Source organism: Tenrec ecaudatus, chromosome 16, assembly GCF_050624435.1.
Source record: "Tenrec ecaudatus isolate mTenEca1 chromosome 16, mTenEca1.hap1, whole genome shotgun sequence".
NCBI classification, from domain to species: Eukaryota; Metazoa; Chordata; class Mammalia; order Afrosoricida; family Tenrecidae; genus Tenrec; species Tenrec ecaudatus.
In genome coordinates, this window is record NC_134545.1 from 59718825 (window position 1) to 59790913 (window position 72089).

General features: G+C 42.6%; 1 protein-coding gene and 1 pseudogene across 4 annotated transcripts; both read right to left on the bottom strand.

Moving 5' to 3' along the window:
• Positions 1 to 5983: 5983 nt before the first annotated feature.
• LOC142428612 (isopentenyl-diphosphate Delta-isomerase 1 pseudogene) lies at positions 5984 to 6999 on the bottom strand (annotated as a pseudogene).
• A 1318-nt stretch (positions 7000 to 8317) lies between these two features.
• ZNF365 (zinc finger protein 365) lies at positions 8318 to 36309 on the bottom strand. Of its 4 annotated transcripts, XR_012780438.1 has the most exons (6): positions 35910 to 36306; positions 33453 to 34212; positions 18430 to 18610; positions 15939 to 16102; positions 11838 to 11875; positions 10496 to 10575 (listed from the first exon to the last, which is right to left on the bottom strand). XR_012780438.1 is itself a non-coding variant. In XM_075535016.1 (5 exons), exons 2-5 carry the CDS (start codon positions 34193 to 34195, stop codon positions 10314 to 10316), a joined length of 1224 nt encoding a protein of 407 aa, XP_075391131.1. In that variant the 5' UTR covers positions 34196 to 34212; positions 35910 to 36270; the 3' UTR covers positions 8318 to 10313. The 4 variants fall into 4 exon arrangements, 3 of the variants coding, with proteins under 3 accessions (XP_075391131.1, XP_075391132.1, XP_075391133.1); XM_075535016.1 differs by lacking the exon at positions 15939 to 16102 and having other exon boundaries at positions 8318 to 10575; positions 35910 to 36270; XM_075535018.1 differs by lacking the exons at positions 11838 to 11875; positions 15939 to 16102 and having other exon boundaries at positions 10412 to 10575; positions 35910 to 36293.
• Positions 36310 to 72089: the final 35780 nt, after the last annotated feature.

The following is a 72089-nucleotide window of genomic DNA, read 5'->3' on the forward strand; positions in this document are numbered from 1 at the left end:
AGAAAGCTGAGTCAGTGAATGTGTAAGCATCTCAGCGCTGGCAGGGGTCCCCACACGGCTGCTCCAACACCCAGGGCTGCATCAGGGTAAGTCCATGTGACTTCTCCTCAGGGATGTCTAGCAGGAAATGAGCCTTGCCAGCTGAAGCAGGGAACTGGCTAAGGCAGCTGCCCCCTGGTCCAATCATCAGAAAACAAGAGACCCGAGAACTAGAAGGGCAAGGTTCACCAAGCCATTTATCTCCCCGCCCTTCAATTAACCTCAAATGTGTTTGTTGGCCAGATTGGCACAATAAACTTTAACTATCTCAGGTTGAAATCTTTGTACCAAATCTGATTGTATTGGTGTGTTAGTTTTCTATGACTCACAAATTTAGTGGCAGTTCTCAGAAGTCCAGCATGCGTCTGTCTGAGTTGAAAACCGTGTCTGCAGGGGTGCACCTCTCTCTGCAGGTTCCAGAGGACAATTCATGTGCTTGCCTTTTCGAGCTTCTAGAAATTGCTCGGTTTCCTAGGTTGACAGGCCCCTTCCATCTTCAAAGCCAGCAATGGTCAGCCTATTTCTTACATCAAATAATCTCTGGTATGGCCTCTCCTGCCTGGGTTTAAGGGAAGTAAACAGCCCAGCCAAGTGCTCAGCTCTGACTGGAAGGGTCATTAGAAAGGGCGTCCTTCGGGGTCATTCCTGGCAATCCTTCTGTTTAACTGGAGCTTCTTGTCCTGGACAGGCTGAGCACCCTCCTGGGCTTGAGGAACAATCCTTTTCCCATTCTGCATTTTCTAGCCTAACCTCGCCAGTGTCTACTCAGCATCAGGTCCAATGCTAAGTGCCAGAGATATCAAGATAGTCCAACACTTTGTGCCTCATGGGATCAGTCTCTTTCTGGTCCTGTATTTCCCCACCTTTATGTCTTTGTTTGCACTAACTAAAACACCTGTCTCCCTTTTGCTAACCCTTTCCCCGTTCATTCTTAAGACTTCCTCTGCTAGCTCAATCCTGGCGAGTTGCCACTTCCTCTTTGACCCCCACCAGCGAGGAAATCTTTCTCTAGGCTCCTAGTCCACGTTTGTTTTATATTTTCATGCACCTGAGACCACTTTTGCTCACACACTCCACAAACACTGAGAGGGTCCACTCGATGCTGGGTCCTGTGCCTGGTCCCGGCCATGGAAGATGCTAAGAGGTAACAGGCCTGGTCCTCTTGTTCATGGATGTAACTGAAAGGGGTATGTGCCGATTTGACAGTATGAGGCTGCTTGAAAAGTGATAATTCAGCCAAAATCTAAAAACTGAGGAATTAACTCAGTGAAGAAGAAAAGAAGGACATTTCTGACAGAAGGCATAATTAGCATAAATGAGAGAGAGAGAGAGAGAGAGAGAAGGGTACTTCTGATGCGCTTAAAGGAGGTCAGTGGCCAGAGAGGAGCAAGTCATCAGGGGAGGTGCTGGATGATGTGGAGAGGCAAGCTGGAGCCACATCCACAGGGTGTGGTGGGGGCTTTGCTCATCCCAATAGCCACCTGTGTGGATGCTCTCATTTGCCCTTACCTGCTGTGAAATCCTTTGTGTTTATGCTACACCCATAACCTTGTGAGAAATCTTCATTCCCTCTTAAGGTTATATAAGAAATTTTAGCTTTGGTGTCAAAGGGTAGGCCAACTTAAATAGGAATAAAAATAAAATGAGTAGGTGGATGGGGGGGGGGGAATCTCTGTTTTGAACAAAGGGATTAGGAAGTGGAAAGAGTAGGAATAGAGATTTATTATTGTCTTTCTCTGTTCCTATGATCTCCAGGAGAATGCAGTGTCATTTTGGCAGTCGGTGAACTACCAATGTGAAATGACTAAAACACGTGTGCAGACTGAGAGCTGAAAATTTGGAATTCTTTGGCCAATGAAGGTGATTTGATTGCTATTTGGTGAGGGTGATCCAGAGATTTCAAATCATAACCTTTACATCCCCTAAAGTGCTTTCATAAAATAGGCCAACTACATTTTCCTTTGAACAGAAATGTATTCACCAAATCATGCACAGAAGCAAAGGTCAACCAACTGTTGGGCATTTCCCCTTGCTTCTTTCTCTTCCTCTATTTAAAAAGTGGAGATTCCTGATCACTAGCCCTGTGGGCGATGCCAATCAAAACAAGGATGACATACCACCGACAAAGGGGATGATAGCCAAGTGTACAAAGAATAAGCAGACAACAAATGCCGGGGCTGTAAATATATAGGCACTCTGTCAAGTGATAGAGCACGACCTCGAGTCTCTCTTCCTATGTCGCAGCCCGCTGTGGTACCCACAGGGCCAATCCATTTCGCTAAGGCTTCTCCTGTTTGTGCATCATTAAACAATAATGACACCATGAAACACGTCATCACGTGGGTTAACCTGAACATTACGTAGGGTGAGTTCGGGTAGGCAATCACCAAAGGGCAAACACTGCATGAGATCACTCCTGCAACGATAAACACCCAAAGATTTGATACTAAAGGGAACTTCTTTGAAGGTTGACAAGAGACGTGAAAGGAAAGCAGACGGAACGGACTGGGGTGGTCAGGTGTTGACTTTGGTGAAAGTGAAGAGAGAAATGAGGGGGAGGGTGGGATAGAATACTGGGGAGGTTGCTAAGTGGTTTGAACCATTGAGAAAGGAAGTGGTGTAATGAAATATAAACCCCTATCTAATTCGCAATTTAAAAAGTCATTTAAACATTGTAAAAAAAATTTTTTAAGACATACTATCTGACCCAGCAATCTTAATAGCTGATATAAATCTTAGAGAAATAAGAGTTGTCATACAAATAGATCTATGTACACCCATGTTCATCACAGTGCTGTTCACAATACCAAAAAAAAGGAATCAATGGAAGAGTGGATAAACAAAGAGGGCAAGCACACAACAGCATACTCGGCAACACTGGAAAACAACTGAATCTGTGAAACACCTCATAATGTGGATGAACCTGGAGGATATTTTGCTGAGTGAAATGTCAATCACAATAGGACAAATACTGTATGAGACCATTCACACAATAGAAAAAAAAATCAATGAACGGTTTTCACACAAAAAAGAAACCTTCTTTGATGTATCAGGGACCAGAGCAGAAGCGAGGGAAAATGGCTAACTCGAGAACAGACAGTAAGATGAAAGGGAAGGCAAAATATCAATAAATGAATGTTGAATTATAAAAAATAAGTGCAATGATTAACTATACCAAAGTGAATCTTAAAATATTGAGGTATTTTGCATAATCAACCAACACATGTGTTTCCGGTCATTGTTTGAAACGTTTACCAGTGAAGATGTTTGTTGTGAGAATAGCACTGGCTGAGAAAGACAAGGGTCTGTTCTCAGCCTGGTTCTGTCAGGGAGCTCTTGCACCTCCCACAACTCTCTCAAATCATTACTTTCAGCGTAAAATATGGGGGAGTCCCCTTCTTTGAAAGCTGTCAAAAGAAAGGCAAAGTGTAACCAGAACTCCCCAGAAACTGGCTGCGGAGAGCGCGGGATGGGCGCTTGCCCCTCCATGCAGCATCGCATACTAAAGCCAACGTGGCCGATTTCCCCTCAGGTGTTGGGAAGGATTGCTGTTGATTTGTAGAAACACCAGAAGCAGTGGTTGACTTCTATTCTGCGACAATGTGGAAACACAAAATGCCCTTTCTCTTTAAACACTAAAATCACGATTGGTGAGGTGAGCTGCCTGGGTTCCAAATTACATGTGGTCCGCACGGAGGCAAAGATGCCACGTGCACTATTTTCCCAGCTGCTCTTTCTCTGCCCAGGAAGAGGCGGAGACACCTCTCTCCTCCTCCTCCCTTCCTCAAAAGGAGTCTGTAAGAATGCATATTACAAACATATTTGCAAATTAAGGGAAATAACGTCCAACATGGATGTGCCACATCTACTCCAAGTCTTCTGTGGTCGGCATTTACAATGATATAGTATCCTTACAGAGAAGGAATCGAATTCCCAAGGTGAAAGTGTTCTTAGAAGAGCCCAGTCCTATTCCGTGCCCCAAATCAAACCTCATCCACCACAAAGGGAAGTATACCTGCAGAGCCAGGAAGCCATCCCACACTGCCCTTAGGGGGGAAATGCAGTCAAGGACTTGTTACCGGCCTCCTCCACGCTTCTCTCACTGTTTTGGGGGCAGGTCTTTTACAGCCACTCCAGGAGTTGACGATGGTGACTTCCTGTCTCCTCAGAGGCCATGAGTACCATTGCAGGCCCCAGCCTCCGCTGCACAATTCATCAGCGCCCGCATCGGCATGGGCTCATAGCGGAGCCTGAGCTGCTCACGCACGAGGTGCCTTTTGTGGAAAACCTGCTCTCAACCCTAGACTAGTAGCTGCAAAGGTGTAGTCAATCTCCAGTTTGAAGGGCTACAGGTTGAAGATCTCATCTTTTAAAGGAACATGTCCTAATGCCAATTTTACTGATATAGAATGGAAACAATGAATCATTAAAAAGAAAATCAATCCCACCACCTTATTTCAACAGTCCACTTCGAAAAAATCCCAGTCCTTTTTTTAGAAGTATAGTAAATTTTTATTATTTTTCATTTTCAATAAAATAAACACTTGCTATATAAAAGTCTCACCTGAAATGTTTAGTTACCTGCTCAGGATTAATAAATTATTTCTATTGAAATTATAAATTGATTGACTTTGTAAGAAACATGTTTTTTTTTCCTTCCACTATTTTAATATTACATAACATTCCAGTATTGACGTTTTGAAACTTCGAACTAAGATATCTATGGCAAATGTTTAAAAACCCAACTTTAAATACTTATATATATATGTTCTGAGACTTGAATCTACAGAATGTGAACATCAGCCTTTTGCCTGCTATTCCTCCCTCACCTTGCAATCTGGCCTGACTTTGTAGAACTGCAGTTCTCCACTGGAGCAATTCTGCTCCCCTCCCTCCTCTCCAAGACATTCCATCCTGCCTGTTGTTGCATATGGGAGGTGTCACTGGCAGCTACAGCCCAAAAGTGCTGGCTAAACATCCCATGTTGCACACAACAGGCCCCCACAACAAAGAACTATCTGGTCTCCCGTGCTAAACAAGATTAAGAAACCCTGTTACACAGGATGAGTCAATTCCCATTTAATGAACATCCTGTTGTGTTAATTCTGAAAGTACATACTTTGTGATTGGTAAAGACTATGTAAAAGGAGTCTGTGGATTCACTAGTGTGAATTCACTGGTGTGGAGCTTGGTTACTCCGTTAAAGTGTGGATTCACTAGCCCCTACGTGGGGGACAAACTGGCCGTCTGCTTCTGTAGTGAAACCTTCCGAGGCACCTCTGCTCGTTGTCCTATCGGGTTACGAGGAGTCAGAATGGATTCAATGGCAACAAGTTTTGCTTATTCGTTTATTTAAAAGGTTTAATCAGTATTCACTCCTGCTTCTGACCAAAATCAATAGTTGATTTTAAGTATTAAAATGATAATGTCAGAGATAAAACCACAAAAATCAATGTAGAATTACAGACTTTAGGATCTAGGCCAATTAATTCCCCGCTAGCTTATTTAACTACTTTTGTCTGGTAATCCTAAAAGTTAGCTAGAACTGTGTTGAAGGAGCTAAGCAAATAGTTTCCTATTTCCTTTTCTGGACCACAACACAAATTCAATGGTATATGAAGTGACGGGCAAACATCACAGTGACCTACACATACTCTGAAAATGTCTATCCCAACATATGTCCTAATCTATAAACACTTAAGAGCTTTTCTCATCCAATGATCATGGATATGTTTTTGGCCAGATCGAATTGCCTTTTTGCTCTTTTATAATACTTTCTCAAATAGCAACATATAAATAAGCATAGGACACAAAATATAGTCAGCTGCCCTTTCCATATACTTTCCAACTGTATAAGCATCAAGGCAGCAAATGAGAGTTCTCCTAACAAAGAAGCAATTATCACAACACACAATCATCAGTCTAAGTTCAACACAGAGAAAAATGAAGACTTTACTCTTCATCCCTATTTTCACATTCGGTGTATTTTCTCATGGTCAACCAATTTATTCAACTGATTTAAGTTATCCCACCATTTAAAGAGAAAAGCCTCCGTAATCATCTTAAACCACGGTGTGATCTTAATTTCACCACAGGCTGCTTTTTCCAGAAGTTCTTCTACTTCTTCCTTTGACACATACCGCAAGCTTTTGATCTCATTGGGATCTGGATCCAGAGTAACATTCTTCCTCACAAACAAAATGTAATCAATTTCATGTTCACCCCAGATGCCATCAGATTGAGCCTTGTAGTGAATTCGTGTTAGATAATTTATGTCTTCTGGAAGAACCTCTTCTGTGGGAATTCCTAGCTCAGCTTTTAAACGCCTCTGTGCTGCTCGTCTTACTCCAACTGCATCATTTTCTTCAAGTTCTCCTGGATTACTTAATGGATGGCTACAACAAGGAGTTTGTTTTCTGTGTTGAATAAGAAAACACTAAAAGCTCGATGCAATAATCCTTTTTTTTTCTCAATGTTTTCATTCAGATGACAATTCTTTTTCGTTTCAGCCCCAATTTTGTTGTCGTTTTCATCAATGAGAATACACATCTCAGCCAGAAGTTGAACATTTAAAATTGCTCTGAACCAGTAGTTCTCCACCTTCCTAATGCGGCGACCCTTTCATAGAGTTCCTCATGTGGTGGCGAGCCCCCAACCATAACATTATTGTCATTGCTACTTCATCACAGTCCTTTTGCTGCTGTTATGAATCAGGCGACCCCTGTCAAAGGGTCGTTCCACCCCCAAAGGGGTCACAACCCACAGGTTGAGAACCGCTTCTCTAAGGCTTGTCTGAGAACCTGCACAACTTCCCTGCAATTTATTTTTCAAGGACTGAGACTGAGCAGAAGAATCAAGATACTGGGATTTGCTTGTTTTCTAGGCATAATTAAAAATACTATCACCAGGTGAACCCATTATGCTCACTGAAGGAAACTGAAGAGAAAGCGGAGAGGTCATCTTGCGAATTCCAACAGCCTCTGAATGGCTGAGGCGCTCTACGTTTCCCTCCCACCAGGGGGCTTGGCGGTGCGGCCAAACCAGGGATGCTACTCAATCAGCGTGCATCCTGATAGGTTCACTGGGCTTTCACAGGACTCAGCTATTGGTTGGAATACATACCGCGAAACTGCTCCGGTTTTTGTGTTTTTACCCCCACCCCCCTCCCAGAGTTGACAAGTTTAAATAGGCAGTGTAGGGAAATTACTCATGGCTGTGAAGAAAGATAGGTGAAACCTGCCAGGAGGGCTTGCAATGAGGGCTCCTCCTCATGAACACATACAAAAAGGACGTTGAGATGTAGCCTTGTGGCAAACAAAACTGATGGAGGCAAGTTTGCAAGGAGACTTACAGGTACACCAGATCATGGCGCTCATGCCCAAGGAACAGTGCATTTATGGAGGCGCTTTGGCTCACTGATACTGGATCAACATAAACACTCCACGAGGAAAAGAAATACACTGGCACCACATTAGGCAGAAATATAGCTTTATTATTAGAATATCTCATCATCTAAAAACTTTTTTAAATTCTGGGAACAGAATGTTCAACTCTTGTACAATCAACTGGCCCTGCAGATGACTGGCAAACAGAGTCTAAGCAATTTGAATGCTGCTGTTAAGAATCTGTAACCTAGTTCTGGGGGAGGAAGACAACTAAAGTTCAAATGAAGATTGCTTCCCTTTAAAACAAATAATCAAATTACCTCTATTCCTCAGTGTAGTTTTGAACATGCTTTCTTTCCCAGGAACTTTGGTGATTTCTTTTTTTTAAAAAAAAAAGGACCTTCTGTAAAGTCTATCACCCATGTGGACCACGAAAAACTTTTATAATAAGACACACAGTAGGACATGGGACCTGGCTAGGGACATGGCGTGTACCTGGAATATCCCTTAGAGTGAGCCAGCACCCATCTTTCAATAACCAATCTATGCTTCCAAGGAAGCAAACGTACATGACACATTGCTTCTTAGGTGGGTCAGAATTTACTTGGAATGTTCATTTTAAAAATATCATATATAATTCTCAAAGTTGCTTGTCTTATATAATGTGTAGAAATCAGACATGGCATTATGGAGCTTTCTGAAGGTCACTGGGGACCACAGTGGAGGAGGGCTCTCTTGCCCTCTAGGCATATTATTGTAAAATTGACAATGAAAGTTAGATTAAATAAAACCAATGAACAAAAGAATCTGGCTACCATCTTCAAAACCAAGTTGACATCACACCCACGTTACAGGACACACAGCATGCAGGAAAACCAATAGGTGGTCCCTGGTTGTGTCTTGTTTTTTTTTTCATATGCAAAAGGCTAAAGTGCAATCCTGGTATAAACATCCATAATAAATAATCTCTGAAGTAGATAACTTTCCAAATAAATAATTTAAACATTATAATTTTTAATAATATTAGCCTAAACAGTGATATTCACAGCAATGCCTTTTCTCCCACTCGATAGTGGCCCGCACAGTACATGACGGGTCCACCCCAAAAGTCAAAGTGAAAATTCAAAATCAGTATTTTCACTATGAGTAGTTCAAAATGTTTATATAAATTATATCTTTCAATTTACTGACATCTTAATTGTTTTATTACCTATTTTAACATACTGCTAATCTGATGCTTATTGCAATAATATAATTCTACTAACGCTAATTAGATTACACTCTTAATTTTTAACATGAGAGAATTTTCTGTTTACATGAGATAACATATGGAGTTTAAACCCACCCACCACAAATACACACCTTTTTCATGAGCATTTAAAAATAAATCATTAATATACTTGACATATATATTTTACGTGTGTTATATACATGTATGCATGTATGTGCAAGGGGGGTTCAAAAAGTCTGTGGAAGAATTCCATTATCTTTTGATTCAATTTCTCCACTCACTTTTCTAAAGAAAAGATAATAGAATTCCTTCACAAATTTTTTTAAGCCCCCTCCTCTATATTTGTGGACAAAACTGATTTATTTCAAGAAAAATGTCATCTCTTCAAAACCCTGCATGAGACCTGATGCCAATTGAAAAAAAAAAAAAAAGGAACAGGAGAATTCCTTCCGGAAGAAAATCTTACAGCGGGAAGTACTTAACAATTGTTTGTGAAAACAACGGCCATTTTGAGAGAGAAGGGACAGTCCAGGTTCTGGATCCCACATGCATGATGCTAGAAATTACTTTGGAAAGTAGTAGACGGTAAACATTTCAGGTACTTAGCTGAACGGTTAAGAAGGTATTATTTAGCCATCACAGGGCAGAGACACGGCGGGAGATAAAGCACGCCGCTGGTGGAGAAGGAAGGCCAGCCAAGAGGAGGCCCTGCCCACGGCTGTGGAGAGTCCCCCAAACTGCACAAGAAGCAGGGCTGGGGAGAGGACCAGGTAGCCGGGTCTCCCAAGGTGCAATCCGCTGGCATTCCAATCACTCAGACTGGGGGAGGCATGTTGGCCAGCAGGGTATCCTGTCCTCCCCACAAATGGCAACCAATGCAGCTAGTTAGATGCAGGCGGGCACTGTGGCCTTAGGGCTGCAGAATTTTCACAAAGGAGAGGGCAGAGATATTCTAAAGTCTGAATAAACATGCCTGGAGGAAAATAAAATCCTAACTCAAACAAGCTGAATGATGGTCCTCTGAAATGAGAAAACTCTATGTCAGAACGAATGAGTCTCGTAAGCAACTCAAACAGTGATTAGAGCAGAAGACGTGTGGGGAACAGGAATCCTGATTTGGAGGAGGAGGAGGAAGGAGAGAGGACTCACATTTATTGAGGGGAAAGTTAATAGCAAACAAAAGCATTCTATGGCTATTGTAGAACTTTACATGCCAACCCCTTGCCTTGCAACTAACACAACAGTGACCAGAGCTGATTTTTCTCCTCGTTTCTGATTTCTTATGTGACCCTGGGTCTGCGAATCAATGGCCACTGTATGGAACCCCCGATAACTAGATTAGGCTAATTATCCCAGAAGCCGGGGCTTTGTTTTATGCACACTTTGGGAGAAGGGTGCTTCACAGTTTTATTCTTTCTATAATTTGTCTCTCGCTTCTCCTTGGGATCTGTAACAAAGTGTGTTGTTTTCAGCGAGATTCTGGTGGCATATTCTGGTTAATCGAGGTTCTTCTACAGACACAAAATAAATGCATGATGCCCGTTGCTTTCCAAGTGTGTCTTACTGTAGGATCGTTCCACGGTGTCTTACTATGGGTTCTTGTCGGCCCCCAACAACATTCTCAAAATCCCAGAGCCGCGGCTGGAGTCACCACCCTTTTAAATGATGTTCACGATTGCGGGGGGCTTTTTCTTAGCCATTTTTGGCCTGATGTTGACTTTCCGGCTGAGCCCCGGAGGCTCCCCTTTCTTCGGAGGTCTGCAGAGGTCTCTGGAGGCCTCCATCTGTTCATGGCTGGACTTGGCAGGCTGCATGCTGGGTCTGTCGTCCTTGGCTCTTTTCAGGTAGCTTCTTCCCTTTGGATGGTAGTGGGTCTTGAGATCTGAGTGGCTACTCACACAGTGCGCATGCCCGCGGCTTCTGCAGGAGGAGCGGGGGGGGGGGGGGGGGCAGACAAAAAGAAAGCCTTCTTTAAAACCGTAACTCCCGGCGACACAGTCATTTCTGCCTGTGACGGTCAAATAGATCATGCATACTAGAATTTTTCTTCCAAAAACTTCCAGCGACCTTCATACAATGGTCTCATAATACTAAATTCCCAAGTTGGTCATATGAGTCCTATTTTACTGCTCAAGGAGCCAAGGCCCAGAGATTTTCAAGGTCTACCACGATACTCCTGCAGTTCAACTATGGCTAATAATACAGTTGAACTATGGAGGAGACAGGGCTGGAACTCATGCCCGACCCTTTAAGTGACTACCAGGGGACTCAAAACACATCTCAAGCATATTGCTCAGTTTATGATTTAAGGTAGAAATATCCATATGTGTGTGTATATATATATGTGTATATATAGTTAGCATACTCCAATAATAATCCTACAGAGATAGGACTAGCCTGTAGAGTTCCTGGATGGTATAAACCAGGGGTCCTCAAACTTTTTAAACAGGGGGCCAGTTCACTGTATCTCAGACCTGTTGGAGGGCCGGACTATAGTTTTAAAAAAAAACTATGAACAAATTCCTATGCACACTGTACATATCTTACGTTGAAATGAAAAACAAACGGGGCAAAACACCCAGCGGGCTGGATAAATGTCCTCGGTGGGCCGCATGTGGCCCGCAGGCCGTAGTTTGAGGACGTCTGGTATAAACAGTTTAATGCTTGACTATTATCTAAACTGTTGGCGGTTCAAACCCACCCAGTCATTCCCCAGAAGTGAGGCCTGGGAATCTGCTTCCTTGCAAACATTCTGGAGGGTTCTACTCTGTACACACGGGCTTACCATTAATCAAAATCAACTCAATATTGCACTTAACAACAATAATTAGGAAACCTGAGTAAGAGAATTATACTAAGAATACCATAAAAATATTCTGATGATCGGATCAAAATGCTATCCATATGGGACTTCACAATGTGCAAGGGAGAATGGAAGATCATGGAATTTTTACACACATTTGTTGACACGTGTTTATACCTATGGAGTATTTTAACATTTAAAAGTCATGTCACGATTTTGCAAATTAAGTGCACATGAAGGTAAATTTCCCCCTGAGCCTCTCCAATACATTTAGATTATATATAATATTCAACGTGAAAATATAATATACTAGCATTAAAAATATACTAGCATTATCACACAGCCCAGTTTGGTACACATAATAAAAAGGTATACATACAGACATTTGATTTTCTTATTTGAGGAGATATCCGTACGCTGAAGGAAAGCAAAGGAGAAGAAGAAAAAAAGAAAGAAAGAAAGAAATGCATTACATTACTTGCAGACTGGAATTGATTCCGTTTCGAACATTCTTTTTTTGTTGGGCTGACATGTTAAAGAGCTTGTAAAGAAGGCAGTAGCCGGTGTCCACAGCATACCCCACGGTGCTTGCTCCCCATTGCATCAGGCTCTAGGAAACTTTCTGTGCCCGGCTCTGCTTACTCAGAGTCTCTGAGAACACTTGTTCTGAGTTTCTGAGAAGCCAACGTCAGCAGATCTCAAAAACTACAGAAAGTCACAGAGCCTCCTCATAGAGCAACGTTTGAAGCAACATGTTTTTATAAACTGGAGTGATGTACCATTATTTCTTAATGATCTTGGGTTGAATTTGCAGCTAATTTGCTACAGCTGTGGCTGGTCACAGTGTATCCACTAAGGGGAAAATTGGCATAAAATGTTTATTGCCCCAAATACATCATTTCTAAAATGACAGCATATGAAGATCAACTCCACAACTGTCCCGGAGGCCACCTCACTGAGTCATGCAATAAAAGACCTGTGTGCATTTTTGTGGCTGGGCCCAGCACAACTTCATTTGCAGCACAAATGTCTCATTATCATTCTGTGCTCCAGCTGCCGCCCTCCAGTTTACAGGGAAAGTCAAGTGTCTCCCCAACCTTCAGTTCCTGTCCGCCTACGTGAAGTTTTTGCTAAAAAAACTGGCTTTGGTACTTCACCGGAAAATAGAAGAAGTAGGTGTCAAAGGAAATGTGACAAAGAGCCACCTGGATGTTGGGGCCCAGTTCGGCCAAAGACATGTATCCAAATAATCTGGGGGAAAAACTTTCCTCAAATAATCTGGGGGGGAGGGGGGATAGAGGGGGTCAAAATGACAAGCTTAGGTAAGAATAGGCTCACCGCCCCAGTTTTTGCCTGCAGCTTGAGCTTTAGTCAAAGAGTCAGCTAGAAGGGGTTTTTTTAATAACATATTTAGGGGTGCCCAAGAAGATAAGACAAGATTATTGGCTTTTTACATAATCTAATGTCAACATTATCTTTGACCCCGCTCATATTGGCGGGGTTTGGCATGAGATTCCCACACTGTGAGTAGGATACAGTATTATTCTGGCATGCGCATGCTGGAGTTACAACATGCAAAGGCTTCTGGGGTCCAGAAGGCACCAGCATTTCCCTCATCATACTTCCCTCCCCCACCCCCAATACGGGCTTCTTAGCCGGCCTTTCTGCATGAGCCTTACATGGAAAGTGTACAAAGTCCACAGGGTCTTTAACTTTTCTTGATTTTTAAAAATTATTGAAGTATAACGGACGTGTTCACTTTATTGTAGTCACAGGTAGTACACACGACCACCTCCTGTCTTTCATTTTGTTACACTGTGATGGCTTGTGTGTGGCTGTGATGCCATGCCACTGACTTCCCAACTCACAGCAGGGTCACCCATGATGGACAGGCTTCAGTGGACTTTTCAGACTAAAGCAGACTAGGAAGAGGGAACAGCCTGTCCATCGGGCACTCAATACACTGGAGAAACGCTTCCTCCTCAAAGTGGGGTCAGCCTTACCGACAGAGATGGAGCCAAGTTGCACTTGCTAATGTAGCACAACTTAAAGCAAGGAGAAACAACTACAAATGCCCACTGATAATTGGAATATGGACCGTATGAAGGAAGAGTCTGAGAAAATTGGGAGTCATCCAAACTAAAATGAAAGACATAAATAATAAAAACCCAGGCATTTGTGAAAGGAGTCGTGGTGGCACAGTGGTTATGTATTGGGTTGACAACTGCAAGATCAGAGTTCCAACCCACCAGCCGCCCCAAGGGAGAAAGACAGGGCTCACTACTCCCATAACGAGTTACAGTCTCAGCAGCCCACAGGGGCAGTTCCACCCTGCCTACAGGGTGGCTGTGACTCAGCATTGACTCGATGGCAGTGAGTTCTGTTGTTGGGTTTGAGGCGATTGGAGTAGAGATGCTAGCCATTTTTGAATCAAACAATCGTATGGTTTACTCTGCTGGGAATGGTAAATTGTAGGGAATGGAGCTGCACTTATCATCAAAGAGAACACTGCAAAATCTGCCCTTAAATATAACATTCTAAGTGGGAGGATGCTATCCATAGGCCCACAAGGAAGATCAGTTAATAAGCCATCGTTCAAATGTAGACACCAACCACGAACGTCAAAGATGAGAACATTGGAGGTTTTTACCAATTCTGCAGTGGGAAACTGATCAAGCCTACAATAAAGATGCACGGATAATTATTAGTGATTGGAATGGGAACGATAGAGACACAGAAGGGTCGGCAGTTGGAAAACCTGGGCTTGGTTATAGAAACAAGACTGGAGATTATGTGATGGAATTTTGCAGGCCTGATGACTAATTCACTGAATATGCCTTTTTTTCAACAGCACAAGTGACTACCATTCATGTGAACCTCACTGGATGGGATTCACAGGAACCAAACTGGCAGCATCTGTGTAAAAAGATGATGGATAAGTTCAATATTATTAGTCAAATCAAGGCTATGGGACAGCTGTGGAACAGACTATCAACTACTTATCTGAAAGTTCCAGTTGAACATGAAAAAAATAAAACATGTCAACAAGAACCAAAATACCACCTTGAGTCTATTCTGCCTGAATTTTGAGACCATCTCCAGAATAGCCTTGACATGTTGAACACTAGCAACTGAAGACCTAGCAAGTTGTGGGATGGCATCAAATGCATTGTACAAAAAGTGGAGAAGTTGTGAAAAAAAATGCAATAGAAAAAAGATGGAAAATAGCTATGAGAGACTCAGAAACCTGCTCCTGAATGTAGAATAGCTAACGCGAGACGAGGGAAGTGGGGTATGATGACATAAAACAGATTCTAAATGGCGGCTTCAGAAGACATTGGGCGAAATGATGTAAAGACCTGGAGTTAGAAATCCAAAAGGAATGGACACACTTGGGGTTTTTCAAACTGAACGAAATGAATTTTTTTTAAAAATCAGGATTCAAGCCGAAATAGATTCTGTGGGCAAAACATTGAAGGATGAAGAAAGCATCCAAGCTGATGAAAGAAATACATAGAGACACTGTACCAAAAAGACATCCCACCTTTTTAAGAGGTAGCATCTGACCAAGAATCGATGGTACTGAAGGAAGAGGTCTATGTAGCACTGAAGACAGTGGCAAAAGAGAAGGCTCCAGGAACTGACAGAATCTCGACTGAAATGTTTCATGCAATGGATAGAGCGTTGAAGATGCTAACTCATCAGTGCCAAGTGACTGGCCAATTGACGGGCACAGATCCATATTTGTGCTCACTCCAAAGAAGGGTGATTCAACAGAATGCAGAAATTATAAATATGATTAATACCACATGCAAGCAAATTTTACTAAACATGCTTTTTAAATGGCTGCAGCAGTACATTGACAGGGAGCTGACAGAAACTGAAACCAGGTTCCCAAGAAGATATTGGAACTAGGGTTTTCACCGATAATATCAGATGGCTCTTGGCTGAGATTACAGAGATTTTTACCAATGTCTCACTGACTATACAAACACACCCAACTGTGTGGAGCATTACAAAGAATGAGAATTTCGAAACACTAATTGTGTCCATGCAGAACCTATGCATAGACCAACAGTCGGTCACTTGTGTTTGAATAGAAGAAGACAATACTGTACCGCTTAAAATCAAAAGAGGTGTGTGTGAGCGTTGTATCATGCTACCATAGTTACTTAATCTGTTTACAAAACAAATAATCCAAGAAATTGGACTATGTGAAGAAAATTGTAGAATCAAGATAGGAGACTAATTAATAACCTGTCATATGCAAATGATGCAACCACTTCAAAGCCTCCACAGATCTGCCTCCTTCTTGCCCCTCCAGCCCCAATTCAAACCTACCTCCTCAGCATGGCTTTTCCCACGTCCCAAAGGGTCAGAATCAACTCAACAGCAGCAAGGCAATCCTAACCCAACCCTAAGCATCTCAAACACAGCTTTCTTTTTTTTATGTTTGGTAGTTATCATTATTTGAAGTTACCTTCTTTATTTACTTATTGGGTCCCCTTCTTCACTGGAGACTAAGGTGCATGAGAGAAGGGACCTTGTCTCTCTTGTTCACAGATGTTTCCTCAGAACTGAATAAGCTCTATGCCCTTAAGAAATCCGTGTTACATGAATTACTGGTAGTCCTAATATAGCAACCTGCAGGAAATAAATGCAACGCTTAAAATAAGATTATCCAAGCTGTTTCATGACCTTCCATTTGAGCAGTTCTGGGAGTGATTTTGGCAGATGGGATATTAATTCACTTTGTGCCTAATTCGACAGCATTTTTCGGGGCACAGAGAGAAAATATCTGAGTAAGCATATTACATTTTTAGAAACCAGCCAGGTGAAAAAGAGCATAAATGCTCAAGGGAATTAAGGGAAGGATACAGATGCCGAAACATTGTTTCAGAAAAGGAACTGCGGATGAAGGGGGAGGGGGGGTTTGTTTGTTCCTTTGTTTCTGGAGCACAGAACCATCTTAAAGCCAGAAGGTACCTTAGAAAGAAGCAACTTAGATGGTAACTTAGAAAATTCACTAGAGGTAGCAATGAGAAAAAGAGGGCAGAAGGAATGGATGGAGAGGAGATGAGAGACAGGACATGAAGATGACATTGGTTTTGCAATTCAACCTCAGTCGTCTGGTGGAGTGGGCAAGTGGGAGCTGGGTCAGGATGTGCTGGTCCACCCAGAATGCACTGGGCCGGGGAGCTATTCTGGCCAGGGGAGCATGAGTCTCTGAGTTCTCCAACCCTCTTACTAAGCTGGCCAAATGGGTCAAATTGTATAATATCCAACCCTCTAATGTTATCGTATATCGCTACACTCACAAATATCCTGGGAGGAAGGCTTGGGAAGTATTTCCATCACAGCAAAACAATGCACCTACTTTTATAGGAAAATGCTTATTATTATTATTATGCAACAGTTCAGGTAAAAAGAAAAATGGTCTCGGGATCTGCAGACTGGTATATTCCACCTCTGTGGTCTATTCTGGTACACAGTAGAGTGTAGAGAACTGCACAGGAATACAATTAATACGCCATGGGAATAGAGTTATGGAAATCTCACTGATACTGCAAATTTACTCTCTGTGTGGGTTTTTTTTTTTTTGGTCCCCGACTAGAAAGTTCTAGGGTTAATTACTATATTGCTCTAAGGTTTAATGTACATCATTATAGTACGAATCATGTTCAACTTCTTTATTTCCCTCCTGCCCCTCCTTTCTATTATACCCCGCCCCCACCTTTCTTCACACTCTTTCTCCCATCCTTCTTCTTTCATCTCCTTTCGGTCCATTTCTTTTCAATAATTCATTTTGTTATTTAATCAGATTTCCTTTTCATTTTGGCTTCCAGAAAGCAAAACTAAACTTTGACATCAACCAATAGCAGTTGTGTTGGCATAAACATTTCCTTGAGATAAATGTTTTAAAAATAGTACAATCCGTTTTAGGTAGGGGAAGAAAGCATCTAAACTCTTTAGGGAAGGAGGTAAGCATAAGTAAAGATGAATAAATAATGAAACTATTATAAGCAAATGACTTTGAGGCTTCACAAAAAAATCTTACATTGGCTTTGTTGTTTATGATGCCAAAGGAACTGTACAGATAGCAATTTCCTCACCCCTCTCATCTGACACATGGTTACATGCGTCCATTCTTCCCAAGGATGGGTTCAGAAACATCTGTAAGGGATGCCTGGAGGTCTTTGTTTATTATTTGTTGTCACTCTCCTTCTTGGACTGTAAGGCTCGTGAAAGCCTCGGCCTCATCTATCTGGTTCACAGCGATTCCCTCAGTGAGCACGCTGCGGAAATTACTAGTCATCTTGAAGGAGACCAGGGAATCTTGAGGAGGTCACTCATGGGAGTTGGAACTTCATCTCTACCCAGAGTTCTTATCTAGGGTCTGGAGGAGTCTCAAGCCCCTGAAACCATTCAAAAATCTCTCTAGAACTACCATTTTCTCTAAATATTAAGAATGTTTAACCAATAGAAACTGCCTTTACTTCCCATTAAGGAAGGAAAAACAAAATCAAGGAAAGTATATTTGGTTGGGTCAAACTTTACTGAGGACAAAGCTTTCTTAAGATTGTCTTGAAGTGCTTCATGACCCCCAAACAAAATAACAACAAAACTGTAACAACTCCTAATATATTTAAACGCCAAGACTAGGAGAGGTCATTGCTTTAGATACTTTAAATTCTATTAGTCTAGAACCAAAAAAATTATGTCTACCAATTGAGCAAGGCCCAGAGTAGGAAAACTAACAAAGACCTGGAGAGGGTGAATCAAGAATGTTCTATACTTCCCATGCTACATATTTCCAGGGGCCTTGGGTACACCTTACCACTTCTACAAGGTAAGCATGGCCCAAGAAGTGCTACGTGTACAGATTCACCACCCAGTTTCCTTGATAGTTCTTGGGTCAGTCTCACTGGATACAGGTACACACCCTCGACCACCGACCGGATGTGACTCACCACGTGCTCACTGACGTCACGGCAGAGGCCGGCAGCCTGCTGGCTCTGATAATACTCTAACTGCTTTTCTGCCAGTTCTACCCGTTGCAGCAGATTCTCGATAAAGTCCTGGAGTCGAGCTTTCCCTTGAACCTCCTTCTCGGCTGCTGCCTCCAGGAAATGATTGAATGTAACCACTTCTCTGCAAGGCAAAAGTACCAGAACACAAGGGAGAAATGAGACAGTCATTCGCTCATGCAACATGTATGTGTTGAGTACCACCAAGTATCTGATGGGTACTCTTCTATGCACTGTGACCATAGGGGACAGAAGAGATCCATTTAAGTGATTGCATGTGGAGACGGCATCTTAGTTAATCTCTCGTGGTTGTGTCACTGGATAGTGCAAACATGGTTGGTGGCCAATCAATGAATTGGCGGGTTGAGTCCACTCTGAGCCACCTTTGATAAAAGGTCTGGTGATGTACTGCTGACAAATCAGCCACTGAACGCCTGCGGAGCACAGCTCTACTCTGATACGCCAGGAGCCAGAACTGACCCGATGGAAATTGGGTTAGTTGGGTTTTTCCATAATTGTAGACAGAGCCCACCCACGGCCTCCAGGTAAAGAGAGACTGTCACTATAAAATACACAAATAAAGATATGTGTCCACTGGTGATAAATGCTAAGAAGAAAAAAGAATAGCTCCATGCAAGGACAGTGACAAAGGATGAGAAGTCGGTCGTCGTTTGGCAAGGTCAGGAACTTCCTTCGGCTCATACCCAACTTTGAGCGGAATTGTGCATGAAGAAGCACGGGATTGTGCCAGGTCTCTGAGGGAAGAGCAAAGCCAGAGCAAGAGCAAAAACGTGCAGCTTTGTCTGAGGCTTAGCAAGGAGTCTGAATGTCATAGCAATGGTTGAGGGGAGGACAGCTGGGGCAGGGAGCCTGACAGAGCCTCGTAGGTCACTTCAAGGATTCCAGATGGGACTTAAAAAGAGTTGGTAAGGCACTGGATGTTGTTGATTCAAGTTCTGTCATATATTTGAAATGTCTGGCTGTTGGGGAGAAGAGATTATCGAGAAGGAATGTGTAGGAGCAAGATACTGTGCTAATCTTCATACTGTAGAAAGTGAGGCACTATCACATTTTTTATTTAAGTATGAAGAGCCCAAGAAATGCCTGCCTGAGGTAAGCCCAAGGTCCGTATGGAAAGTTTACTCTACTTCTGACAGAGAGCAGAAACAGGCAAATGCCTCCGTCCTAGAAAGTTGAGTAAGATACTTCAAACACTCTGCTTTTCTATAAAATTCTATGTGGCTTCACAAATCCAGAAAACTTCTAGTGACTTTCTTACCATTTTATACTTTCGTTCTTAAAGAATAACTTTTTCTGATTTATAAGCAGTATGTTATTTTTAAAGAACTCAAGTAATACATGAAATATGAACAGGGAAGGAAATGCACATCACCTGAAGCTATTACCCTGAGACCATTAACATTTCACCATCACCATTATCATTTCAGTAGCCATCTTCATGATTGTCTCTTTATGAGTGAAACACATACACACACACACACACACACACACAGAGTCCTTTTGCCTTCTCTCCCTCCCATCTCCCCTCCTTCCGCGCCCTTTCTCAAGCCTGCTACCACATCATCAGTACTCTCAGTAGGTGTCTGCTTTCACAGCTCTCTGAATTCTGTTTTCTAAATTAATAAGAAATCACAGAGGTCCTTTAGCCACCCCTTGTATATGTTCTGCCACCCCCTTGGGAGTTAACAAATTCTATCCTTTCCCCACCCCTTGAAGATTAACATCTCTGTTTTGTGTCTTCAAAATCTTTCTGACCCTTCATTTTTTCCGAGAAGTTTAACATGGAAAAACCAAAATTCCAAACACTTGCTCATTCCCCCATCTGTCTTTTTTGTTCAGATGAACAAATATTAATTTTAAATCAACTCTTAATGCTGCTCTTCTAGAATCTGGATGGCTAGTTAAACTCGTTTCCTTCTCTGTTCCTTCTTTTTCTGATTTCCAGTTTATAAATGCATAGGTTTACATAAAAAAAAAACCATCGTTAAACAAGTCTCTGTGATCAGTAGATGGATGTAGACAAGTTCTCTCAGTAATACAACTGTCTTAGTCTTCCTAGAGTGCTTTCCAAAACAAAGGATACTAAAAAAAGGGGTGGGGGGAATATTGTGCAAACATCAGTGAGGCCAAGCTGATCTTTCCACTGGTTTTTCTTTCTTTTTTTTTATGGAAAGGTAAAACAAAATATGTTTGTTTTCCAATAGTTTTATTGACATGTAATTTACATATAATAGTCCAACCAATCAATTATATAAAGGGACATTGTGGATAAATCACCTTTAACATAGGTTTTGCAATCACAATCAGTTCTAGTGCTCCCCACCCACCTACCACCTACATTATTTACTCCCAGAATCCCCTTTCCCTCCCTCCCGCCCACCCCCCACCCTCCCGCCACACACACACACACACACACACACACACACACACATGCACGCACACACATTTCTGATAACTTCTTGTGTCGGTTATTCTCATTATGCATACACTCCTCCTGTGCTGGGAAACTCAACAGAAAACAATAAAAAACGAAATCGTATTAAGGTGGCAAGGCTAAAATCATAAACTATAAAGACAAAAATGCAAATAATGTATAAGAAGGGAAAGATCCCCATCAACCTTTAAAAGGGCAGGGAGGAAATGTGTGTCATAGAACAAGTGAGAGATACTTGCTCCCAGTACAAATTTAGTTCCTGTCTGTAAGGGGGTCGGGGTTGGGGGCGGGGAAGGTTAATGGCCCAGGTATCGAGTTCGATCCAGCATGATCAAGATTACAATGGTCTCTGCCTGGCAGGAAGGCTGTTTGAGTCTTGCCTTTGGCTAGAATGTATGGGCCAGCAGCTCAGTCTGACTAGATAATCTGCAGGCAGGAACTCTACTGAATGAACCAGTTTCGACCTCACAAGCATTTGTATCCTGAGGACTGCAGCCACAATACGCGTGGTGTCCCGGGAAACAGAAGACAGCAGTACCAAGAGCAGTGCACTGCTGGTTGGCAGACAAACAAGATGGGGTTATATCAATACCCAGTAGGCTGTATTGAAATACACATTATTCCAGCAATCCTGTGACGGCCATCCTGTTAGATTATGCTCATGCATGTTTACTATTAGGGTGTATCCCAGAGGGGTGCCACCATTGGGGTTACTCGCTTGAAGCTGTTCCTGCTTTCTGTTTTTCGGCAAATGAAACCCGGTGAAGTTGAGCCTATAGGAGAGGAGAAAATATAACAAGGGTGTGGGGGAAATAAGAAAGATGATGTCAAGAAGTCCATGAAGGAAAAGTATGTTTGAGACTGATTATGGAAACAATTGTACAATCATGTTTGGCAGGATGGAACTATGGAATGCTATGACATGTATGAACTCCCAAGGTACAGCAAATGAAAAGAAGGGAAAAAAACACAGATCCAGGCATGGGTTTCTCATGGCCATACAAACCTTCACGACAAGATCACTGAAGATAAGGGTGCTATAGCAAAGTGTGGTGAAGAAAGTAGATGGTGCCTGGCTATCAATCGGAATAGTGCTTGTGGTCTTAAAGGCTTGTATTCAAACAAGCAGCTATCTTAGCAAGACCTCAACTAAGTCCACACAGAAGAAGCACACCAGCTTGTGTGATCCAAAGATGGTAATCACAACACTTGAGTATGGCGAAGAGAAAAGGATCAGAGCTAAGGTTATGAGCATCCACTTTGTAGAGGGCTATGGAGGGCAGGCGGAGCCCAAAACCCATCTGGCATAGTATCTATTCCTTCTTAATTGCCACGTGATTTTTATTCTCCACTTTAAGCAAAAAAAAAAAAAAAAAAAAACGTCTGAAGGGGCAGGACCAGGGCTGGAGAGTAGACAAGGTAAGGTTTCCCAACAAGATTCCCCTAGGACTCCCCTCCCACCCTTGAAGAAAGAGCAGGTGCGCTGTCCTGATGGAAACCAATTCCATGTGAGAACTGATCCCATCCCCTCTGAGAACAGAATTAGATGCCTGTTCTGATGAGGAACAGAATACATGTGGGCTTTAGAAAAATGTGTGGGAAAATTCCATTATCTCTTATTTCCCTTTTTCCCTTTTCCCTTTTTCCTGAATGGGAGCAAAATGTAGACTAACATTGAAATGCTTAACCAGCCTTTAGATTACTACAATGGTTTGAACTCCTACTGATCATGCGGGTGGCAGAGGACCAGCCAGTGTGAGATCACCATGAATCAGGGTGAATACGGGTTGACTACAGCCAACAATAATACCACCACCTGATCTTGCGCTTCGTGATGGAGCACAATGATAAGTCCATGGCTATCCTCACGAAGCTTACTGCCTGGCCAGGCATCAGCCAATGTTTTCATTAAAGCAGTGGTTCTCAACCTTCCTAATGCTACGACCCTTTCATACAGTTCCTCGTGTGGTAGTGAGCCCCCAACCATGAGGTTATTCTCTTTGCTACTTCAGAACTGTAATTTTGCTACTGTTATGAGTTGGGTGGCCCCTGTGTAAGGGTCGTTCAAACACCAAAGGGGTCACAACCCACAGGTCGAGAAATGCTGCTTTAAAAAAACCCAACGGTAAATGTTTTGAAGTATACAGGCAGGCTAGGGGATCTCCATCACACTCATGCAAACTCTACGCAAATTCACTCTACCATGTCTGCCACATAAATGAATGCGCATTGCTGTGGAACAGCAAAGCTTTATTCAGTGTATTGCATACACTGAAATTTGAATTTCCTATCACAAATTCTTTTTTCTTCTGATTTCATTTTTCCCTCCAGGCCTTTTTTAGCTCACGAGCCCACTTAAGCAACCAGTGGGTTGGATGTGACCTGTGGGCAGATGTGCTGGCCCTGGTGCAGCAGGAGAAGCAGATAATATAGACTCAAATAGGTAATGACAAAGTTGAGCTCACTGCTATGAAGAAAAAGAATAACAAGATGCTATCACGCACAACCGTAAAAGACTTGTGTGGTTTAGTTCTGTTTTCTCGACTCAGTGAGTCAGAACCAAGTGTGAGAGCTGCAAAGCCGGATGCAAAGATAAGGGTGAACCGAAGTGAGATTTAGCCAGAATGGGGGGAAATAACCTCTATCCATTCTATGTCACATCCGGTTCCCTCTTTGATTTCTTACTTAAAGATAAGAAACAATTCAACTATTGTTAAATAGATGGTTTTAAGCTACCCTGAAAAAAAAATACGCTGCTCTGAAATAAGATTTGATACTACAGGGGGAAATACTAGCATATTAGAAGGAAAGACTCTTAACTGGTGTTGAAGTTCCTAGTCATGCAGAAGGATATGAGGACCTAGAAGCCTGTTGCCATCCCAGAGACTTAGGAGCATCCTGGGACATCCAAAGCCCACACCATAAAAGGGAGCACTGTGTGAAAAACTTCTTCAGTCCCATTAATATTTTAATTAGGAAAAGCATTCATTGGCTCATGCACTTGCTCATTTATAGAATGGTCATAGTGCCTGAAACCTAAATGATTTAATTTTCTACCAAATGAGGTTCCCTTTGCAATTTGTCTGGGATTGTCCAAAGGCCTATGTTTATTCAGTAAAGTCAAAAGCAAATTATGTGAGTACCATACCACAGAGCATCATATAGGAATTGATGGAAATGTGTATTAATGCACCATGTTCACTGCAATTTTGCAAGGGCATTTGAACAATGTTTTGTTAATACAAGACAAGAGACTGAAGGCTTCCTACCATAGGTCTGCACATAACCAACCCTTCTCCAGCCACAGTGGAATTCTTGCATTCTCCCATGGACCAGATTCTTGCCTTTGTCCATGCTCCCTCTGCCAAGGTCACTCCCCCTGCCTCTTCCAAGCCTCCATCCTTAGTTACCCTCTAACTCTAAGTTTGCCATCTATCCGATTAGACTGCTAAGTCAGTGAGTTCAAGTACCTATTCTGCTTGTTCACCAAGGCACCTCCAGGAATCAAAAGGGGTCTAAAAAACCCAGATTGTTCAACTATTTTCTGCTAAATGCATTCAAGGTGCAATTTCATCGCTAGTTGAAAGTTTTAGCAGACATAGTATCTATAGATTTCTTTTCTTTCCTTCCTTCTCTTTACCTCACCCCCACCCACCCCCTTCTTTTTCCTGACAAGGTCTAGGGCATAAAACCAATGAGTAACTGAGATACCTCTTACAGGGTTGAGGGTGGGATCATGGCACCTCCTTGAGGGTTGATGGAGGGAGCTAAAGTTGATGCTTCTCTTTTATTCTTACACAACACTTAACATCAGCTGCTTCGCCCAAAGGCAAATCTCTACCAAGTTATTTAAATTTCATCTTGCATTACTGATTTATGAACCTGATTTTCAGAGGTATATGCAATGGTAAAAATACCTCTAGCTAAAAATAGTCTAGCTATTGATCACAGAGCACCTCCGGCAGACTGTAATGTCAGCCACGAGGCAAATCTAAAAGCTGGAGTCAACCTCTCTGAGCCCCAAGAACCTGGCTTCACCCTTGGTGCGTGGAGTTAGCTCGTGCCCTCTGCATGGCCCCATGGGGAGGGATCGATGTTCCAGACATATGTCTGAGCCACATGAGACATGAAGACTTTCGCTGGCCCTTTGCCTCATCTTTAGTTTTTGGCACCTTTGAATAAACCAAGAAGTATGGATGTCTCATCAAGGAAAAACCAGCTCAAATAGGAAAAGAAAACTATCTTTATTGGCTCTAATTCCATCGACACTATATTCTAAAGCCTTCAGGTCTTTCAAAGGAGAGTGGGAAAATGGAGAAGTGGGAGAGAGAGAGAGGGATTGTGGAGAGGGGAAGAGAGGGAAACAAAGCAGAAAAAAATTCCTGGGTATGCAAATCCACATACTTAAGAGGTTGGACATCTCGTTAACATGCCGTGGTTTGTATGTCTGCATGGGACATGGCGTGCACAGAAGAGAGACCACTTGCATTGACAATGTGGATCAAGGAGGCCCTTCTCTGTTCCTCTAAACTATCTCTAACACAATCTTGTGTGCCCTACTCCCAAGCCCTGGACCAGTCTGGAGACGAAGCTGTCTACTCATTACTTTAGTTGATAAAATTTTTTAAATGATAAAATTATGCTACAATATGGTTATCAAGTTATCAAGTCAAACTTGCCTTCGATAGGCTACTATTCCACAACCAGCTTTGGATAGAAACCTAAAAGGGCACTTCCAGCTCAGGTTGCCCCACGGGTATCATTTATGACGTCCCTATTGCTCTGCTTGATACGACAGCCACAGCAATGGACTCAACCCTATCAATGACCACGAAGACAGGTCAAGAGTGCCCAGTGCTTCCTTGTTACACTTGGGATTGCCGTTGAGTGGGAGACTCTCAGCTGTAACAGAAAACAACCAAGATCTGTGCTACCTATTTCCCCTCCTCGACCACGGGCTTCATGAAGGCGCGAAGTGGCCTTGTCTGCGTGGGACTGCATGACCAGAAGCTAGCACTCAGCATGCATGCAATGAAGACTTCCCTTCTGGGCTGAACACACGAAAAACAACGAAGGGAGTAAGGGAACCAGATGACACCTATCTTCTATCTATCACAGCTCATAAGGGAGTAGTCTAGAGATACAAGATGGGACCAGAGAGAGGTCCCTCAGCACAATCATAAGCTCGTAAGGGAATGTGCCCTACCCAAACCTGGCATGGACACCCCGAGAGTCAAATTAGAAACCCTGGTTGGATGGCAAAGAGAAAACGTAGGCTGGGGGTTCGAGAAACACAGTTTCGTGACTGTACTGATAAGGCTGCCGTCTCCCCACTTTCCAACACGGTTGTTGCCACCTGACATCTTCTCTAATCACATCTGACAAAAATGATGTCACCATGGCAGGGCTCTCAAAATAGCAAAAGGCAAAATAGCAAAATGGGCCAGATTCAGCATTATGTAAGTCTTTATGCTTTGGGTAAATGTACTTTCAAAGCTCTGGCTGGGAGGTAGCGAATTAATAATGGACACAAAGGACTTGGCAGAAGGACAGGGAACTGGGGCTCCAACTTCGGCTTTGTTATTAAATTTTCTCTGGGTGTCATGCCATTGCTCTAGGTCTTATTTACCTCATCTTTAAAAGGACTGTGGGTTATCCTGAGGAGACAGGGTTAGTCTTCCAGATCTAAAATTGCACGACCCCTTCAGAGGCCAGGGCCAACAGCCCCAGCCTTCCATTCCTTCACTGTCACTGTCCACTTGCCACAAAGACAAATCCCACTCTTCACTCCCTTTGTCAAGTCTCTCCATACAGAAACATGTGCTGTCTCAGGTTTGGACAACTTGAAACTCGCAGTTAGACTGGCTCATTCATTCTGAGTCTGAGCACTGGGACATTCATGGGCATATCTTATTTCCCTATGTCCCTATGTAGACAACAGTCACTTTACCAAAAAGCTTTGGTTGACAGTCAACCATGGCAGGAAGTAGCCTGTGATCAAGAAGTGATGGTGCAGAAGGACGAAGCCAAAGCTGGTGATATTGGTCAACAAGGTTCCAGGAATAATCGGTGGACCGCCAGTTGAAATATATTGAAATGTTTCGCAAATGGGTACAATTCAGGAAGCGTATTCTCATCTATGACAAGAAATCTGGAAGGCAGTTACATGGCCAGCTGACTTATCTCTGTGCTCATGGCAAAGAAAGATAGTCCAGAAATTATCCAATAATACCATTAATGTCACATGCAAGTAAAATTTTGCTGAAGGAAATGAAAACATGTCTGCAGCAGTGTATCATCAAGGAATTGCCAGCAATCCGAGCCGGGTTCAGGAGGAGACGTGAATGAGGGCTAGCACTGAGGATGGCAGATGGCTCTTGGTTGAGAGCAGAGAAGACCAGAAAGACACTTATTGGTGCTTTGACTATTCAAAGGCAGTCAAACTATGTGAATCATAACAAAGTATGGATATTGGGAAGAGAAGTTCCGTAAGAGTTAATTGGTTAATTGTGTTCCTGAGGTGCTTATACATATGAGGAGGCTTCAAAAAGTACATGGGAAACATCCACCATCCTTTAATCCCATTTTTCCATGAATTTCTTAAAGCTCTCCTGCAGATCAAGAGGCAGTCTTTTGAACTAAACAAGATGGTTAAAAATCAAGAAAGATGTGTCAGGGTTATATTCTTTCACCCACTTCCTCAATCCATATGTTGAGCATGTGAGAAGCGGAACTGTATGAAGAAGAAGGCAGCGTCAGGATTGGACGAGTCATTATCGACCTGCAACATGCCAACGACACAACCTTGCATGCAGCAAGTGAAGAAGATTTGAGGAAGATCAGAGACTGCAGACTTCAGCATGGAGCACACCTCGACCCAAGGGAAACAAAATCCCAACGGAACCAATAAGCGGCTTTATGACACATGGAGAGAAGAATGATGTTGTCAAGAATTTCCTTTGACTTGGATCCTCACAATGAACATCCATGGAAGCAGCAGTCAAAAAAAAATTCAAGTGACACATTGTGCTCAGCAAATCTGCTGCAAAAGGTCACTGTACAGTGTTAAAAACAAAGATGTCACTTTGAGGACCCAGGTGTATCCACCCCAAACAACGGTGTTTTCACACAACTCATGACGATACACCAGTTGGTCTATAAATCTATAAGGAAGGCTGAAGAATAACCGATGCCTTTGAGTTACAGTGTGATGGAAGAATATTGATACCAACACAATGTTTTAAATATATACCATGGGATGGTGCCAGGCTAGTAAGAGATATAGCGTCTGGGGTCTTCAAGCTTGAAGTTACCCAAGCCGCTATTCAGCAGTGAAGCAACAAGCCCACATGGAAGAAGCACACCGCCGGTGTGATCATGAGGAGTCATAGGGACTGGGTAATAGGCATCAGCAGACACATAACAAACAAAAACATATTGTTGAGAACATGAGGGGTTGGAGCAGAGATCCAAAGTCCATCTGTAGACACTGGAACAATCTCCCCACAGAGGGACCACAGGGAGGGGATGAGTCAGCAGGGTGCAGTAAAGCATCAATAAAACACACTACATTCCTCTGGTTCCTTGAGGCTTCCTCACCACCACTACCATGACTCTGGTGCTGCTTCTCAATTCAGACAAGCCCGGAACATGCACACAGGTATAGATAAGAGATGGGGGCTCACGACACACAGAATCCAGGAACAGGAGTGGGAATAGTGATACCAGAAGGGTAGGGGGAAGAGGGAGAGAGGAAGGGGGAACCAATCACAATGATCAACACAAAACTATACACCCCTCTCCAGGGGGAAGAACAAGAGAAAACCTGGGGGCAGGGAGCCAGCGGTCAGTGCGAGAGATGAAGATAATAACAATGTACACTCTATCAGGAGGTTATGGGGGTGGATAAAAAAGAGAAGCCAATACCAAGAGCTCAATAGAAAGCAAAAGTCTAGAAAAGAATGAAGGCCACATACGTACAAACACGCCTGATTCAATCGATGTATGGAGTGTGTTAAGAGTTGTTCGAGCCCCCAATAAAATGATTAAAAAATAAATCAATCTATACCACGGGCTGTAAGAAGAACAAGGAGATCTGCATTGGAAGAAGCACAGTCCAAATGCTCCTGAGAAGGGAAGATGACAAGATTCTGTCTCACAGACTCTGAATTTTGGAGGAAGCGGTTCCTGGGAAAGGGCAACCTGCTTAGTAAAGGAGAAGGTCGTCAGAAAGGAGGGAGACTCTTTGAGAGATGAATTGATAGAACAGTTAAACAATGGGCTCACACATAGCAACAACTGTGAGGATTGTGCAGGACCCAGCAGTGCTGCTTTCTGTGATGCCTGGGGTCATTGTGGTCAGAGCCAACTCAGCAGCGCCTAACAACAATATAGAGCATACACTCCTTTAAGAAAATCAACAAAAAATGTTCAGCCCTGCCATCACTCATCTACCCGATCCTAGCACAGTGCCGGGCACATCACAGGTTTTCTCAGGACTTTGCCCTGATCGTCAGAAGAAAAGTGGGTAAGCAGATGTAGGGTCATGATCACTCGGAAGCTCTCCAAATGTCGGGAGCTCTGCTACAATCTAAGAGTGCCCTTTCTTGGGAAGGGATGCCTGGCAACAAGGCTGGCTGGGATTGATTTACCTGATTACGGGCAGCGCAACCCATCAGTTCTGCATGCTCTTGAATAAGTAAATACCCACTCCCATTGAACTTTTAAGGTCACACAGACTTTGTAATGATGATGAACAACTTCACTCCTGGGTAAGTCCTACATACATCTATAATTACCTATCTACTGAGCTACAAGGAGGCTCACCGCTTTGAAATATCACCAATGCAAAACCCCTCGTCTACAGTAGCACATATGCAAGCTGAGGTGATTCGGCCTCGCATAGGCAGCCTGGGACAGAGAAAGCCTGAAGTCTTCTGAGTTTGAAAGAAAAGAGTTTTAAAGTTGAAGACTTGTAAGCAAGAAACTCTGACAGGAATGTGAAAATACTAGATGCATGCAACTTTTTAATTTAACCCAAACAATCCTCTGTATTTCAGAGCACGTAAGTCAATCTCTAATAGGACCTTCACAACCCACTTGCTTCTAACCACTTCACAACCCACTTGCACCTAAAACTGGGTCCAGAGAGCCCATCTGGAGCTGTGCAGCAGGGAGAAGAGTCCCTGGGTCGTGCTAAGAGCGAATACGCAGCCTATTAACCGCAAGGCGGGCGATTCAAATCTGCCTGGAGGTGCCTCGAGAGAATGGTCTGGTGATTTATTTCCAAACACCCCAACCTTGAAAATCCGACGGAGCACACGTCTCCACAACATGGAGTCATCAGAGGGTGGAAATCAATGGAAAGGCAAGTGGTGTAGCAGGGAGAACAGCTCTCGGATTTGTCCTTGGCCAAACATAAGTCTCTTGTTTCTGGGAAAGTCACCTCTTTGGTGGAAGCCACAGCTCGGAGGACCCCAAATGAGAGGTGAGGGGAAAAGGGCATGTCCCAGCCAAGCAGCTCAGTCAAAGCAACCCTGCTATGGACAGAGTGGCAGATGGCTGCTGGCACCCTCTGCCCCCTCACTCAGATGGAGATGGCCGTGTTAGACACTGGAGCCACTGTCCACAGGTGCTTTCTCAGGCCAAGAGCGTCAGTGTCCTTCCTGCCAACAAGACTCTTTGTGTCACATTTTATGTACAGCAAAAGGGATTCTTTGTGGCTTGAAGACAGAAATGGATGGGCAGGGTGAAAAAAAAAAGGCTTATCAAAAGAAAAAAAAGACTGCTTATTTTACATTTAAAATTTTAAATCATTTCATTCAAAGCATTTTAATAGCTCTATTTTTTCTGTTAACCTAAAAATTGGTATCTGAAAAATCAACTCATAATCTGCCCTCAGATATATTCACAGAACTGTACACTGAGAAATGTGCTTTTTAAAAAGGATGTGCAAGGATGTTAACTGAGCTGCTATTTTTAATGGTAGAAAAATGGAACAAAATTAAGTATTCATCCATTGCAAACTGGTTAAATAAATCATCATACAGGATGCCAGGGAATGTTATGCAAAAGTCAAAAGGAATGACATGATTCTATATTTAGTGCATGAAAGAGGCCTTTGCTATATCACACACTCAACACACAAATATCAGAATAGTATGTGTCGCGATTTCACTTGGGAAAAATAATAGTTTTATATGTGTGTATAAATTCCATATGATTTCATGTGCACAAGAAATGTCTGGGAGGCAGTCACCGAATCTAACAGCAGCCGTCTCCAGCGTATGAGGGTCAGACCGGGGCTTTGTGTTAAAACACTTCGGTTTACTATTATTGGTTTGTGTCTGGCCCCAACTTTTATTTCAATAAACAGTTACTTCTAATAATAAAAGCACCCTGGATCTCACGTCCTAAACGGAAAACGCGCTTCTTGACAAGCACCTAGACCAAAGCACATAGACGGCACCCGTACCGTGGGGAGGAGTGGGTTACACACTGAGCTGTTAACTGGAAGGAACACGGTTTGAACCCGGCCGCTGCTCCAAGGACGAGGGAGGAGGCTGCCTGCTCCCGTGAAGATTTAAAGTCTCAGAAATCCAAGGGGGGCAGGGCCGAGGCTTCAATTGGTCCAGTAGGGTTTCTATGAGTTGGAATTGGCTCAAAGGCAAAGATTTCAGAGTTCTAACAATGTGGTCCTCCTACTCAATGCATTCGATTCAAAACCCTGGCAACCACAACCGCTAAATCCCAAGTTCATGACGACACTTAAAATTATTATTCCAACTCACAGGTTTTCTGAGACTAAATGTTTACAGGAGCAGACAGAGGCACATCTTCCTCCCACAGAGTGGCTGGTGGGTTTGAACTACCAGCCTTGTAGTCAGCAGCTCAACAGCTAACAAAATGATTCAATAAGGTGAAGAAGAAAAATGTAAGCTGTCCTTTAAGGTCACTGCTCTTAAACCAAACATTAATTTTAGGCTTTATACTGTGCACAGGCAACCCCAGTTGCCATTTTCCCAGTGGCACTGGGTTGGCTGACCCGGTGACCACAGCACATCAAGGCACTAATTTTCTACCAATGAGCACTAACGGCCAAGAGAGAAACATTTTTTATTAAAGATCATTTCCCTAGGAGCAAAGCAAATCACTGGCTTATTCAAATCTATCCTAACTATGTAATTAAAAAATGTCTAGTCGGAGCGGAGCAGACTTTCCCTGTAGGTAAAATGTAAGCATTTAGTGATAGCAAGTGGCGATCTCTTTAAAATATAGTACTTCTCATCCTCGAACCAAAGGGAAGAAGCTTTAATTACTACGTTTCAAGAGACAACACAAGGTAGAAGAGCGCCAAAGGGCTAGGAAAATACGAAATTAAATCAATCTCTAAAATAGACTTAAAATTATTTCAAAAGCCACCTTCTAGGATGTTTCAGTCTATCGATTTTCATGTCCTTGGACCCCATGAAGTCTGAACATTTAAGAGGAAATTCAACGCTCAGTATTTGGGAAACGCATGACACTGTGTGGCATGTTGCCGGACCTTCGAAAGCTCGTGCACAGATTCCATTCTCTTCACATTCCATTTCTTCCACAGACTTTTTGAAAGCCTCTCCTATCTTTCTAGTTTGGGATGAATCCAAGCGTACTGTTGAGAAAATGCTTCCCTGGTTGCTATGCTTTTGACAATAACAGCTTCTGTAACTTCTAAAAACCACCACCAACTCTTTGCAAGGAGGCAAGGCTTAAGAACCATTTTATAAAAAGCAGAAAATTCTAATTCTCAAACAAGTTATAGAAGTATAAGAATATCTGAAGGTCTTTCCTCGGGGCTTCCTAGTGTTTCCTTCCTCTACTCATAATTCATAGGCAAATGGAGTCTTAGTTACTGACATTTAATGAACTTGGGCAAATATTCCAAGATGGCGGAGAGGTCTAAACTATTCACATTTGGTGCACACTTTTTTACTTGAGTAAGACAATAGCTCATGATCTGGTGTTTATAATAGGAGATGAAGGGAATTTTCACCAGCCTGCCTGCCCTGTCTGCCTTCCCAGTCCATTCACCCTTGCTCACCAGTTGGTGCTAGGATTGGAACCCAGTACCCTCACACTGCCCAACTCCTTTGCCTAAAAACGTCTGTAGTGTATGCCTTCCACGATGAAAAAAAACGCGACGTGCTGATTCCACGAGGCCAGGCTGCAGATCATGCACTGCTACCACCAGCGGCCATCCCGCCCACTCCACTCACGGCCACCTCTGTCACAGCAGAACTGTGTTCCAGTGGCTTTTCAGTGACTGAGCTTTTCGGAAGCAGATCACAGACCAGGCACAAAGAGGGCAGCAATACTAACAGCCTTGTGGGTCTTTGGTTTAACTCGATCGATGAAGAATGCAGACAAGAAGTGCCGAAAACCAACCACAACCAAACCCCCAAACCTTGCTTAACGCATGCAGGAAGGGATGCCTACGGCAACAGGGCTACCGGCCTGTCGCGGTGTCACTTACTCTTCTTTCCTAAGCAGCTCTTCTTCAGATTCCGTCAGGCGGTGCCTCAGCGAGGCGATCATCTCCACGGCTACGTCCACCTGTCTATTCAGCGCCCGCTCTCGTCTCTGCACTTCCTGCTTTTTCTGAGTCAGCTGCAGAAAAGCCGCCCGGACTTCCAAGAGCTCGGCAGTCTTCTGAGCCAACTCTTTGGTGAGTTTATCGATGCGCTTCTCAATGGTCCTATCCACAGCCTCCACCATGCGGTTGAACTTTTCTCGGACGTGGGCCTCAAAAGCAGCTTTGGTGTCGGAGGTGGGAAGCCCAGGACTTGACCGCGGTCCGTCCAGCGAGTCTGCACGCAGGTCCATCGCAGTATAGGTCTGCACATAGGACACAGGCCTCTCCGCCACCACCTCAAATGGCTTCCTGTCCTTGGAGTGCTCATGGGAAATGCTGTACAGGTTCACATAGGTCGGCTTCTGCTTCACCACGCTGCCACTGCCCTGTAACTTCACCTGCTTCAGCGGTTCCACGGAAGTGACCAGGTCTGTGTCTTTGAGGGAGGTGAAGAGGCTGCATTTTGTCAACAGGGTCCTTTCCTCGTAGCTGTGACTGAACTCCAGATGGGCCTTCAAGGACGACAGGCTTCTAAATCTGGTATGGTCGCCACAGCTCGGGCAGCGGAACGGCAGGCACACAGCAACATTCTCAAAGGACTCCTGCCAGGGGTATCTGCTTTCCTCAAAGGCCTTCTGCTGCATTACTCTGAAAGTCCTGGCTGGGGAGGGAGGGGGACAAAAAGCACGCCGCTCATAGGCCTGTTTAAAAACTCCTAGCAAAATGACTGCTGCTGCCTAGCTCCCATAGGGCAGAGGCTTTTGGACTTCGAATGACTTTTACATGAACTCGGTGTTACAATGAAAACCTATAGCCCGTGGCCCAAATCCAGCCACATCCATTTGTTTCTGTGTTGTCTGCTTTTGCATCGTCAGGCCAGAGATGAATAGTGGCGACAGAAACTCTATGACCCACAGAGACAAAGAAGATGTATCATCTGCCCTCTACGGGACAGGAAAGGTGGGCAACATTCACCCCTTACCGAGGAGAGAGGGTGGAGCAGGTAAGTGACATCAGTAATCCACTGACAGGGACAGGTCCAGGCATGGGATGCACGTATCCTGCCCTCCGGCATTGGGAACACTAAATACCAAACTGTGCCCCACCTTAATGATAGCACCCTGATCAATAGGAGTATCCCCTCACCCCAAAAATGAGGAAAACTCACATGAAGTGTCAAAATAGGTCCTAAGCGAGCCAATTTAGGGATCTTCCCTGTATTGTAACTTAGGAACAGAGGCATGAAGCAATCTGAAAAAGTATTTCAACATGAGATATTTTTACCTTTCATTTGTCTTTTAATCACCGCTGGATGACAGCGCTCAAAGTGTTACCTTTGACAAGAATCGGCCCCCATACTTAGCTGTAATGCAATTTAGGGATCATCTGGCATAAGTGGGCTAATGACTATGGCCAGGATTTGATTGTAATACAGTGTTCTGGGAGCATTTGGCTTCTATCTGTTCCTGTTTTAATATGACAGCCTCTACAGATGGCCACTGTTTGAACCAGGTGCATATCAGCATAACTCTTTCGCTCAGAGGAAGTTCGTGTTTCTCTGTAGGAATTTGTTATCTCAGCCCTAGCAACAGATGACTGCTAGTCATCCAATTCTGCAGGGAGTGCAGGTCTCATCCCCCCAGGAATGGTTTCCACTTAAATATCACAGGCATTTGCCGCCCCACTCCCACCCCCAAAGAACTGGGAGCATCTCAGTGGAAAGCGTTTTACTGAGTCCTCAACCACAAACTGAGGTGTAAACTGTCTCCGGGCAGCCAGCTGAGCGGGCAAAGCTTCCAGGCTAAAGCTTCCAGAATCTAGGCCCCCAAAGAGGGGAACCGCTTCTGTGCTTCGCAGGGCTGTACGACCACCGGCTTTCTAAAGGTGGGATGCAAACCTTGGACCACAGCAGGGCCATAAATGAAAGAAGGGGAGATCCGGATTCTAAGAGGCAATGGGGGGAAGGTACCATTCTTGGATTGGGGAAATGGAGAATCTAGTATTCTGGGTCATGTAGGCTTTCAAGGGCCCAATAGAAACCCCAAGCTACAAGGCTGGTGGCGACGCTCTCATTTACTCTGCATGGGCAGGACAGACTGGCAATGCCCTGGCCTCAGGGTCCCCAACCCTCTCCACCTTGTCCTACTGCGTGCTAACCCGCGGCTGCCAGCGTGGATATGTGCGCGCCGAGTCCCCGCAGGTGGGGGCCGGGAAGCTGGCTCTCCTAGCTCCCAGTGGGGCTGCGGGGACGGGGTCCCGGCCCTTCCCCTGCGCCGCCAGGTCCTGCCAGCCCCTTGCCCCGTCCCACCACCCCCGGGGCCGGGCCGCGGGCGCAGATGCCCAGTGGGCGCCACTCACCAGACTTGTTGCTGCAGCTGCAGCTCCTCCTGCCGCCGCCGCCGCCGGTGCTGATGCTGCGGGAGCGAAGCGGTTTTCAGCAGAGCCGTAAATCAGGCTGAGCCGGCCCGTGCCCACCCCCGCCCCGCCGCACCCCTGCGCCGGGACTGAGCGGCGGCCGGCCGGGCCGGAGCGGGGTGGGGTCCGGCGGGGGCGGGGCCCCGGGCCCCTCGGGGGTCCCGGAGCCAACGCCCCGGGGGCCCTGTGACGCACCGTCCCGGGGTCGCCCAACGGTGGGAGACAAGCGTGCTCTCCCCAGCCGCGGGGAACCCCGTCGGTGCTTCTCTCCCCCCCCAACCCCGAGGCGGGGGAGCCGACTCAGGATTCCAGTGACATCACGGGGAAGCAGCGCGGAGCATTCCCGGGGGAGGCAGGGGACAAGCGTGCCAGCCTCGGGGGCGCCGCGCTTCTGCAGGCCCTGGCAAGCCTGGGGCACGGGACAGTTACCAAGGAGAGGAACGAGCTGGGTGGATGGGGATGCAGATGAAGCCTGGCTGGTCGTCTTGGAAGAGGTGCCGGCAGAAGCTCAACGGGAAGAGAGCGCCCCCCAAAAAACGAACCTAGGGTGGCCGCTCTAGTTTTGCCAGCCAAGTGTCCTCGAACTAAATTAATGGCAGAACTGAATCTGAGAGCTTGGGCGAGTTGTAGATAACCAGTAAAAAGACAAGACTTTTCACCCACAGCCCCATGGGGGGGGGAGGGGGGCACGCCCCCTTCCCCAGGAGAAGGGGAGATTCACATTTAAAGCAAGTTTGTTTCTTTCTGAGGGAGCCTGATGACTCAGCTGTCAAAACGAATCAACAATTTGGGGAAGCTCTGGGGCCAACTCCTGAAATATGAAATCAAAATTAAAATGATTGGATTTTTGTGTCAAAATGAGATTCTGCCCTGGTCTTCTGTACACATCTAACCCAGCTTCTTGGTCACGGGGTGTCTTTCTTTAGAAGCTTATATTACTCAATTCAACACTGATTTTATTCCTTTTTTATTGTTGTGATATATACACATTATATAACAAAAAGATTCCTTTTAGCCATTTTTATTGTACAATCCAATGACATTAATTGCATTCACCGCGTTGTGCTACCATAACTCCCGTCAGAAACTCAAAACTCCCTCAGCAATAATTCATATCCCCTCTTCCCCCTCACTTTTGTCTCTCTTCATTTGCTACTCTAGATAACTATTGCATGGAAGTGGGAGCAGACGATATTTGTCCTTCAGTGTCTGACTTACTTCACCGAGCATAATGTTTTCGAGGTCCATCCCTGCCGGGGCAGATCTCAGATTTTTATTTCTCTTGAGAGCTAAATAATAGTTCGTTGTAAGGATATATCTTTTTTTTATCCAACGATCTATTGACAGATACCATTTATATTTTAACTGTAAGTGGTTCTGATTATCATAAAGCAGCAGTGTTTCGTCTGGGCTTTGACAGCTGAAAACCTCGCACGGGCCTATGTGCCTACCAGTTGCCTTCCATTGGGTCCCCTCATCACAACCTCGAGCTGTGCTAAGCAGGGCTTTAATACTTGATTTCCCAGAAGGATGTTGGCAGAACTTTCTTCCCAAGGTACTTCTTGGTACACTCAAACCTACCGTCTTTTGGATTCTAGCCAATCGCTTAACTGTCTCTACCACCCAGGCATAGACCTCTATGCCAGGTATCCCAGTTTTGGCTTAAGGGCTGTTTGATTTATTCTAAAGCCATTTTTAACTGTGCTGATTAAACTTGCCCCCCCAAAAAAAACTACCCTAAAGGTACATTAATGTGTAAATAAAAGGCCTGCATTGGGAGCCCACAGAAAGATTTCTGTCCCTGTCTGTCACACACCTCTACATGAAGTCGAGACCCTCCGTAAGGGTCTTCTCCTGTCCTGCAGGGCTAGTAAGTGGCCTGTGGTCGAGGCAGCCAGTTGGAATTAAAGAAGTCATTTCACCCACAGACTGTTGAGTTATTATTGAAATTCATGGCTACACCACCTTTTAAGGAGGGTGTGGGTAAACTTGCTCCAACTGTACTTAAAGGAGCAAGCTTCCTAAACCATTGCCAATTTCCCCAGGCCATGTCTTAGTCTTGTCTTTAAACAAGGATTGTTGCTGTGCGTGTTGTGCATCAGTTCCAGTACCCTCGCTCATTTAAGGTCCTCCAGAGTCAACACTCTGATCGAGTTTGAAAGCCTCCACCAGAATAATCTACTAGAAACATTCTATTTCCATTTAATTTTGTCGGCATGGCAACTACCAAGCAATACCACGGAGAGTGTCTTAAATCCCACAGCGGTCTGTTAGCCAGAGAGAGTCTGGAGGGAATGGGCCATCTACAGAGGTTAAAAATAGCCAAACTACGGCAAAGGGGGCCTCTCAGATTGGAAGAACTGTGCAAATTACTGGCTCCCCTAAGTGAGCGAGGTCGAGTGTGAGCCAGGTCAAGAGGATAGGCTTATCTTCTGGTTGGCAGGTTTATCCAACCTAAGACATCAAGGCCCAGTGCCTCATGGCAGCTGTGCCTCTAAGGAGATGAGAGAATTTGTAAGCAGCAGTGAAGACATCAAATGCTGCATTACATTGAGGAAATCTGCCTCAAAAGATCTCTTCAAAGCGTTCAAAAGCAAAAATTGTCACCCTGGGGAATAAAGCATACCTAACCCAAAGCATTTCCAGTCACCTCGTCCACGTGTGAAAGTTGGATACTGACTAAGGACGACTGAAGAAGAGTCAGTGCACAGTGTTCAGGGAGAACATACCAGGGACTACCAGAGCAATGAATAAATCTGAAGTAAAGTCACATCTCTGGTATTTTGGATGTGATATCAGAAGGACTAGTCCCTAGAGAAGGACACCATGCTTAATAAAGGAACAGATCGGGGGACGGGGGAGGGGGGGAGAGAGAGAGAGACCTTCAACAAAATAGATTGCCCAGTGATTGCAACAATGGGCTGAAACACAGCGACGATTGTGAAGGTGGTGTTGGACAGGTGTGTTAGGCCGCGTTGACTAGATCAAGTGACACTCTGATATGTGTAAGAAAGAGCTTTCTATCTAGAAGTAGTCATATATCAAGAACACTCCCCAGCCCAGTCCAACTCAAGTCTCTAAGTCCAGTACTAGTCCATAAGCCTCTCCCTCTTCAGGCGCACACAGGTTGTCGGGTACGGAGTGGTGTGGCTCCCTTGACGGTGGATTCATCACAGGGTTCTGGCAGCAATTGGGGTCAGCCAACACGAAGGTGAAGGAACAGAGAGAAGGGATGTTTCCAGACCCCTTCTTATGAGAAGGCCACACCCACAAGGAGGCACCATCAGGCTGTGACTTGATTGACAGGTTGAATACTACTCCAACACTTTTTTAAACGTTTTATTAGGGGCTCAAACAACTCTAATCACAATCCATACATACATCAATTGTGTAAAGCACATCTGTACATTCATTGACCTCATCATTCTCAAAGCATTTGCTCTCCATTTAAGCCCTTTGCATCAGGCCCTCTTTTTCCCCCTCCCTCCCTGCTCCCCTCTCCCTCATGAGCCCTTGATAATTTATAAATTCTTATTTTGACATATCTTTCCCTGTGCGACATCCCAGGGAGGAGGTCACATGTAGATGCTTGTAATCGGTTTCCTCTTTCCAACCCACTCACCCTCCACCCTCCCAGTATCGCCACGCACACCCCTGGTCCTAAAGGTATCATCCACCCTGGATTCCCTGTGCCTCCAGCTACTATATGCACCAGTGTACATCCTCTGCTCTATCCAGACTTGCAAGGTAGAATTCGGATCATGATAGGGGGGGTTGAGAGTGGGGGGAAGCATTTAGGAACTGGAGGAAAGCTGTATTCTTCATCGGTGCTACATAGCACCCTGACTGACTCATCTCCTCCCCTAGACCCCTCTGCAAGGGGATCTCCAGTGGCTGACAAATGGGCTTTGGGTCTCCACTCTGCACTTCCCCCTTCATTCACTATGGTAAGATTTTTTTGTTCTGATGATGCCTTATACCCTTCAACACCTCGTGATCACACAGGCTGGTGTGCTTCTTCCATGTGTGCTTTGTTGCTTCTGGACTAGATAGCCACTTGTTCACCTTCAAGTCTTTAAGACCCCAGACACTATCTGTTTTGATAGCCGGGCACTGTCAGCTTTCTTTGCCACATTTGCTTATGCACCCGTTTGTCCTCAGTGATCGTATTATGGAGGTGTGCACCCAATAGTATTTTTTGTTCTTTCATGCTTGATAACTGATCCTTTCGGAACCACGTGATCACACAGGCTGGTGTGTTCTTCCATGTGGGCTTTGTTGCTTCTGAGCTAGTTGGCTGCTTGTTTATCTTCAAGCCTTTAAGACCCCAGACACTATCTCTTTTGATAGCCGGGCACCATCAGCTTTCTTCACCACATTTGCTTATTCACCCACTTTGTCTTCAGTGGTTGTGTCGGGAGGGTGAGCATCTTAGAATGTCAATTTAATAGAAGAAAATATTCTTACATTGAGGGAGTACTTGAGTAGAGGCCCAGTGTCCTTCCGCCACCTTAATACTAAACCTATAAATATAGGTACATAGATCTATTTCCCCATCCTTGTATATATAGTTGCATATGTACATGTCTTTGTCTAGACCTCTATAAATGCCCTTTGCCTCCCAGCTCTTTCCTCTATTCCCCTTGACTTTCCTCCTGTCCCACTATCATGCTCCGTCCCCACCTGGGTTTCAGCCCTACACTTTTATGTATCTTTAAGATGACAGGAATTTATGTAACTGCCACAACAGGGTAATGTTGCATTCCGTTGTACATAAAGTTGCAATGAATTGAAACCGACTTGAGGACACTTGACTACAATAGTAACAGCATCTGTTCCTCCTTTGAAAAGGGCAAGAATGAGAAGAGACCAAGAATCTTGTATTGCCCCCACGCTGCCTGTTGCTAACTCAGTGAGATGTCTTTGCCACTTACTTGCTCGCATGACTGGGACTGCTGTGTGGCAGTGAAGAAATTTGCCAACAGTTAGGCAAAAACCATTAGGTGTCATCTCTTCTTACAACCACAGCTCCCGTTTATTGAGGGGTTAGCCGGTATGTACTATGCGTGATTCCAAGTGATGTCACCTAACATGTCATTTAACATTCTTAACAAAGCAAGGGAAAGCCCTCGTGGGCTGTTGAACATTCAAGCACAAGATCAGAAGTACGAACCCACCAGTCACGACAGGAGAAAAGACGAGGCTGGCTGTTCCCATAAAGATTTTTAAAGTCTCCGAAACCCAAAGGGACAGTTTTACATCCTTTGTGTCCCCTAGGAATTGACTCAATGGCAGTGGGTTTTGGTGGGAAAGGGCTAAGGGGAGCGCTATAGCATAGTGGCTGAAGCTCTCAGTTGCCAGCCACTCAGGGAGAAAGCTGTCCCATTGTGCTTCAGTCAAGATTTACAGCTTTAGAAGTCCGATAAGGCAGGTCCACTCTGACCTAGAGGGTCACTATGAGAGACCACTAAATGGCAATGGGTTTGCATTCAGAGGGCAGATTTAGGCTAGGGGAAACACATTACTGTTGCTCTATTTTGTAGATGGATAAGCTGAGACATCGAAAAGTTAAACACAACAGATCACCTTGACAGAAAATCATACACACACAGCAATGATTTGAACTTGGATTACATAAACTTAGAGTTATTATTCCACTATATTTTAAGTGCCTGGAACATCGCCTGGAGCCCTGTGATAACCTCAAAACTGACTGTTAACCATGGAATGAATGGTGGCTGTGCTGGAAGGGCCTCAGTGCCTATTGTTAACCAAGTTTCCAGCCCTTTCCTTTCTTGGTAGTTTAATATGCAAAGAAAAGTCTTCGATACATCTTACTTCAGAGAAATGCATGTGGGGGAGAGCATGAAAGCATGTTGCTATGGAAGAAAATATACTAAAAAAGATACCGCTAAAATATGGAAGCTGTTAAATAATGAGTTTGAATTATGTAATTATGTGAAGAATGAATTATGCAACTGAGGTTCTGTCAAAATAGGGCCTGTTTTCTAGGACATAGAACACATCGGAAATTTTATTCTACTATTTTAGGTGAAAAAATTACATTCATTTATAGAAATGGAAAAGAGGAAGGGAGCACTTGCGACTACAGGCAAAGACTAAGAAAATCTGGTCTAAACATAAAGAATGGACATTTTTCCTGTGTACGGGGGAAAGGAAACATACATTACACACGGAAACCTTAGCCTCACTCATAACCCAATAATATAATAGGAATCATTTGGGGCATTAGACCCAAATGCAAACATTTGAATCATTTAATGGAAGCCATTTGAACCCTTCTTGGCTATAGAAAGAATCCTTGGATTTGAGGTTAAAAGGATCTCCTCCCCCACATCAGTACTAGGTGATTCCCTAAATACACTGAGAGGGAAATTTTACTAGTTGACTCTTGGCTAAGATCTTCTCACTGCCATTGAGTCATTTCTGACTAATAGCAACTCTGTGGACCAGGGTAGAACTGCCCCTGTGGGGTTCCAAGACTATAACTCTTTAGAAAAGTAGAAAATCTAATTTCTTTTTCCTCAAAGAGTCACTGGTGATTTCAAACTGCTGACCCACTTTGCTACTAGGGCTTCTTCTGGCTAAGATTATAGGTGAATTAAGAAGTTCTTTAGAATCTTATTATTAAAATGTGAAAATACGTCACATTATTCAGTCTCTACCTACTGGCTAATTCCTTTCTAAAATTTATTTGTTGAACTTTTTGATGAAGATTAATATGTATGCTGAGGAAGCACTTAGTCATCTATATCGGGAAATTTGGAAGACAACTTGGCCAACTGACTGCAAGAGATTCATATTTGTACATGTTCAAAGAAAGGTAACCCAAAAGAATGCTCAAACTATAGAACAATACCATTGATATAACATGCCAATGAAATATTGCTGAAGGTCATCCAACAAGAGTTGCAGTACATTGACAGGGAGCTCTCCAGAGGTGCAAGCTAGATGCAAAAGAGCATGAAGATCAAGATCATTGCTGTCAGATGGAACTTGGCTGAAAGCAGAGAATGCCAGAAAGATGCTTACTTGTGTTTTGTTGACTATACAAAACGATGTGACTGTATGTGTTATAAAAAAATTACAGATAGCCTTGAGAAAACGGGAATTCCAGAACACTTCATTGTGCATATATCAAACACGTACATGAATCAAGAGTTGTGCTAAGAGAAACGTATATGGTTTGAAATCAGGAAAGATGTGTATCAGGTGTGTATCCTCTCACCATACTTATTCACTCTGTATACTGAGAAAACTATCAGAAAAACTGGATTATTTGAAGAAGAATGGGGCCTCAGGATTTGAGAAAGACTTATTAACAACCTACTGTATGCAGGTCCCCAACCTTGCTTGCTAATAGTGAGGAGGACTTCAGGCACTGCTGGTAAATATCAAAGGTTGTATGGATTACATACAATGCAAATTTTAGTATGGTTTACAATTCAATATAAAGAATACTAAAATCTTCACAACTACACTACTAGGCAACATCAAAATAAATGGAGAAAAGTTTGAAGTTATCAAGGATTTCATCTTGCTTGGATCCGCAATCAATGCTCATGGAAGCAGCCATCAAGAGATCAAAAGACGTGCTGCATTAGGTAAGTCTGCTGCACAAGGCCTCTTTGGAGTATTGCAAAGCAAGGATGTTTTCAGTGGCCTCATATGCATGTGCAAGTTGGGCATTGAATAAGGAAGACCAAGAAGAACCAATGCATTTGAATTGTGGTGCTAAAGAAGAAGAATGTCGAAAATACCACGGACTGCTAAAAGGACAAATTGATCTGTCTTGGAAGTAGTGCAGCCAGAGTGTCCTAAAAGGTAAGGATGGCGAGACTATCTCACCTACTTTCGACATGTTGTCAGAAGAGACCAGTCCGGGCAGAAGGACTCCATGCTTGACAGTAAAAGCGAGGAAGGGCCTCCAGAGGACGGATCGCCACCGTGGCGGCAACAATGGACTCCAGCACAGGAGCGATTGTAAGGATGGAGCAAGACGCAGCAGTGTTTTGTTCTGTTGTGCTTAGGGTCCTCTGGGTTGCAACCCACTCGATGGCTAACAACAACAACAACAATATATTCACTGAACGTTCTATTCGCTGACACCTATGTGACCTGCATCCAAATCAAGAGGCAGAGCAATATCAGCTCCTCCGAATGTACATTTGCATTCCTGTCAAGTTCTTATTCCATCCCTTCCTCTAAATGCGACCATCATCCTGACTTCTAATGTGAATTAAGTTCTCCTCAGTGATTCTATATAGAAATGGAATCCAATTGTATGTATTCTGTGTCTGACTTCTTTCATTCAATGTTATGTTTGTCTGACTCTTGTATTTTGTGTAGTAATAGTAATTTGCTTGTTGTCACTGTGGTGTATTTCATTGCATGGACTAAAGACAATAAAACAAAGCACAATCCACAAAACAACAAAAATAAGCTGTTGCTGTTGAGTTGATTCCAACTTCTCAACTACTTCACGTGCTTGATGAGATTTTCTTGGCTGGAATCTTTACGGAAGTGGAAGACTCGGCCTTGCTCCTGTGGTGCACCAAGTAGGTTAATAGTCCAGTGCAAATTGTTTGTGTCATCCAGGGACCTATTATGTGAATATATTTATTTATACCAGTCCACTGATGATGAACATTCGGGTAGCTTTCAGTCAGGGGTCATTGTGATGACCTGCTGTGAACATATTGTTTTCAGTGAGTATACACACATATTTCTGCAACATCTATACTGAGGAGTGAAATTGCTAGGGCAAAAAGTACACATCTATTTCATGCTGGCGGACCCTGCGAATCATTTTCTAATTGTATACCAGTTTAGAAACTGAACAGTCATGTATAAGAAATCCAGTTATAGCACATCCTCTCCAACTCAGAATTTTGCGAGCTATCATTTGCCTGTTCGGATATTTCACTGTGGTTTTAATTTGCATGTACCAATGACAAACACAGGAACCCTGGTGGCGTAGTGGTTATGTGTTGGGCTGATAAACACAAGATCAGCAGTTTGAAATCAGCAGCTATTCCAAGAAAAAATAAGACTTTTTATTCCCATAAAGAGTTACAGTCTTGGAAACCCAAAAGGGCACTTCTACCCTACCCTGTAGGGTCAGTATGAGTTGGAATCAACTCAGTGGCAGTGAGTTGGAGAGTGTTTATGGCAACTATACGGAGCCTTGGTATGAGTTGGGTGTTGGGCTACTAATCTCTGTGGTTCCAATCCACCAGTCATTCTGAGGGAGAAAGATGAGGCTGTCTATTCCCACAAAAATGTATGGTCTCTGAATTATGCATATTGAAGTTGTTGGATTAGTGAATGCTTTGTTGTGTATCATTTGCCAAGGTTGAAAATAAAATTACATGAATAACACTGAGTATGGAGAAAAGAAAAATGTTCTAAAAGTGGTTGTGGTAAAGATTGTACTACTCTTCCTAATATGCTTGAACTAGTGAATTGTGTGATATGTGCATGAAATGCCGATAAAAAATTGTTTCAAGATGTATAGTCTCAGAAACCTTATATAAAGTTGTGATGAGATATAATTGACTCCATGTCAGTAGGTTGAATGGTGACTATAGTTCAGCTATTTATAGTTGAGCATATACTTTTTCAACTAGGAAGTATTTTGTAACATTTTTGTTCATTTTTCTCTTAGGTTTCTTTTCTTTTTATTTATTAGTAGAAGTATGTATGTATTCGGGATGCAAATCCATTACAAGTGATAAATACATAGCAGTGTTCCCTTTAGAGTTAGTACCTTTTCTGTCTTCTTTGATACATCATGAAGATGTCTTCCTATACTTTCTGATCAAACCTCTAGCCAAAGGCAGGAAGATTACAGGCCTTGGGTGGGAAGTCGTATAGAGAGAGTGGCATTGTAAGCATCTCAGTGCTGACAGGGGTCTCCGCGTGGCTTCTCCAAGTCAGGGCACTAGCGTAGCTCCATGTATATTGTCAGCAGCAATATCTCCCAGGCAGGGAACGTATGTCCCACCTCCTATGAGCTATTTATGTCCTTAGCACCTCCAAATGAGTCATCCAGCTGTGACAGGCTACACTCCACCCCTTCACTTATATGTGTCAAATTGACAAATGATGTAGCTACCACAAGACCTGACAGAAGTTTCACTAGGGAGGAGACCCAAATGGCAATAAATATAGGAGAAAATTCTCCCAATCATTAGCCATCAGAGAAATGCAAATTAAAACAACTATGAGATACCACCTAACACCCTTGAGGTAAGCCTACATCAGAAAATCAGAGAGCAACAAATGTCAGTCATGTGGCGAGATAGGAACTCTCTTCCACTGCTGGTGGTCATATAGACATGTACAGCCACTGTGGAAATCCATCTGGTGATATTTAAAGCAGAAATCCCTTACAACCAGAAATCCCTCTACAGAACCCAGAAATCCCTCTACAGAACATATACCAGGAAGAGGCAAGAAATAGACCATGACCAGTCATCTACACTGCAATGTTCACTGGGGTGCAATTCATAACTGTTAAGAATTTGACACAACCTAAATGTCCATCAACAGACAAGTGGATTAGAAAACTCTGGCACATACACATCACTAAAAAACAAGCACATCAAGTAATGAGAAAAATTGGAGGGAATTATGTTAAGTGAAGTTAGCCAATTCACAAAAGGACAAATACAACAGGAGTCCACTGAGGTAAGTATAATTAGCACAGTAGGTGAAGATGAAAAGTCACTTATCTGGCACTATATGGGTGGAGGTGCAGGCAATCAGGCAGGAGACAGGCAAAACCCAAGGATGTGCATGTCATTCCAACACAAAGAAGGGGAGAGGTGGGTGGAGGGAATATAGGAGGGGCAAAAAGAGGAAGACGGTGGCACTGGGGGAGCAGGGCACTAATCCACCCAGAGGAGGGTATTATTTATGTCTCCAAAGAAATGGGACTGTGAGTACAGAACACAACACGGTGCAATAAACCTTAAGGGCAACGTAACTACATGGAACAACTCAAGAACAGAGAGGTCTACAGGGCCAGCCCCAATCAGAGCCAAACTGACTCCCCACCCCCACTCAGCCCCACTAGAAGTATGTGTTACAGAGGACAACACTAAACCTACAGGCTTGGGAGAAGGGCAGTCCTGACACACCCACACAGAAGCAAATCAAGAAAGCAAAAGAGAGAGCAAGGAAGTAGACCCCATACAGGCACACCAAGCCTTGAGTATGATGTCCCTGCACGAAGATGCTAAAGCACAGAGAGGACTGTAGGGCCAACAACAGTTCGAGACATGATGTCCCCTCGCTGGAGCACACCATGACAGAGGACGATACTGGGGACACAGGGTAGGGAGTGTGTCCTATCTGACCACCCCCATAGTGGGCGAACCAAGAAAGGAACATAACAGATCATCAATGGCAGCAAAATTGTGTTCGTCTTGGTAGACTAGAGAAACGAATTCATAGAGACACATATAAAGAACGAGCTTTATATACAAGAGCAATTAAATATTGAGAAAATATCCCAGCCCAGTCCATATCAAGTCGATAAGTCCTATATGAGCCCATATGTCTGATACCTAACTATGACGTCCTCTTCAGACTCATGAAACACATACAATGATGCCAGATGTAGGAAGATCACAGGCCAGTGGGTGGGAAGTCTTGTGGATCCCATGGCATTGCAAGCATCTCAGCACTGGTAGGGGTCTCCACGTGGCTTCTCCAGCTTCAGAGGGCTGACTCCATCAGTCTCTCTCCATGTGTCTTCTTCATAGGAATGTCTTGCAGGCAGTGAGTATTGTCAGTAGAGTCTCCAAGGATGTGAACAGAGAGAGAGTATGTCTCCTGCCTCCAAGGAGGAAATACAGGAGCTCCCAAAATCCTCAGGAGAAGGCCATGCCCACACAGAGGCCTCATTGGCTATATCCTGATAGACAGTCTAGACTCCACCCCTCCATTCTTAATCCTCAAATTGACACCATATTATGTAGCTACCACAAAAGCCAAGTCACAAAATCCCTGAGAAGCCCTAAAAATTGACTTTCGGCTAGGAAGGGCAATTCCTGGAAACCCCCCAGGATTAGTGGGAAGATAAGCATAAAGGTCAGCAGACAGACCTGGAATTATGTGTGCTTTTTGGTTGGTTTTTTTATAGTTATTTTCCTTTTATTTATTTTTTCCTCTTTTTATTCAATCTTTTGTTTTGTCTCTGTTATTGTTGTTTTGCATACCAATATAAGGTAGGCATAGGAAGCAAGCCCGTGCGGAGAAAGCAGTGGGATCGAAGTTTCCAGAGAGACCTGGGAAGAGGAGGAGGCAGGGAAAGGATAGGCAAGCAAAAAATGCAATAGTTGGAGAAACAACAGAAATTAGCAGCAATAAGGAGTACGTAGAGATCCCAGTGGTGCTGCAGCAACTGCAATCTAGCTGAGAGGAACTACTAAGATGCAGAAGAAGGGCGAGCGTGATGGTGGGGCAGGAGGAAGATCAAAGGAAACAGAGAAAAGATCTAGGAACAAAGTTATGCATAGAGGTATAAACATAGGTGTGCACTCATGTAAATATATTAATTTGTAAAAATTGAGATATTGGCCTATGTACATATGGCAATACATTGAGGAAATAGATGGACTTTGGGTCTCTGCTCAAGCCCTCCCTCGATGCAAGAACACTTTATTCTAACAACCTGGCATTCTGTGATGCTCATCCTCCCAACACGATCACTGAAGACAAAATGTGTGCATAAGCAAATATGGTGAAGAAAGATGATGGTGCCCAGCTTTCAAAAGATATAGCATCTGGGGTCTTAAAGGCTTGAAGTTAAACAAGTGGCCATCTAGCTGAGAAGCAACAAGCACACAAGGAAGAAGCACTCCAGCCTGTGTGATCGTGAGGTGTTAACAGAATTAGGTAATAGGAACCAGAAGACCCAAAACAAAAAAGCAACATAAACTTGAGAATGATGGGGTCGGAGCAGAGACCCAAAACTCATCTTTAGACAATAGGACATTCTCTCACAGAAGGGTCACAAGGAATGGGTGAGTCAACCAGGATACAGTATAACACTAATGAAACACTTATTCCTCTGGTTCTTTGAGGCTTCCTCTCCCCCCACCATCATGACCCCAGTCCTGCCTTTCTTTCACTTCTGGCTAGACTGGAGCATGTACACTGGTACAGAATGCTCATGACATGCAGAAGGCAGGTCAGATAACCCCCTCAGGAACAGAAATGGGAGTAACGATATAAGAAGGGTAGGGGGAAGGTGGGAGGAGGAGAGGAGGAAGGAGGAACCAATTCCAATGATCGACACATAAGCGCCACCCCCCCCCACACACCTGGTGGATGAACAACAGAAACATAGGTGAAAGAAAACAGCATTGGTGTAAGATATGAAAACATTAATAAAATTCATCAAGGGGTTGCGGGGTGGTTGGGAGGGAAAAAGAGTTGATGATACAAGGGATTCAAATAGAAAGTAAATGTTTAGAAAATGATGATGGCAAATATGCTTGATACAATCAATATATGGAATGTTATAAGAGTTGTAAGGGCACTTCAACAAATGATTTATTAAAGAAAGAAAGAATTTTAAGTGTGACTTTCCTAAATTGGTTCTCAAGTCTCATTACCTTTCAAGGCACTAATAACGCTGCCTTTATCTGTGCAGGTAATTCTGCCACTGCCAGTGAAGAGGATGCTGCTAACCCATGATGTAAGGTGACAAGATGAGTATACAAAGTAATAACCAATATACAGAGTGATTTTGAGAAATAAGATTCTGGGTGACCATGTGTTTGATATTTTTTAGCAATTTTGTTAGGATGAGAAGTATAGAGAAGTATGATTCACTGACACTACTTACAATAGACAAAGTAGCAAAAGAAAAAAATGAACTTGGGCTTCAAAGTCACAGCTCCGTTATATCCTGGAAGACTTGTTTCATGGAGTAACTAAGCGGACGTTGCCAAGAACCAAAACTAGAGTGGCTGAAATACAATGCCAATTGAATTCCCAACCTTGAATGATATCTGATGTGAAAGTAAGGAAATTGGGAAGAAATGGGAGCCTGAAATGATATGGGAGCATATGGGCATGTAATCAGAAAGAGATTATTAGAAGAGATTAGTTTACCTTTTCCTGCTAATCCATTATCCTTTCTACCCACAATTGAAGACATTAACCAAACTGGACACACTGATGTGACGTCTTACAAGATGTTGTTGAGTCTTCCCAGGGAACCCTCTCAACATCTATTATTACTTCTAAACTCACAACTAGACATAAATCCCAGCAAGCCCCGAAAGGGGAAGTACAACTTGCCACCCAGAAAGAGGTGCACACTTTCCTAAAGAACTGCTAGAGCTTTCTCATATGTACAAACAGACACCTGGAGCACATGTGTGGGAACAGTGATGAAGGGTACAGAATAATGACGCAAGGAGCAGAACGTTTGGTCAATCGGAGTTTGTGCACATGGGCCTACTAAGTGCAGGTTTTCTTTGTCATCTTTCAGCTTGAGAGACTAGGAAAGTATCGAATAGTTCATTTTGTTGGCTCACTATAACATCCATTGAGTGATGGCCTACAATAGGTCAAGCTACAGAACCAGACCTACCTTGGGATAGTGTAGAAGGAGGTATCCAAATGCTTTGGGAAATTGGCATATTCGAGTGGATTTATCAGGATAGACCTACATAAGGAGTCCCTAGAGGACACACCTTCTACCACAAGAGTGGGGAACAAAGGTGAGAAGGGAGCCCCAATATCTTTAAAGACTGCTGGTTTCTGGCTATTTTCTGGCATTCATATTTGACAGAGAAAACAGTGAGGCTAATTGGACCCCGTAGTGGCAGGGGCTAGGTGACCACACTAAATCATAGGGACGAGATCGCATAATTACCAAAATTGACAGCAGAGTCAAAGTGCTCATGAGCATAGTCTGTCTGCTATGGACTACGGCGTTGACCACTCAGGCAGTGTGGCCTTAGCATTAAAATAGAGGGGGACCTGCAAGTAAACATCTGTTTGATCTGTACAACCAGAGTTCCCGGTCAAGTGAATGGCAGTCTAGCTCAAATCAATAGTCATGACCTGCCAATCAATTCCCAGACTTCAGCCAGTTTACAGACCCACGGCCCCTTGATCGAAGGGGAGACTAGATCCCTTTGAGAAAGGATCCCATTACACTGCCAAAGGTTTATATTGTCAGTACTTTTCCCAGCCTGCCCCCACAGGGATCTGCAGCCTTTTGCAAGAGTACTCACGCGTGGAGATAAGGAAATCATTGACTCTGGGAGATTACTGGACATTGGCTGTGAGTGGACACTAGGAGACCTGAACATTTTGAAGGTCTTCCTCCATCAGAGTGGAGGAGTGTGGAAGTCATTTTATTCAGAGCCAGCACAGTCTCAACAGTGAGTCCAGCTGTGATAACAGGCATCTACATTGTTTCACTCCCAATCTTAGAGGAAGCATTTTCGTTTACTGGTCTCTGCTTGTTTTTGTTTTGCAATGCTCTTTGTTTGCTAAAGAATATTGTCTTTTATTCCTAGTTTGTTAAACTGTTTTAAATATTTAGCTATATAATGATAATTATATACTATCAATTTATTTTCTGGATTTATCAAAATATTTCCATAATCTCGCTTTATCCCAGCATCCCCTTTCTAATATTGAATTGATTTTTAAAAGCTAAGACAATCTTGAATCCCTAGAATAAATTCAGTTTATATATTTCAAGATAACATACATAGCTTCAGTTTTCTGGTATTAAAAATTGCATCTTTGTTCATGACAGAATTGGTTCATAATTTTTATTCTTAAAATGCCCTTTTGGGGTCTTAGAGTCCTAACAGTTAATAATGATTTCATTTTAAAATGATGAGAAAAAATGGTTTTCCTTTGTCTGTTCTCTGAGTTTGTGAAAAGTATTATTTTTTATTCCTTCAAATTTTGTAAGAATATATCAGTAAATCTATCTGAGTCTAACTTTTTTTGTGGGAAGGTTTTAAAATAATGGATTAGATATGTCTAAAATATATTGAAAGTGGTCAATATATTGAACTATTCAGACTTTCTACATAAAATTGTTGTTATATTTTGTCCATTTCATCCAAAATATCAAATTAATTGGTGTACAATTATTCATAAAATTACTTTGTCATCTTTTTATATTGGTTAGATCTGGGCTAATGTCCCACTTCAAACTCTTAATAATAATAATTAGTGTTATCTAGCCCTTTCTTGAACAATCTTGAAAAGAGCTAAAAATCTCAATTAATCTTTACCAGAAAGAAACTGTTGCCATTGCTGATTTCCTTAATCATATGTTTGCTTTGTTTTGTGTTAATTTCTGTTTTTGCCTTTATTATATCTTTTCTTTTATTTTCCTTAGCTTTAATTAGCTGCTTTTTACCTAATCCTTAAAACTGAATTTTAACTATTTAAGCTTAGCCTTGCTTCTTTTCTAATATATGCAGTTAAAACTGTACATGTCCCTTTTAATCTCATACGCTTTGATATACTATATCTTTTGTACCGTTTAGTACAAAATATTTTTTTTAATTTCTATTTTAATTTATTTATTGACTGATAAGTGATTTAAAGTTATTGTTTAACTATCAGGCAATTAACATTATCCTAGTTATCTTTTTGCTGTTGATTTCTAGCTTTGTTCTACTGTGGAAAGATAATACACTATGAATAACTTTAATGTGTTTCATTTTTGTGGATATGTTGTTACAGCAATACAGATTTTGGTGATTGGAGGTGGAATCCTATCATAACAAAAACTAAAATTTGGTAGTCGTCTTTGCACCAGTTTTTGTTAAGAAACTGGAAATACCTTGAAGAGTTTGTTATTGAATACCTGAAAACCTTTGAAAAAGGTTAATAGAATCTGGCTGGAACTCAGGGAAGATCTGAAGTGAGAAACCGAAGATAAAAGTAGCAATTGGAAAAAAAAAAAGAGTACACTTGTTCTGGGATGCTCAGAAGTAGAACAATACTGTTGCCTGAGATCACAGGAAAATGATGAGATGTGCCTGCGGAACGGGAAAGCTAGCTAAGGCAGCTTCTCCAGGAAAATGCCAGCAGAAAGGAACGAGCTCTGAGAGATAAAGACTCCTAAACTTTCTGCATTTAAAATAAAATTATTTCTCATTCCAAGTCTTTACAGATGGTGAACAATGCAAGAATTAAGAAATTACTTACAGGCACATATCAATTTAGGACTCGGGAAAAGCATGATCTAAAGCTGAGGCAGATGGTGTGACTATAATGTCCTTTGTTAACATTTCTGAACAATGTTCCTTTCAGAGCTAGTCAGTCAGACATCCTGCTAATTTTAAGACTGTGCTTCACGGAGTCTCGCTGATAAATGACAGGATTTTAAAAATATATGGGATATTATTTTTCATCAGCTTAAGGTCTAGGTTGAGAAAGGTTCAGAGTAAAATTGTTTGTGCATGTGCTTTTTCTAATGGAGTAAAATCCAATTAGATTTATCGGACACACATAAAGTTTCCAAGAGAATTGCACCTGTAGGGAACAGTGCTTGTATGAACTGAAAGGACCAGAGAGTAAAAAATAACAAGCCTTTGGAACGGAAAATTTGGGACGGCTAAAGCAGATTGGAAAAAGCCTACTCAGCAGTAAATGTGCACAACCACTTTCAGAAGAGGAAGGATGATTCAGAGGTGAAGCTAACAGCCCAGACAGTGGCTTCAAGTGCTCTGGAGAATCATTTCCAGGCCAAACTTGCAATGAGTCTTCGTAAATGAACTAACAGCACATGTCCAGCGAGCTGTTAGATTCGCTAAGTACCTGTGCTCCCTTCTCCCTCCAATTTTCCTGTGTTTAAAGTGGGCCGTCTATGGTAGTTATCTTACTCCTGCCTTATCACTGTACATTACATGTACGGGCAACAGAAAACCTGTCTCTTATTTCATGGGTCTTTGGATCAATGGAAACTTTAGTCTAGAAGGTAGGTATGTTTCAGGAACCACAATTAAGAAGTTTCACCTGGACCTGATTTAAGTAACAAGATTCTGAGCTTCAGGATGGTTCTTAGTGATGAAATGTGAGATTTTTGAGGCCCTTGAGAGGGAATGGATTTATTTTGCATGTGAAAGGGTCATGACTTATTGGGAAGCAGAGACTAGTCAGTGGTAGTCAGTCAGTCTCATGGTCCCTCACTCACTAGTCATGCTCTTGTTTAGTGCTCTCCCACAATGAAGCGAAGCTGGCCTGAGTGCCAGTTGAACACTGGCTAGGAATCTAATGGTGAACAGCCCTGTCGGCGAGCTCATGGGAAGCACAGTGATTTTCTTCTTGATTTCCTGAGTCATTCCCCTTGGAGGATGATTGCTGCCAGGCATGAAGACACTCAAGAAGTTTCAAAGACACCACCATAGAGACCAGTAACTTAGCCGTTACTAGTCATATGACTTAACACCCTTGAAGGTGAATCTTTCTGCACTAACTGACCCCCCCCCCAAAAAAAATCTAATGTCTGCAACTTCAGCCAATATCTTATTGCAACCCTATATAAGATGCTGAGCCATAACTTTCTAACCATCGTCCTCTCAAATTCCTTATCCACAGAATCCGTACAAGCAATTTAAAAAACAATAAATGTTTGTTATATGTATTTTTACCACAACCAAAAATGTAAAGCCCTGAGCTATTAAAATAAAAGAGGGCTTCACAGATTTTCCAAACATTTCTATTCATAGAGTCAACGAACTCCAAACACTCCAAACATCCATCGGCGGGGATACCCTCACAATGACGAAGAGGCATAGCTCTGAGATTTTGCAGATTCTCTCCCAGACTATTGCAATAAAGCAAATCACATGAATTTTTTGGTTTTCCGGTGCATAAAAAATTACATTTATGCGATGCTGTAGGATATGAAGTTCACAACTGCCTTATAAAAATGTTTGAAATATTGTGAGAACGACTCAAATGTGACAGTGAGGCATGAAGCAAGCACGTGCTGCTGGGCAAATGTCCCTGATAGATTTACGGAGCACAGGGTTGCCATAAACCTTGCATTTGTATCTAAAAAATGCAGTCTCTGCAAAGCACAGCAAAGTGAAATGCAATAAAACAAAGCATGCCTGTATTACTCAACAATAAAAGGAGCAAACAACCAGTACATGAAACAACCCGGATACATCTGAAAGCCCCTGAGCTGAGAAAGAGGACGTGCTATTTTGAATTTCATTTATAAGAAATTCTAGAAAGAGAAAACCTAATTCTCTATAACAGAAAATAGATGTGTGGCGTCCTAGGTCCAGAATACAATGGCTACAAGGAAACACAGGGAATGAGGGGAGTGGTTTGTGTCTTGATTATATTGATGGCTATATTAAGGGTAAAAACGTGCCAAACTTCAGCAAGCGAACTGTACGCCTAAGTCCACTGCCACTGAGTTGACTCTGACTCATAGTGACTCTATAGGTAGAATTGCCTTTTGGGGTTTCCAAGACTCTTTACGGGGGCAGGCAGCCTCGGTTTTCATCTGTGGAGTGGTAGCTAGGTTTGAGTGGCTGGTGAGTCTGAACTGCTCATTTGAGGACTAGCAGCCCAATTCGTAACCCACGGTGGCATCAAGCGTTCTTGAACTTAAAATGAGTGTGCAAATCATGCAGTTGTTAGTTACCATCGAGTCGATTCTGACTGACAGCATCACCACATGTGTGCAGTCTGATCTTTCTGGGAACTTTCAGACGATGCCAGACCTGTCTCTCAAAGCACCTCCGGCTATATCCAAACCATCTCCCTTTTGGTGAGTAGGCGAGCATTTAGCTGTTGGCAACACGCAGCTCCTTGGTTAAGCTCATACCTCAATGTTTCTAAAAGAAAACTGTGTGTGGTATAGTCACTCTTCCATTTGGATAGTCACAGTTTTGCGCCCCAGTGTCCCAGCTCATCCCCTCCCACTCAATACAGCTTCAAATTCACAAATAGCTTCAGGTAGAAACTCACTACATTTCAGAATTCAGGAGATGTCACTTTACCCTTTGGGAAGACCTACCAGCATCCTAGTATCCTAGTGGGCTGTTCCTTTGGACTTTGAAAGACAGTGGTTCAAACACACCACCCTCTCTTCAGGAGAAAGATGAGGCTGTCTGCCACCGGAAAGATGTGCAGCATTGGAAATGCGAAGGGGCCAGGCCTATTCTGTCCTATAGGATCCCTATGCATCTGCATTGACACATCGGCAGTGGGCGTGGTTTTGAGCCCTACATAGCGCCAGGAGTGCTTCTGAGGCCTCTCAAGTTTCTAATTTCTTACTCGAGACGTCATGGGCAGCACAGGCTTTCTTGGTTTCTCCATCCCGCAGCAGGGCACTCTGCTGGGTTAAGCTCAGTCCTTGTCCTGTCCCTGGAATGAGCTAACAGCTCATCCCCTAGAGCTCACATTGGAAAGATGTTCCACTCACCTCTCCAGCCCTCATGAGTTTTGGGAGGCTTTTACAAATACACTGTTGGAATTCACTTGACTTGTTTTAATTGCCGCAGTAGACGCATCAGCCTGAACATAACCTATGACTACATCTTACTGGAAAAGGTTTCATTTGTTTTAAAACCAGATCTTTGTGTTACTCTCAATATGTGAAATGTTGTTGTTGCTGTTTCATTGCATGCTCCGCTCACTGCCATCAGGCTGATTCTGACTCATCATCTTCCTATTGGACGGGGTGGAACTCCTAGTCTACCTGTGGGTTTCCAAGCTGTAAATCTTTCCAAGAGCAAGAAACCTCATCTTTCGCCCCTGGACCAGCTTGTGGGATCTAACTGCTTAGCTTTCCGTTCCTAGCCCAATGTCTAACCCACTAGGCAACCACATCTCCTTCCTTAAATGCTTACTGTACCACCCCCACCCCAACACACAAATATTCATTCACTGGCGACCTTATTCCATAGTAAAAAAACCTCTCACTACCAGGAAGTCAACTTCAACTCATAGAGGAAGCCTCGGGTGTCAGCCTCCAGTCTCCCTGGCAGCCACGTGCTATCAGGCAACTGAGTTTTTCCCAAGTGGAATAACGTGGGCAAAGTGGCCTGGAAATTTCCTGGTGGTGTCTACAAAGGAAGACGCCTGCTTTCTCTGTCCTCTTCCCTGGGTGCAGCACACAGTGCAGGAGCTCCAGCTTGGCTAGGTGGGCAGAGGCAACAGCTTGGGAAAGAATAGGACAAAGGGGGCGGGGCCCTGGCATTTTTCAGGAAACAGAGTTACCATTCCATGTGAGACTTTCATTTGAGTGAGAAGTTGACTTTATTTCTTATTTAAGCCACTGATACTTTGTGTCTGTACCACATGCAGCTGACATAGTATCCCAACTAAGTACACTTACAATGTCCTTATTATTTGTAGTTAGAATGTTTGTATTTGTGAATACATTCATTCATTCAACAAAGTATTTATTCAGCGTTGTGCCAGGCACGGATTAAGCAAACTTTGAGCATTGTAACCTGAAAAGTTTGAATATTGCAACCCACAAACTGAATTTCAACCTCAGATCTGCTTAATTTGGCCTCATATTTTGTAACCTACCATAGCAATAATTGCCTAGAAGGCAGTAGAAATTGCTCCCTGTAGATGCTGCTTTCCCCTTTTCATTGTGTCCCTTTCATGTATTGAAACGGTCTCCTGGTTGCTATTGCAATGATCCCTTGAGACTTCTGAGTGGGAGGTTCCAAGCTATTACCTACTGGTTTCTCTCCGTATTCCAGAAGAGATATAAACGGCATGGCAATCACCCTACCATAGAATGGGTGGGCACACTACAACCTATCGGCCAAATCTGACCTGCCACCTCTTTTCATAAATGAAATTTATTTTAGGCATAGCATTGTGTGTCAAAAAATATACAGCAAAACAAACACCAATTCAACCATTTCTATACCTAAAGGTCATTTTTCTACCAACTATCTAAGGCCACTTTGACACTCCAGTGGGAGGCTTGAATAGTTGTGACAGAGATGGCGTGAGCCATAAAACCAAAAACATTAATAAGGAGCCATGTTGGTTGTGTTAAGTTGAATTTTTTTAGAGAAACAAAACCAGTGACTCATATATGTATAAGAAAAAACTTTATATCGAGGAAGTGTTCCAGCCAGTCCACCTCTGGAGGGTCTCAGACTCAGACAGCTGCTGGGGGCTGAAGCAGCGAGGCTGCCAATCACAGACCAGTGGGTCAGAACTAATGTGGTCAGCAGGAATATACCAAGGCGCCACAGTTCCCAGGGTTGGCAAGCCTCATGGGCCACCAATCCCAGAGGCAGACTCAAGATCCAAGCAAGCAGGAAGTCAACGAGGGAGGGGTGAAAGAGGACTTCGTCCTCCACATTGCCTTTCTTTGAAAGGGCCACATCTCCAAGGAGATGTCCCTAGGCTGTGGCCGGATGTATAGGTTGGACTCCACTCTTCCTTCCTTCAAGTTGACATAAAATCTATCCAGTACCAAGGTGCAGTGGGTTAAGCATTGGGCTGCTAACTACAAGGTCCGTGGTTCAGGGCCACAAGACACTACTCTGGGGGAGAAAGACAAAGCAGTCTGCTTCCATGAAGAATTATAATCTTGGAAACCCTATGGAGGAGCCCTCTTGGTTCTGTAGAGTCATTAGGAGTCCACACCCCAAATCCCTGCCTGAGAGTCCATTCTGACTCATGGCCACCCTATTAGACACGGTGGAATGGCCCTTTGGGCTTTCCAGGCTCTTCATCTAACAGCAGCAGAAAACCTCATCTTTCTCCCATGGGGCTGCTGGGGCTTCAGATCGCGGAGCTCATGATTAGCAGCCCAACATTCAACCCATGATGCCACCAAGGCTCCTCCTTATGAGTCCGTGGGGCCCTTTACCTACAGAGTTTTCCAGATCTTAAGCTACCATGAACTGCAACAGAGACTGAGAGAAATGGGCCAATCAATCGTGTCTTTCTGGAGAAGATGGCTTTTGAGCTGAATCTTCATGGTTGTGTACAAATCAGGGAGGTTTGACATCAGTTGGGAGATATGAGAAAAGATGATAAAGGAAAGATGCTTTTGGCAGACTGAAGGAATTGCCTTCTTATTGTTCATAAGAAGGAATGTGTGGTCCTGTTACCTGAATTCGGTTCATGTATTACCAAGAGAAAGCTTTACTTTTGGAATACATAGGGCATCGCAAGAGAATTTTATTTAGAAGTTCCTAGAAGGAAGAAAACGTTACCAGTCAGCATGGCTGTTCTCAGTATTTCTTTCTCCCTGCAAGCACACACAACTGCTTAAGATTCCCAGAAATGTAGCAACGCCTTCTGGGAAATGTAGTCCAGCAATGATGTCATGGGCTCTGAACATGCTCGGTCCAAATCTCCACCTTTGCTACCCCACCCTATCTCAGGACATAGATAAATACAGACAGCTTAACCTGACTAGAATGTCACTTACATATGGGAAAAAGGCAAGAGTCAAATCATTTAAAAAAATAATTGTGGGGAAAACTAATATTATCCAGAACAGTGATGCGTTTTAAACTGGTGAATAATATAATGAGATTTGCATTTTTAAGAGTCTAGCTGACCAGATAGGGAATAATTGGAGAAGAGTTGAATCAGGAGACAACTTTCTCGAGCCTTGAGGGCTAAGTGAATTTGTGGTTCTGAATTTATGGTTAAGTAATAATCTTTCAAATTTAAACCAAAAATATTTCCAAAAGTCTTAAAACCAAACAGAGGCTTAATTTAACTAGTTACACTTGTTTGCCTTGAGTTCTGTGTTCTTGTTACCTGGGGGAACTAAGGCTTCAGGCTCCTCACTTAAACCTCACTTAAACCTCTATTGAATTCCTTCTGAGCATTAACTAGAGATAAAAACAATCTCTCCATCAGGCAGCGTGCATTGGAAAGTGAATTCCTTCCACCCCTCTCCAGGCAGCCCAGGAGAGGGCAATCTCCTTCAGGGACTTACCTGGGTGTGTCCTTGGTGAATAGTACTGGGGGGACTCAGAGTCATGCCTCATGTTCTTGAAATCAGTCTTGCCCTTGCACAGAACTCTAACTTAATGTACTATGGTCCTATTCCCAATTCAGTAGCCCCAGCTCTAACTGTGAAGTATTAAGCTGACACCAGTCATGAATTTGTGGACGTTGCCTTTGTTCCATACCTTATTTAACTCGTTTCTTGATTGTCAATTCTTTGATGTCATTTTGTTGTGTTAATAGTTTCCCTCATCCCAATAATGCCTTTGTCTTTGTTCTGTGTAATCGCTGCCATTGAATCAATGCTGATTACCTAACCCTGCAGGGTTGGGTCAAACTGCCCCTGGGAGTTTTCGACACTGAAACTCTTTCTGGGAGTAGCAGGTCCCATCTTTTCTTCTGTGGAGTGGCTAGTGATTTCCAAATGCTGACCCTGCAGTTAGCAGCCTACTGTGTAACCACTGCGCCTCCAGAGCTCAGCTTGTCCTGTCTAAGATTCAATCAATGTTCTCCTTAAACAGTAGTTGAGATTGGGGGGTCTCATTTGTACCCTAAACAATAAAATATACTCAACAATTCCTGATATGTGTGTGTAAGTCAAGAGTGGTCTAAGGACGATTGTTGTTAGATGCCTTTGTGTCAAATCCAACTCACAGCAACCCCCTGTATAACTGAATGAAACACCGCGGGTCCTGAGCCATCCTCACAGTTGTTCTTACATTTGAGCCAATCAATGGGTCATTTGATCTCTTGACTGCTGCTTCCATGAGGATGGATTGTGGATCCAAGCAAGACAAAAAATCCTTGACAACTTAAATCTTTTCTCCATTGACCATATTACCCACTGGTCTTTACATTGACTTGTAATCCATACTGAAATCTGCACTCCTGGATCTTCATCAGCAAAGGCTTCAAGTCCTCCTCACTTTCAGTAAGGTTGTGTCATCTGTATATTGCAGGTCGTTAATAAGCCATGTTATTATGTTTGAGCCCATGGATGCAACCACTATTTCAGTCCATTTTGTCAAAAGTCTTTCTCTTTTTGCTGGCTCACTACTTTATCAAAATGCCACCCTTCTCCAGGGACTGGTGTCTCCTAACAATATGTCCAAAGTATGTATGAAGAAGTCTCACCATCCTTGCCCCTGAGGATCATCGGGCTGTCCTTTTCCCAAGACAGACTTGTTTGTTCTTGTGGCACTCCATACTACCTTCAACGTTCCTCATCAGCACCATAATCCAAACGCATCAATTTTTCCAGTCTTCCTTCTACACCGTGCAACTTTCATATGTGTGTGAGGCAACTGAAAATTGGGTCAGGCACACCTTAGTCCTCAAAGTAACATCCTTGCTCTAGAGAGTTGTTGTGTACCGGATTTACTGTAAATGTGCTGAACAAGCAATCCAATGTCCAACAGAACAGATGTTGCCTTGTTGCTATACATGAGCTCACTGTTGCAGTGTCAGGACTAGAAGTATCCTTTTTTAAAAATCCTTGTTGAAATTAATATTTTATTAATTGTCCTTACCTGGTCAAAATCTTTCCATGTGGAGTGAAATAAAAAATTATTTTAAAAAATGTGCTGTATACAATTGATGTATGTATATTTATGGATTGTGATAAGAGTTGTATGAGCCCCTAATAAAATGTTTTTTAAAAAAAGTTATGTACAACACAAAAATGTCAGCATGTAGTAAACAATTAGTAAATGTCAGTTATTAGTATTTTAGCCAGTTTCTTTACTTCAGGTGAAATAAAACATCACACTGCTTGTGACCAATGTGCAAAAAAAAAATGATTGAACTATTCACTTACATGAGTTGTGAATTATTTGGCAATAAAACTGCTTAAATTGGAAAAAAATTATTCTCATTATATTGGCAAGATGAAAGGACAATAGGAAATTGCTCTTTGTAATAATATTTTAATACATTCATTACTATCAAGTAATGGAAATCAACCACCTCTTCACTCCTGTGTCTCCTCCTGCTTTACAAACACTAATTAATATTAAATCACTCATGTACTATGAGTAAGAGCTTCACAGAGAGTACGTATATACTTCCTGTTTGCTGGCTCCATTCCATCTACTTAGGTTTAGCATTCAGGAAGTGACTAATATGTCTTCATTTGCATAATAAGCAAAGCAAGGAGAATTCCCTGAGGTGGTGGGAAGGGTGGAGTTTCCCTTTGGAGCAGGTGTTCCCATATTAACAAGGACTTGATGATCTAGCTTGTAGCTTATCTGACTTACATCTTCATATTTCTGTGTATTGCCATCTTGTGGCCTTTTGCAAAAATACATTCAGTGAGGCCCTTCATTCCTTCATTTGGGCATTGTGCTACCCAGTAGAATCTGCTGCTCTTTTTTGTTAGGTCCTAGACACTGAAACTGAATTTTTGAAGTGCACCAATGCTTCCTGACCTCCAAATCACCGAGCACCTTTCTCAGCATCCTCTTCAAATAGCCTAGCCTCGAACGGACTGATTTTCATCTTGAGATGAGAAAAGTTCTCTTCCGGAATGGTCTTTATTAGATCACCTAGGCTATTTTTCTAGCACAGGACCTTGTTTACTTCTCAGGATTTGGGAGAAATCAAAGATTTCCTTTTTATTCCATTACCTTTTTTCTTTCTTTCTTAAGCAAACTCAAGAGGAGTTTAATTTTATTAATCTTTTTCACGTTGAATTGTATCTTCTTTTTTTTAATTTTACTTACAGATTTTTGTGTTAGTCAAAATTGAACTTTCTAGCTCTGTTGGTTTATTTTTCAATGTTCCTAAAACATAAACTAAAAGTTGATTCTCAAATTCAAATACAACTGCCAGGAACACTGAATCACCAAAACCATCTTGAAAAAGACCAAAATTGGAAGGGCACACCAGCTAATTTCAAAAATTTCTATGAAGCTACAGTGTGTTACTGGCATAAAAATCGAGACAGTGAGATACTGGCATAAAAATAGATAAATGAATAAATGGAAAATAACTGAAAGTCCAGAAATAAATCAACAAATCTATGGTCAACTGATTCTTAATAAGAGTGCTATTACTGCTCCATGGAATAAAACAGTAACTTTGACTCTTCAATAGTTCTGGGGCAGCTATATCCCCAAATTAGGAATATGAAGATGCAACCTACCTCACACCATATACAACAATTAAAAGTGCATCAAACTGTATCAATGAGCTAAAACAAAACTATCAGAATAAGACATATTTTGGCAAATATTTGGAAAAAGTAATGCTTCCTTGGAGATGACACCAAAATACAAGGAACCAAAGAACTTAAATTGTACTTCATCAAATTTTAAAACTTTTGTACATCAAAGGCACTCTCAAAAATGAAAAGACAACTTACCAAATGGGCTAAAATATTTGTAAATCACATCTCTAGTAAGGATCTGTTAGATCTCTCAGGAGAGAGGTACACCTCAGTCCTTGGCTCTACAGGAGAAAGAATTCACGCCAAAGCCTGGTTTGTGATCAAGTGAGTTTTATGAGGATTAGCAGAAGTTTCAGGTTTACACAGGCACCTGCAGGGCCCCTCACCCCATGCAGCCTCCCTAGAAGCTGCTCGAAAAGTCACGTGGTTGGCTCTGGGCTCCTACCTATTCAATTATCCCGCAGGAGGCATAGTGGAAGACCCTGGTCGACCCCATTGGCCTAATTGAATTTACCTGACCTAGGTGGGCCAATTCAGGTGCAGCACACACCCAGGTGTACCTACCCTTCCTGGCTGGAAGCCTGAGCCTCTGAGCATGTGCAATGTACCACTCCTTAATGGCTGGTAGCTCGACCCCCTGGGAATGCATAAAGGACACCCCAGTCCCTAAGCTAAACTACTACCTAACACTATCTAGCAGGTCTAACACCCTGAATATATAAAAAACGCTGTGTTAGTCTGGGTACTTGAAAGAAAAAAATCCACAGAAACTCATGTATAAGACAGAGTTTTATGTAAAGGGTAAGTGCACATCAAGAAAACATTCCAATCCAGTGCTGCCCAAGTCCAACATTAACCCATATGTCCAACACCAATCTACAAAGTCCTCCTCCATCTCACAAAGCACACGCAATGATGCCGACTGCAGGAGGAAAGCTGAATCAGTGAATGTGTAAGCATCTCTGCACTGGCAGGGGTCTCCACACGGGTGCTCCAGCACACAGGGCTGCATCGGGGTAGGTTCATGAGGCTTCTCCTCAGGGATGTCTCGCAGGAAGTGAGCCTTATCAGCTGAAGCAGGGAACTGGCTAAGGCAGCTGCACCCTGGTCTGACCATTAGGAAGCAAGAGACTCGAAAACTAGAAAGGCGAGGTTCACCGAGCTATTTATCTCTCTGCCCTTCAATTAATCCCACATGTGTTTATTGGCCAGGTTGGCATAATAAACTAACTACCTCAAACACTTACAGCACAACAGAAACAAAACAAATTTTGATAGCATTATTAAAATATGAGCAAAGTCACATGAGATCCTTAAAAATACATATTGGCAAAGAACATGGACAGAAATTTCTTAAAAGAAAATATACAGTACCAACAAGTATAACATAAAAAATGAAAATATTTCTAACATTATTAGTCATTAGAGAAACGCAAAACAAAACCATAATAAGATACTCACTAAGATGGCTAAAATAACAAAGGGGGTGAGGGGAGACCTAAAAATAGCAAATGTTGATGAGGAGATAGAGAAATTGGAACCCTTGTACATTGCTACCAGGAATGTAAAATAGTGTGGCTGCTGTGGGAAACAGTTTGGTGGTTCTCCTTAAAGTAAACACAGAATTATGTACCACATGACTTGGCAATTTTACTCTGATTGCATACGCAAAATAATTGAAAACAGGTGTTCAAATACAAATTTGTTGCTACCAGAAGGTAGAGAAGCAACACTGATGCCCATCCAAAGATGAATGGATAAGCAACATGAGATTCAATGGAATATCATTCAGTCACAAAAAGGACTGCATTGACAGGAATAGCCTTGAAGTGAAAGCAGTGAGTATGGGGTTATCTTTTAGGTTGATAAAAACATTCTAGAACTGGATAGCAGTGATGGTAGTACCACACTGTGAATATACTAAATGATGTTGAATTGTGCACTTTACAATTATTAAAATTCTAATATTATGCTATTTGCATTTACCACATATGACTCTTTTTGAGTCATTGCCTCTCCAGATAAGTTTTTTACGTACGTCTATTAATATCTTTGACCTTGTACTGTATTGGATATTTTAATCTATTATTATTATTTAATTCTTTTTATGTATCATTTTATTGAGAGCCCTTACAGATATATAACAATCCATAATTCAATTAGATCAAGCATAAATGTACAATGGCTGCCACCATCAGTTTCAAACCATTGTCTTTCTTCTTGAACTCTTTGATATCAAAGAGCTCCCCTTTTCCCTCCCTCCACCACCCTACCCCCCAGGAACCCTTATTATTATAGGATATATTATTATTGTCATTTTGCCATATGGTACACAATCTAATGTATCTATTCACCTACAGTTCTGCCGTTCGTTCCCCTCTAGTAGGGTTGTACAGTCGTCATTGCTATCAGCTCCCCTATCCCCAACACCTCCCCATTTCCTCAGGGATTCATTACTTCCATGACTTTCTGAAGGGTTCTCTATCTTGGCTTTCATGCATTCAACAAACTTATTCATACAAAGGAATATATGCAGGTCTAACAAGACTTGTGAGGTACAACAAGGACCATGATAGTAAGGGAGGAAATATTAAAGAAGTAGAGCAATGGTTCTCAACTTGTGTATCACAACCCCTTTGGGGGTCAAATGACCCTTTTATAGGGGTTTTAGATTCATAACAGTAGCAAAATTACAGTTATGAAGTAGCAACGAAGATAATTTTATGATTGGGGATGACCACAACATGAGGAACTGTATTAAAGGGTCGTGGCATTAGGAAGGTTGAGAACCACTGAACTAGAAGATAGTTATGTGCTTTATCAGTGCTATAGTACTGATAATCTATTTTTAATCCATCAAAATACTATAGCTCTCTGTTAAAATCTTCTTTACATCTGTCATTGGAGCTTTAATGTTTTTCTCTCTAGAGAAATTGTATATTTTTGTTAGAATTATAGCTCCTTGTGGGTTGTCGAATCCATTCCTATACATAGTGACCTTAAAATAACACAACAGCACAATAGGGTGTCATTTCTTTCTTTCTTTCTTTCTTTCTTCTGTTCATAGTGTTTAACTACGCTTTCAGTGAAAGTTAGGTTCTCATTCAACAAGATCTATAAAATTTTCTCAGTCACATCTGTCACATTTTCCCCAAATAAGTGAATATTCTATTAAGCCACATCGTTTATTCCATGTGCAGTACTTTCATTTCCCTTCTCCCTGTTGTCTCATATTTGCTTTTGGGTAATTTTTTTTTTTACAAATCCTGATTTTTAATTAAACATAATTAACCTCTGGGCACCATCATCTATCTGCCTAATTGAGGCAAAGCCCCTTTTTCCCTCCCATCCTTGTTCTGTATCAACTTTAGAGTAATTTTTTATATATATTTTTTCAATATAGCACTGCACTCTCAGGTAATACCCTTTGTTTTGTGTGCACCTCTGTTCTTCACTAAAGGTGGTTTGAAAGCTTAAAGCATCAGGCAGTCTCAGGGAGTAATTGTCACAAGGAGTGCTCAGATCTCAGGCTCTCCAGAAGATGAATTTTGTTTCTTTTTTGAAACTTCTATTGTGAATTGAGTGAAAGTGGAAGCTGGTCTTCTTAAAGAACGCGCATGCTGTTTCATATTTTGGTCCCATTCTATCAGGATTCATATATTGTGATAAAGGAAGAGTAGTCATTATTGAGAGCCAGACCAGTAGATAAGGTTGAGCACTGTGAAGTAGTTTCTTTAAGAGATTTTTTTTCTCTGTTTGTTACAGATCAAAAATAAGTAAATAAAACAAACTCTCTACTGATGTCAAATTGATTCCTACTCATAGTGACCCTATGGGACAGAGTACAGTGATTTCCACTTGTTTCTGAGGCTGCAATTCTCTATGGAGCGAAAAAGCCTTCTCTTTCCCTAGAGGAGCGACTGTGGTTTCACACTACTGACATTGAGTTTAGCCCCCCCCCCCCACCCTGTAACCCACTGCTCCACCAGAGCTTCTCTGTTCCCAGCAGTTGAGACTACTAATTGCATCTTAGATGACAGCTCATGAGCTCTTAAGACCTGAGACGTTCCTCCTCTCACTAGAATACAGAACATAAATGTTGTGAGCAATACTATGCCAGCTGCCTCATGAGACTAAGCTCCTACACATTCAAACGCAGGTAATGCAACCTCTTGAGGATGCACCATCTGCCAATGGTGGCGCCTTTGAACATATGTGCTCACACGCACCTAACTTTACTTACAAGTCTATCTAGTAACTTCTATCTGTCCTTACTTATACCTTATTGTTATTGCTATAGTTACACCTTGTTGCTATTGTTGCTGCTGTTAGGTGCCATTAAGTCAGCGTCGTTTCAGAGTGATGCTATGAACAACAGAACATTACACTGGCCAGTCCCGCGGCACCAGCCTCACCTGTTTGAACCTATTGCTGCAACCACCGTGTCAATTCATCTCAATCAGTTTCTTCCTCTTGCACTGATCATGTAGTCTGCCAAGCACGCCAGTCTTTCCAAAGACTGGCCTTTCCTGATAACATGTCCAAAGTATGTGGGATGATTACACCACCTTTACTTTCAAGGAGCAATTCTAGACATACTTCCTTCAACTCACATTTGTTCTTCTGGCAGTTCCTGATACTGACCATTCAGAAGACTTTCAGTATTTTGCACCAATACCGTAATGAAAATACATCAATTCTTCTTTGATCTCCCTTATTGATTGTCCAGTGTTCACGTGCATATAGGGTCACTATAAATCCAAATAGACTCTATGACTGAGTTTAGGTTGGTTTGAATGAGGAAACTGAAAAAAAAAATCATAGCTTGGGTCAGGCACACCTTAGACCTGAATGTTACTTATCATTGCTCTTTGGCATTTTAAATAGGTCTTGTGAAATCAATGCCGTACATCATTTGATTTCTTGACTGCTGCTTCCAAAATTATTGATTGTAGAGCCAAGGAAAATGAAATCCTTGACAACACCATGGCAGTTACATAATCCGCCAACTTGAACGAATAGGTAGAGTTGGTCTGTCAATCAGGTCACAAGGTAACACCCACCAAGAGGATTCTGGGAACTTCCTCTTTCTCTTCTGGGAAGAGGACCACACTGTCTCTCTGTTTCACCTTCCTGTGGATAAGCCGCATGGAGGTACGCTAATAGCAGCCAGAGCCCTGGAGCTGGAGGAGCCACGTGGAGACCCATGCCAGTGCTGAGATGCTTCCACCACCAATGGGTCCACAAGACTTTACCCCCACTGGCCTGTGATCTTCCTGCATTCTGCATCATTGCATCTGTTGTGTGAGTGTGAAGAGGAATTTATGGACTGGTATCAGACATATGGGCTAATATAGGCCTTATGGACTTGATCTGACTAGGATCTTTTTGTAATATACAATTACTCTTTTTCATACATACCTGAGCATCCCTGGATTTGTTTCTCTAGTCAACCTGGTTTAGCACAAATGACAATCTTTTCCATTTATCTTATAGTCTATTGTTCCAGCTATGAGGATTTTGGTTTTCTTTACATTGAGTTATAATCCATATTGAAGTCTTTATTCTTTGATCTTCATTAATAAGTGTTTCAAGTCCTATTCACTTTCTCAGCAAGCAAGGTTGAGTCACCTGTACACCACAGATTGTTAAAGAGCCTTTTTGTATGTCTATACATACAAGTGTTATCATACACCTGCTATTTTAGTCATTGTTGGCTTTACCACCAGATTATCTATGTCAAGTTCTTTATTACAAGCATTCCTTTCTCTCATAGGATATAACTTTATAGGAGCAGGTTGTCAGGTCTTTTCTACAAGGCTAGTGGGTTCAAATCACTGACCTTTCAGTTAACAGGCAAGCACTTAAGTATTGAGTCACACATGCTACTTTATTTATTCCTAGGAACTTTATAATATACAATAAATTTTCTTTGTCATTAAAATAGAGTGAATTTTTGTGCCCAGCTTTTTAAACTGAATAAAAGACATCTTTCTTGAAACCCTTATTTCACTGTAACCTTTTCTCTCTGCTTGGTTTTATTAAGATATAGTCATTTCCCAAGGAAACTTTCAACTCCAGCAGCACAGAATCTGAAGAGAGTTAATAAAAGTAAATTGAGACAACCAAGGAATAAATTCCCCTTAAGGTTTTTGTGTTAAATACTCCTTCTTACTTACAAGTGTATACATGGTAAGAATTTGACTGGCTCAGCAGACCCCCTTGGAGGCCAGTATTTGCAGTGGGCCTTTTTGTAAAGGTCCCCGGGGCTTTCTACTCCCATAAAGAGTTAGTCTTGGAATCTCAGAGGGGCAGTTCTACTCGGCTCTATAGATTTGCTATCAGTTCAGCATCAACTCCAGGCAATGAGTTTGATTTTTTAAAAAATTTTATCCAGACTAAGGCACACATATTATTGAGGGTCATTGTCTATGGTTATCTTCTGATGGCAGAACAGTTTAAACACATTTTGTTTGGAATAAACCCATACATATAGGCACTAGAACCATAGTAATGATACTTTTTGAGTAGCCCTCACATATATTAAAATGCACGTTATTTTTTTTACTGGCATGAATTCTTATGTTGCATACTGCCTTGAATGCTTTATCAACTTAGGTTTTATGCATCTATCCACACCCATGTATAGTTAAACAGTTTTGTTTAAGTAGCTACATATCTAGAGAGAGAGATTTGGTTGTGTGGATGTATATAATTCATATAACTAATTTCTATTGGTGCTTCCTTTTTCTTCTTGAAACAATGCTGCCAAGATCAGTCCTGTATGCATATCTTTGCATACTTATGTGTTTATCTGTCAGATTGAATTAGATGCTTATAAAATCAAGGATTGCCCTCTAAGCAAATTCTAATTTCAGTTACTATAAGTAATGGAGCAGGCATTTCAGGAACAAGAGGTCCAGAAACCAATTAAAAAGAGTTATTTTACTCTTGGTTGTCTACACAAGGAACATTATTCAAAACTCAGATATTGCCTAATTGACATCAACTTACTGCTGGTGAAGAGAATCCTTCCAAATAACTAAGCTATCTGAACTTGTTATATCTTGCCAGGATAAAAGATTAATGAATTTTTCAGAAACTTTGCAATCCTTACATGTTTAAGTTGTGGTAATAAGAAGAAGTAATTATTTCTAAGAAAAGGGTTTGCCAATTGTGATCTTGTCTAGCTCATCTCTATCAAGTCTATCTCAACTTGATGCTTCTCCTTTTACTCAGAGACACACACACACAAACAAATCATTAAATATATGGTGTGTGTTGAAAAGGGCATTCGATTGTGAATTTACAGGCATTAGAATGAATGTCCTCCAATGGAAATACTGAGTCTGATGAGAAGAACTTAAAATTTTTATTACTGTTATAAAAAAAATCCCTCTTAAAAATTAAGTTTATATTGTCACAAGATTTATTGCCTTTAGCACTGTCTCCCACAGCCACCAACAAACAGTCATGATCTGTATGGCCGATCAATGTCAGGCCGGCTTCTAGCAGCAAGTGACCTTGAATCCCCCACACACACCTGCGGAGCTGACCAGAGCTGCCTATGTAACCTGTCAGCAGCTTTGCAAGTTTTTTTTCTTTCTTTTACTCACGACCCGTTTGGCTCAGTGCCTGCTTTGTTCTCGGCCCGCCGCTCTGCACCAGGCACGAATACACCCGGAACCAGGAAGACACCTTACATTCCAGAAACCCGGACATACCTGTATTTCCCAATCCCTGACTACTTTACCTTATATGGACTCAAAACAGCCCAGTCACATGGTCTCTGGCCATATAAGCACCACCCCTGTAGCCTGGGGCGCGACTCCCCTGGCCCAGACACTGTGGACCACGGGACTTTGCCCAGGCTAAGTTTTTCTCCCCTATAAAGCCTGTTTGCTCTAATTCAACTGATTTGGTCTCTGACACCTCTCAACTACCTTACATAATCCTGGTTATTGCTAATGTTTTAATTGTGAAAAATACAATTAAAAATATGGACTCCTGGTTTGGAGTCTCATTCTTAAAATCTGAGTGAGATTTAACACCACATATTTCTTTACTTCAGAATTGCTTGCCTTGGGGGTTCTTTTATACATTTCAGAGCAAAGTTGAGGAAATAATCTAATAATGGATAATAATGAAGAGGGGCAAGTCCAAATTGCCTTTGAAGAAGTTTCTTTTCTGCACAACAGCTTCAAGTTTCTAGTGTACTCATGTCACTAGGACCCTTCAAAGGAGATGTATAAGATGGAGATTGAAGGGAACACTCTGCTTCCACATCCTCTCCTCCCACCTTTCCCATCTTCCTCCCACCAAAGGACTCCATCCATAAAGTCTCTGAGCAGCACTAATGGTTAAGTGCTTGGCTGCTGACTGAATGGCTGTGGGTCCAAGTCTACCCAAAGGCACCTCAAAAGAAAGGACTAGTGATCTACTTCTGAAAAACCACAGTGATTAAAAATCTTATGGGGTGCAGGTCTACTCTGATATGGGGCTGTCATGACAGCAACTGGCTTGGTGTGTTTTTCATTTCTTGGGGTCATGTGGTGGTTGGTATAACTCCTAGATGCCATGGAAACAACTATTTTATTTATTTTGTTGTTGTTGAGACTATACACAGTAGACTACCAATTCATTTGTTTCTACATGTGCAATTTAGTAGCATTGATTCCATTCTTTGAGTTCTGCAGTCATTTTCATCCACCTTTTCTGAGTTGTTCCTCCTTCATTAACATAAAATCATTACCCTCAAGGCCTCTTTCACATTGCTGTCATCAATTTGATCCCCCATAGAGAGTTCTTAAAGGGGCATAATGCTCAAGGGAGACCTGTTATCACTAGTTAAACTATAATATTGTTGGTTAAGGAGTTCTGATGGTGCAATTTTTCAAGAACTCAACTGTTTGAAGTCAGGAGAAAGATGTGACAGTCTGCCTCCAAAAAAAGTCAACCTTCAAACC

What these genes read in the sequence shown, in the direction of transcription:
- ZNF365 (XM_075535016.1), bottom strand. Translation starts at nt 34,195, where the DNA reads ATGCAGCAGAAGGCCTTTGAGGAAAGCAGATACCCCTGGCAGGAGTCC. An exon ending in GAGCTGCTTAGGAAAGAAGA is followed by an intron (nt 18,611 to 33,452) that starts GTAAGTGACACC and finishes TTTGCCTTGCAG; the next exon opens with AGAAGTGGTTACATTCAATC. An exon ending in GTGACGTCAGTGAGCACGTG is followed by an intron (nt 11,876 to 18,429) that starts GTGAGTCACATC and finishes GCTTTCCTTCAG; the next exon opens with CGTACGGATATCTCCTCAAA.